We start from the raw sequence: 72,089 nt of genomic DNA on the forward strand, positions 1-72,089 counted from the left end.
CGAGGTCACCTATTGAGATCAGGAGTTTCTTAGGGTTGGCAGACTATTATCGAAGATTTATTAGGGATTTCTCCAAGATCATCGTGCCACTCACCAAGTGGACCTAGAAGGGTGTTGCATTTTCTTGGGGTCCAGAGCAGCATACCTCGTTCAAGACACTTCGCCTGAGATTATGTGAAGCCCCGGTGTTGGCCCTTCCGAAAGGGATGGAGGATTTCGTGGTATATTGTGATGCATCGATATCAGGGTTGGGGGCGGTCCTTATGCAGAGGGGGCATGTGATAGCATATGCATCGAGACAGCTAAAGCCTCATGAGTCGAGGTATCCCACTCATGATCTGGAATTGGGGGTTGTAGTGTTCGCCCTCAAGATCTGGCATCAATATTTGTATGGGGTTTGGTGTATGATATACACGGACCATAAGAGCTTGAAGTATTTGATGGATCAGCCCAATCTGAACATGCGCCAGAGGAGATAGTTGGACGTAGTGAAGGATTACGATTGTGAGATCCTGTACCAACTGGGTAAGGCTAAGGTTATAGCCGATGCCATGAGCCGTAGGGCGGAGGGCGACCCGATAAGAGATATTTTCATGAGATTGACAGTGATAACTCCGGTATGGGACACCATTCGAGGGGCCCAGGCAGAGGCCATGAGATCAGAGAACCGCAAGAGAGAGCTAGTGACCGGGAAGGTGTCAGAGTTTTTTACCGATAGTCGAGGACTTATGACCTTCCAGGGTCAGGTTTGGGTACCGTTTGTGGGCAGAACATGTACCGTCTTGATGGAGGAGGTGCATAGGTCGAATTTCTTGATCCACCCCGGTGCCACAAAGATGTATTTGTACCTGAAGAAGGAGTATTGGTGGCCCTGTATGAAGAGGGATGTTGCATGGTTCGTAGAGAGGTGCTTGACATGTTGAAAGGTTAAGGCCGAGCACCAGCGTCCGCATGGTAAGTTGCAGCCGTTAGAGATTCCCAAGTGGAAGTGGGAACAGATTACCATGGATTTTATCACCAAATTGGCAAGGACTGCAAAAAGTGTCGATGTGATTTGGGTGATTGTGGATAGGTTGACGAAGAGCGCTCACTTTCTTACCATCAGTGAGAGCTCTTCCGCTGAGAGACTGGCAGAGTTATACGTGAGGGAGGTGGTATCACGGCATGGAGTTCCGATCTCAATTGTTTCAGACCGAGATGTGAGTTTTACTTCTAGATTTTAGAAGAAGTTTCACGAGGATTTGGGTACGAGGCTGCATTTCAGTACCGCATACCACCCACAGACGGACAGTCAGAGTGACAGGATGATTCAGACGCTCAAGGACATGCTTCGGGTATGTGTATTGGATTTCAGAGGAAGTTGGGACACGTATTTTCCCTTGGCTGAGTTTTCCTATAACAACAGCCATCACTCGAGCATTGGTATGCCACCCTTTGAGCTGTTGTATAGGAGGAGGTGTCGGACCCCCATTTGTTGGGGTGAGGTAAGGCAACGTGTAATGGGTAGTATGGAGATAGTGCTTCGGACGACAAAGCAGATACAGCAAGTCAGACAGAGGTTGTTGACCGCTCAGAGTCACTAAAAAAGTTATGCGGATAGGCGACGATCCTAGCTTGAGTTTCAGATTGGGGATTTTGTACTCCTAAAGGTGTCTCCTTGGAAAGGAGTGATTCGATTCAGGAGGAGGGGCAAGTTGGGGCCCCGGTATATTTGGCCGTTTAGAGTGACTGTGAGGGTAGGCAGAGTAGCGTATTGATTGGAGCTACCTGCGGAGTTGATCAAGATTCATGATACCTTCCACGTATCTCAGTTGAGGAATTGTATAGTCGACGAGTCGGCGGTAGTGCCACTGCAGGATATTCAGGTGGATGCGGTCCTGAATTATGCCGAGAGGCAAATTACGATTCGGGATCGGAAGATCAAGGTTTTGAGGAACAAGGAGGTACCGTTGGTGCAGGTTCAGTGGCAGCATCAGAAGGGGTCCGAGCTGACATAGGATTCAGAGTCAGAGATGCGGGAGCAGCATCCGGATTTGTTCCCGGTATAAGACTTCGAGGGCGAAGTCTACTTCTAGTGGAGGAGAACTGTAACATCTCGGAATTCAGGTTCAACCATTTAACCCTTCTTCTTTTCCAAGTTGTCATGTTAGGTCCCTTGTGAGAATGCTAAGCTTGTGAGTACACTGGGCATACTAAGGAGTACGTTGCACGTACTCGCACGCTTAATTTGTACACGGATTCATCCGGGTACGTTGGGTGTACCCATGGTTACGTCGGGCGTAACCGGCCCAGATGAAAAACCCTAATATGACTTGAGGGCTATAAAAGGAATGAGATGGTCTTGTCTCTCAGCCACCATCTCACAGAAAGAAACCCTAAGAGAGTTTTCCCTTCGTCCTTAGCTTGTGTGTGGGTGTTCTAAGCTTCAAAGTGTCATTTCAAGGTGGTGAAAGAGAAGATGAGGCCATTGTAGGAGCTAGAAGTTGGTGGGCAAGAGTAGATCTGAGGTTTACAGAGGTTGGAGCTTCTTCCTGAGGTATAAAATTCATAACTTACCTTGTTATTTGTGTTGTGTGCTTCTTGGACCAAATTCTAGGGTTTAAGGTCCCAAGATGGAGACTTTATGAGCAAATAGTCCCCATTGTCCTAGATCTATCATATTCCAGGACTATATGCATTGTATGTTCATAAAAATGCAATCTTGGACGTAAATGTTGGACCATGCATGAGATCTAGACTTTTGGTGGAGAAAGGAAATGTGTTAGAAGGTGTGGAAACCTTTATAGCCATGCAAATGCTTAAAGTTTTCGACTTTATGGATTAAGAGGTAATAGAATGGCCTGATCTGGAATGTGAGATTATGTCTTAATTGTTTAAGACACTAAAATGAAGAAAGTAAGAAACTGGGATTTACGTCGGGCGTAATCCCAGTACGCGCCGCATAGGGGGTCGCATTCCCCGTTTCTGGAGTGCAAGGGTACACCCCGCGTACAGGAGTTGGTATGCCCCGCGTACTGCTTGTTGTTGACTTTTGTTGACTTTTAGGGTTTTAGTCAACATGTGGACTTTTGAGTCAGCGAGGGGTAAAATGGTCTTTTACCCTTCTGTGGAATTGTAGAAAGGAATGTAGTATAGCCTTGAGAGCCTTTAATGATTTGGAATGATTACTTGATGTGATTAGGCGAGGCTAGGTCGTTGTTTCGAGATTCAGAGATATCGAGCACGTGAGACACTAGACATCATACGAGGTGAGTCTTCTAACTATACTGTACCTAGAAGGGTACCTATGTGTGATCGTAAGGTATGGTATGCTATAAGATATATGCATTGTATGCTATGAGTTGTGTGTTTTGTATGCGATATGTATGTTATGCTTGATATGGGCCCGAAGGCATTATGATATGGGCCGGAAGGCATTATGATGTGGAACGGAAGGTCTTGGAGTCATGGACCGGAAGGTCGACACGGGTAGGACCGGAAGGTTTAGCGGGTTGGGACGGAAGTCCCTTAAGACACATGGACCGAAAGGTCGTGTGGAGTATGGCCTGGAAAGGCGTATGTGTGTAAGTGGTATATTGGGGAACTCGCTAAGAATTTATACTTACAGTTGTTGTGTTATGTGTTTCAGGTACTAGCGAGGATCGTGGGAAGGCGTCGGCATGGCTCGTACACACACACGGTATGTTTTGTATTATGACTATGTTACATTGGATTTTATGATTTGTCATGAATGAAATTATGTATTAAAGAAATGAAAATTTGTTTTGAAAATTTACGTTGTTACATTCGGAAAGCGTGGAAATCTAAATCTAAGATACGTACGGCCTTTCAAGACTATCGCTAGAATCGGCCCTGTAGCTTACAAACTCAAACTACCTCATGAACTTAGTAATGTACACCCTATTTTCCATGTTCCAAAATTTAAAAAGTGTCAGTCCGACGAGTCTCTTGTGATCCCACTCGACGAGATCGAGATCAATGACAGCCTTAACTTCGTGGAAGAACTAGTAGAGATCATGGACCGAGAGGTCAAGCAAACTAAGCAAAGCCGTATCCCGATAGTGAAGGTTCGTTGGAATGCCAAGCGGGGACTTGAATTCACTTGCGAGCGCGATGATCAAATGAAACTAAAATATCCTCATATGTTTACTTAGATATTTGGAATTGCTTAAACTCTAATTTCGGGATAAACTTTTCTCTAACGGGGAGATGATGTGACAACCCGAAATTTCTATCTTGTACAGCCATTCAATTCAATCAAATTCATACTCATTTTTTCTATCTTTTAGCATTGTTTGGTGTCTGATTGAGTGTTCTAATCCTAGTACATTCAAGGAATGGGTGTTGGGAAGTATCTACTAGAGTTCAGTGTGCCGCATACAAGCCGGGAAACTCCAAGTATTGGATTTTACGGCCGTAAACTAGGGTTTACAGCCATAAACCCTTAGCTAGCCATGAACTCCTCCCTCAAATATGATATTCCTTCATTTTTCACCTTTTCTCACACTTCCAAGCCTAGAAACTCGATTTCCTCTCAACTATCATCAAGATTTTTCATCTTGATCTTCAAATAAGTAAGTGTTTCAACCATTTAATAGTTGTTATCCCTCTTGATCTAGTAATACCTTTTGATTTCATCCATGAAATTCATATTTCGGGTTAGATATTCAAGAACATCAACTTTCACTACGAACACCAACTAGTTCTTGGACCATGAACACCCTTCAAGCTTCAAAAAGTAAGTAATCTTCCATATACTAGTCATTTTATAGAAGCTCTTATCATACACCCTTGAAAACAATCATTCCCTAAGAACAATAAGAGTTTACGGCTATGAGCATCTACCTTGGCCGTAAACTCATATGAAGAACACCATTGGCCATAAACTTCATTGACCGTAAACCCTCCCCATGATCTTCTTTGGTCGTAAACTCCCATGGCCACAAACTTCTTTGGCCGTAAACACCATGCATGGTCGTAAACTCCATGGCTATGAACCCCTTTGTCTGGCCGTATACTCCCTTAATGCAATCATATGTGATTGTAACAGTTCAATCTATGTGTTTCCTAGTCCCTAAGGTGGTTTCCTTGCATGATTTGTTGTATATACACTAATTATATCCATATATGTGTCATTATATGCTTAATAGGATCCGTTTATGCTCGAGACTTCACTTAACACTTTGCATCCTATACCGATCTTACATTCAAATCACTCACTACAGGTGAGTTCATACCCCTAGTTTACTTTTTAAATGATTTTAAATGCTTTTATGGGGGGATACAAGTTGAAACATTATAGTTATTATATCAATCACACGTGATTAATAAGTATCAAACAAATGGATTTTTTATACTTCAAAACTGTGCTATCAATCAACGATTTCAAAACATTTTATCAAACTCTTCTACATGCTAAACTCTTTATCAAACTCTTTTAAACTTATATATTGTCAAAATCATGTCTATACAGATATAGTTATATAAACAAGCGCGAAAGGACATATGACTAATAACTCGCTTTATTTCATGTTCCTTGTTTGTTTGTGGACTTAGGGTATCGGTTGTTTGTTCGAATATCATTTGGATCTTAGTTATATATTATGTATATATGTGTGTGTGTGTATATATATATATATATATATATATATATATATATGTATATATATATATATGTATATGTATATATATATATAAGTTCTTACATCATTTTAATACCTTTGGGTAGCAAAGTTGTACCAACATACTCAGTCATTGAAACAACATTACTAGTAAACTGTAATAGGTATAGTTTAGAGGTCTACTACCCACTATTTCTAGTATAATGAAACATACAAGAGTCAGTTCATACATTAGTCAGTTCAAACATACTATAATGAGAAACAAGGAGGAACATACTATACACTATACAAAGAGAACATACCATACATTAGAACACATAGAGCATGCTATAAAAATACAAGAATGCTATAACATTAATGTGAGCCACTACTTCATGGCATGGCAATATTCAGTTGTCTCATGCTTTGTAACTAGGGTCTCCTGGAGGGAGAGCATGAATTTGTGTATAGGTCTATACTAGATTAACCATCCTACACCTTGCTGCTAGCTACAGTAGGACCTGCAGGTCTACGAGTGACAAATGTCATAACATTTCGACATCCTCGAACGTCGTGTTTTTCCCATTGCATTCACTTTGTGATCTTCTCACATAAACAGAAATGTAAACTATATGTTTAGTAATGATAGTCATACTTTGGAAAAACACTCACTTTTACAAAAAAGAAAACAAAAAAAAAACAAACAAACAAACATGGAGAACATTCGGTTCTTGGTAGAAGTCTACATTTCTGGTAGAGAATATAGGATTTTCTAGGAGATACAAATATTTACTACAAACACTTACAAACATTTACAACAAACATTTACAAACACTTTCATCATATATATATATATATACAATATTTGACACTAAATACTTATGAACTCACCTGCTTAATTGCTGATCATCTCTTTCAAAATAACTTGTATTCTCAGGTCACCAGTAGATAGGTACAGATGATAGGTTTTGAGAAGACGGAGCACTTTCAGACTCGTCTTTTATTTTGATATATATATATATATATATATATATATATATATATATATATATATATATATATATATATTTGGTGTCTTACAAATACAGTAAGAACACACGTGTATTAAATTATACTATTAATGCAATGGATGATATTGTTTCTTGTTTTACTATTATGCGGTGTTATGATACTATACATGACGTCCTCCACCCCCGAATGTTTCCGCCAATTTGGTTTGGGGGTGTGACAATATCATAATATAACATAACATATCATAACATGTATGGGTATCTTGGCGAAAACTTACTTGAGCTCTGTTGATTGTACGCATCACACACCTTGTTCTTTTCAAAGTTCTTTTCTCTTTTCAAAAAACTTCTTTTTATAAAAGGGTTTTACTTTTGGAAATTTTCATACCAAGTCCATAGTTTGAGTTCAAACACACCCGGGAGTGTGCTCGAATCCCTCAAACCAAGGCTCTGATACCAACTTGTAACATCCCAAAAATACAGACCAAAATTTTCTTTTTTTAAATAAGTTATTATAAAACCATAAGTAATAAAACATCCATAATAACATCTCATGTCAAAAACCAAAGTAGAAATAATCAAAACATGTTATCATAAAACAATATCAAAGTGTAATCCCCAAGATCTCATGTGCGGAAATATAGTGTGATGCGATGCGATCAAGCCGGCTCCTTTCCTTTGAAAACGAGGTACCTAAAACCAAAACTGAAAACCGTAAGCACAAAGCTTAGTCAGTTCCCCGATCATACCACATACCATACAAATCACATAGAGTCGGGCATATCTGGGTGCCCGGCCTACCCTATCAGGCATATCTGGGTGCCCGACCTACCCTACTGAGCATACCGGGGTGCTCAACCTACCCCGTTGTCAGGCATATTTGGGTGCCCGACCTACCTTATTGAGTACACCGGGGTGCTCAACCTATCCCACTATCAGACATATTTGGGTGCCTGACCTACCCTCCGGTGTATCTCAACCGGTTACGGGAACTATTTCACCCTTTACCACTACCACATAATAACACAACATAACATAAACATACTGTCTAGCATAGTTGGATACTAGACTACCCCTTTGGGCCTATCGACCGGTAACCGGGGACTATTCCCCCTACTACCACCATCACATAAGTCATATCATGCTAGGACATAAAACGTATCAGATAGTAGCAAAGCTAGATAATTATCATAAAGACAATCATCTATCAAACAACTCCTACTAATGGGTCGGCATTATGGCCTTAGACCCCTTTTCTACTGTAAGGTAACTCACCTCAGACTGTCGAAGTCCTGAAGACACAATCCTAGTTGTTGGTTGACAGATTCTCGGACTGTTAATATCAAAAATCACCCAATTAATAATTGGGTCCCAATACAAAAATTGTAAGTCCATGTTTGGGGTAAAAGACTACTTTACCCCCATCTTACTTTGATTCAAGCTCAAGGCCCAATCCAAAGGCCCGAAGGTCAATCTGTGAATCAATGCCCAACATATGGCCCAATTTTCCAAATTAGGCCATAACCTTTATAAGGTCTCACCATAAGGCCCAACTATTTATTCCAGTCCAACATTTAACATTCTAATGGCCCAATATCATATAATCATTAAGGCCCAAACTATGGCCCAAATTTACAAATTATGCCTAACTCCTTATATGTGCCTTACCTCAAAGCCCATTAATTATTCTAGTCCATTTTCTTGATCTTGGATGACACATTAATAATCCAATCATCAAGGCCCAATAGAAAGGCCCAACAATAAACCCAAGTGAAATTAGGGTTTCTCATAAAATGACAATTAGGGTTAAGTGCCCCTTCTTAACCTATTAAGCACTTAATCCGATAAGTCCATTAATCTAGTGGGTAAATAACATAGTATGCTCGGGTATGATTAATAATTCAATTCCAATGGACCAAACGTGGGTCCCGATAAGTCTAAAGCCCATAAATCCACTATTAGGGTTTTCTAAACCCTAATTAGGGTTGCCAACCCCATCTTAGCCCAATAGGCCCAATAGTTACATTGTTTGATCAATTAGGTTTCATTAGGCCCATTAGTCATATGTTTGGGATTTTAGGTCAATTAGGGCTTTATTGGGCCCATTAGGGTTTCATTGGGCCCACTAGAGTTTATTAGGCCCATTAGGGATTTAGTCCCTTGTCCAAAAATCCAAACAAGTCATAATCCAAACAAGGCACACCGCCACCCGACACGGCGGCCGGTGGCGGCAGCGACCACCTCACGTTGGTGGTTTTTAGTTTCTTTTAATATTCCACTTTCTAATTACATTGTACAAATCTTTAATCCTAAAATAAATACACACTTAAGAGAATAAACACACACAACCACCTTGTGGTGGCCGGCGGTGGTAGATGGTGGCAGCCTACACCTCAGGGTGGTAGTGGTGGCTGTTCTCAACTTTCCGGCTAGACAAATCACACATACATATACTTCAGATTGCATAAAACACTCCAGCTAGCCACCTGGTGGCTCAAGGCAGTAACATCAACGGTCTTGGTATGGTAGTGGTGGCGGCTACGATGGTTGGTGGCCATGGTGGTCCCTTTTCCTTGATTTCTGGCTAGCAACTCTCGCACCATACGTCTCGTGTTCGACAACAATACCTCTTCAAACCTAACACACGACCATATCTCCCCGAATAACAACTAGGCGGCTAGGGAAAATTGAAACGGTGACCAAGGGCCATTTCCGGCGGCAACAGCAGCATATAAGATGTCGAACCCATAAGAAGGAACAAGAATGAGGAGTCATTGGCATTCTGATAGTCTTATGGATGCTCTTAGCCTGCGTGACGACATCCCTATCTCCGATCTCCGATCTTCAGTGGCACCTCCGATTGCACATAACGTCATTAGCGGCACGTGTTGTTCGGTGGCTCCCGACAGTGTGGATGCAAATAGCGGAGCGGCAGTCGAACTCCACACCGGCGATGGCGGTTGGGGTAGTTTCTTGTGGTGGCGATTGAGCATCAATTAGGGTTAGGGTTGGACGGTGCATGAGGGTTATGAAGTATAAATATGGAGGCTGGTGTGGGAGATGGGTTCACCCGTATCCCACACAATTTCATATGGTTTTTACACTTCCAGCCCCTCCTCCCATGATTCTTTGCAAAACAAATCCAATATTTACCATTTAAACACTCAGCATTAAAATCCATTACAACTTAGGTACAAAATTTACCAAACAGCTCCCCTATCCTCTAAAATCTCTTCAAATGAAGTCCCATAATTCCCATTTAATCCCTGCCTTCAACAATACTTACAAATTAAGACCAGATTTCACTTTAATCCACGCCTTCTAAAATTATGACAGTTAACTCCTCGAGACCAACACCTTGCTATATAATCGTTAATTTTAGGGCTTTTATCCGTTTATTAATTAATTAATTAATTTAATAAACGGGGTGTTACATATATTCTAAGTTGGATATAATTTTTTTCACCAAATGAAAATTAGGTCCATTAACATTGAAGTCCCTCATCCAATTCACTAAAAACAAACATCAATTGGAAATCAACAACTGAAATCTAAGACATAAGAACGGTAGGCTCTTGATGGAAATTTAAAAGGATATTTATTTACATGTAGACCATATCAAATCAAAGGAGTGAAGTACACCACTGATTTGTAAGAACGATGGCAACACGAGAGGTGTTGCAAATGATGCCTACCAGAGGGACGTAAACGATGGAGGTGTTGGCATATGCATTGACCACAAGTTTTGGAGCCGAAGATGTGAGAAAGAGGATGTGCAGAGTCTGAACTTTGAAGCTCTGTGATTAATTTCTCTAGTTTTTGTTAGTCATTTTGACCAGGCGGTATGGGCAACGCCGGAAGGCGTTATGCCGATGTGGCAGCACCATAACGGCATCATAACGCCAGAACACCGCCCCAGCCTACCGTTATTAGGTGTTACGTGGTCAGACATTATTGTGAACACAGTAGGTAGCACCATTTCTTTTTCCCAAACGGTCGCAATTTCGACTGTTTTTAAACGGTCTAGACAATTAAAATAAAATCAAGTTTTATTTATATACTATAAATACACACATATCATATCAATTTTAACTACAAAAAACATAAATTTCTCTTAATTACATATTTCTTTCAATAATTCAAAATCAAAATATGAATCGTTTTTATCTAGCCCATCCGTACAACTATGATAACGACGAAGACGATATGTTCGTGAGTATGATGTACTTGTATTATACAAATAAGCAACTATAGCCAGATCTAGCTCCACTACTCACGTGACTTGCAGCGTTCAATAGAGATCGTGAGGAAGGGCATAGATGGCTAGTTAGAGATTACTTTGTAGATAATTGTGTCTACCAGCAAGCAATTTCAAAAGATGGTTTCGTTTGTGAAAAAATATGTTTGAAAGGATAGCCAACGCAATGGAAGCAAGGTAACGTTTGTTTCAACTTTTCTAATTTATAAATGTCACTTTTAGATAAAATAAATAAATTTTTGACATGTTTAACATATATTTAGGTATGAATTTTTCCAATTGAGATATAACGCTAGAGGTAGATGAGGCTTCATAGGGTTGCAAAAATGTGTTGCTGCAATTAAACTTATGGCAATGGGGGGGTCGCCCGATTCTATTGATGATTACATAAGAATTTCTGAGAGAATTGCATGAGAATATTTGTATTTATTTGCAAGAGTGTTGTCGAAACCTTCGGTGCTTGTTCAAACCTTTGTTGCATGATATGCAACAACTATATGCAGCGCATGAAGAAAAAAAATGGTTTTCTGGCATGCGTGGGAGTATTGACTGCACACACTGGAAATAGAGAAATTGCATCGTGGCATAGAAAGGTCAGTATTCGAGTGGTCATCACGGATCACCTTCACTGGTATTAGAGATAATTGTTTCACAAGATTTTTGGATTTGGCATGCTTTTTTGGGGGTTGCGGGTTCTAACAACGACGTCAATGTTCTCGATTAATCACCAATATTTGATGATCTTTTGTCAAGAAAAGCCTCGGATTCTCCTTTCACAGTGAATGGAAATGAATATAAGTTTGAGTATTACCTTACAGATTGAATATATCCACCATATTCCACGTTTGTGAAGGCGTTTCAACACCCAATAGACCCAAGAGACAAATATTTCAAGAGACAACAAGAAGGAGCATGTAAGCACGTTAAACGTGCTTTTGGGGTTTGGAAATCAAAATGGCACATAGGTGAACATGTGGCGATACCTTATGAGCTAGATACTCTACGAGATATCATGTATGCTTGTATCATAATGCATAACATGGTTGTCGAACATAAAAGACGCAATATTGCAACGTATTCGCCTACAAAACCTAGACATGTGCAATTTCAACCATGGACATCGAAATATTTACATAGAGTGGTTGATATTCAATATTAACGAAAATACAAGCAACTCTGTGAAGACTTGGCGGATTACATCTATGTTGGTCACGAAGATGAAGACGAATAGTTTTAGGTCAAAAAATGTAGGTTTTATCATCTTTTTTTTCTTTTGTATTTTAGGTTTTTAAATGTTTTCGTGTTTTGTTGTAATTTTTTTAATGTTGTTTTTAATTTAAGATTTATTAAAATTTTATTTTTACTTTTCAAATGTTATTTTTAATTTATGATTTAATTTATATGATAAATATAATTATTATGATATAAACAAAAAAAACAATATCGAAATATAGAAAAGAAAAAGATCAAAAAGAAATTAAAAAATAAAATAGAAAATAATTTGTATTATCACATATTATAAGATGTTGTTCATTTCCATCTTTGGTGTTATAACACCCATATATACGTAGGATGTTAACGTGATACCTTTTGGATATGGTAACATGTAATAAAATCTTATCCACACCTAGTATTCTTAAAGTTTGATTTAAATGGAAAAGAACGTATTTTTCCTATTATACCCTTAAGTATGTATAATTCAATGTATATAGGTGTATATTATTGTTTTGTACCTTCTAAATCTAACCCATTAATATAATAACTATATGATCATAAATTAATTCTATCAAATTTTTTGGTTTTATATTGATATTTCTCTCTCTCTCTCATATATATATATATATATATATATATATATATATATATATATATATATATATATATATATATATATATATATATATATATATATATATATATATATATATATATATATATATGCATGTTCAAATGAGAACATTTTTTATATTGAGAACAAATGAGAACAATTTTTAAACATTCTCTCTACATATCTCTTTCTCCTCTTTCTTTCTCTACATATCTCTCGGGGTAATCTAAAACACCATCACCATTAACAGAAAAAGCAACTCATTGAAAAATCATCTCCTTCTCGTATCCCCTTTCTGATCTTATTTTTTATCGGTCATCGGATTTGTCACCAGATATGGTTTAACCGATTACGAATCTAAAGCAGAAGGTAACCAGATCTACTTCCAGATTTGGTTTCAACAGCCATCGTTGTCACAATATATTGGTTTTCCGATGAGTTTTCACCGGATCTCGTCCAGCGGTGATCAGAGCTCGTCATTTTCAACTAGCCACCGCCTTTGTCTTATCGCCACTGTCCGGCTGTCATCGCCTAGCCATCTTCTTTGGACCATTGTCGGTGATTTGAATAAAGAAATTGATAGTAAATCTCTGTCTCTTGAAGCATTTATGGTTAGGTTTTCATCGCCATAAGATTAATTTTTTGTTGGTTACATACAATTCAGTTTATTAAATTTTCAATTACCGTCTCTCATCACTTTTGATTGAAAAGAAAATTGCATTTAAGAAATACAAAATGATATGCTGCTCATTGTTTACAGTCGGTGGGTTTTATCATAAATGCATTTCATATTACATTTTAAAAACTTAAGTTTTATATTAAATTATTATTTTAACTGTTATGGTCATATTTAATAATGATTCCATATAAATCGTTTAAAGTAAATAGCACACTTAATTATTATTGTTATATTTAATAGCGTTACTACATAAATCATTTAAAGTTAACATTGCATTTCGTTATCAATATTTAATAATGTTTATATGTTTCAGAATACTTTTACTTTTGTGTTAATAGTATACAAATATTTAATCACATATCATTACATATATAATAATATATGATTAACATTTTAGTGATTAAATACACATGATTAACCACATGTGATTAAATATATATAATTACATGTGATATATATCTAATCATATATCATTTACCATGTATTTAATCACATATGATATATGTATGTAATCATATATGAGTTAACGTGTATTTAATCACATGTTTATTATTGCATTGCCAATTTAATAGTTGATCGTGGTGGTGGTGGTGGTCTCTGGTGATGGGTGGATGGATGGTTGCAAGTGGTGGTGATTGTGACGGGTGGTGGTTTTTGGTGGGCGGTGGGTGGGTGTGGGTGGTGGGGGTAATTCATTTTTGCTTTGTGATTATACGAATCTAATCACATATGATTAAATACATATAATCACATGTGATTATATAAATCTAATCACATATGATTTATGCGCACATAATTCATTTTTGCTTTGTCGACTCAGTAGTTGTTCTCATGTATTTTGTCACATGTGATTATATATATAATCGTATGTGATTAAGTACATGAGCACAACTATTGAATCGAGCAGGAAAAAATGCATCTTGTCCACCTCAAATCATATGTGATTATATACATATAATCACATGTGATTAATTATACAAAAGCAATTATTCAATCGAAACCGCAAAAATAAATATGGTATACATAAATCATATCTTATTAAATACATATAATCACATGTAATTATATGTATCCAATCATATATGATTTATGTGGATGAGATTCATTGTCACATTCTCGATTCAATAATTGTTCTTTGTCCATTGTAATCATATGTGATTAAATACATATAATCATATGTGATTATATATATTTAATTACATATGATTTATACGGATAAAAAATAATGATGTCTATATAAATCATATGTGATTAGATACATATAATCACATATGATTATATACACAAGAACAACTATTGAATCAAGAACTCAAAGATAAATATTGTCTACATATATATCATATGTGACTAAATGCATATTATCACATGTGATTATATGTATCTATTCACATAGATTTTATGTGGAAAATATTTATTTTGGTGTTCTCGATTCAGTTGTTATTTTTGTGTGTTTACTTACATGAGATTATATGTATCTAATTAGATATGATTTATATGGACAATATTCATTTTCACATTCTTGTTCAATAGTTGTTCTTGTAGATTTAGTCACATATGATTTGTGTACACAAGATTTATTTTCGCGTTTTTGGTTAAATAGTTTTTCTTTTTCCACATTAATCATATGAGATTAATACATACAATCACATATGATTAAATACATAAGAAAAAAATATTAACTCATGTATATTATCACTATAAACCATATGTGATCTGATATATATAATCACATGTGATTAAGCAGATGAGTACACTATTGAATTGAGAAAGAAATAATAAATCTTGTCCACATAAATCATATGTGATTAAATACATATAATCACATGTGGTTAAATATATTAGAATAATTATTGAATCGTAGCAAGAATAAATATTTTCCATACGAATCATATGTGATTTAATATATATATATATATATATATATATATATATATATATATATATATATATATATATATTATCACATGTGATTAAAAACATAAAATCACATGTGATTTAATACATGATGCCAATTACTTAATCGAAAACATGAAAATAAATACGGCCCACATAAATAATATTTTATTAAATACATATTACACGTTTAGTTATATGTATCTAATCACATATGATTTATGTGGACAATATTCATTTTTGCATTATCGATTCACTAGTTTTTCACGTGTATTTAATCACATGTGATTATATGTATTTAATAACATATAAATCATATATGATTCGATACATATAATCACATGTGACTCGATACATATAATCACATGTGATTATATAGAAGAGAAAACCTAATGAATTAAAAACACAATAACAAATCTTTATAGGTGGGGTGGGGTGGTAGATAAAAGACCCCAACTTTCGTATTTTTGAAAGACCCAAACTTTCATACTTCACAATATCATTACTCCAAAACATGCTACTTGCGTATTTATAAAAGAAATATTTTACATTGATAAAGAAATTACAAACTACTGGATACAAACTAATTATTACAAAGTGTTATATATTACATAACTACCCAGGATATTGTAATTTATACAAACATAAACTGAAGTACAAAAGTACTATTACAAACTATTCTAAATCTTTCAACAGTATGTGAACATACTAGTTACTTATCACCTGTAATTGTTAAACATTGATAGGGTAAGCGGTGACGCTTAGTGAATTCAATAATAGATACAATATAACGTTATGCCATATATATACTTCAATGTGGCAAAAACAAAGAGGAACAACAATACATATGTGAAATCATGTGACAAGCGTTCTTATCAATCAAAGACTTTATTCAAAGATATACTTTTCAATGCTTGATATACATCAATAAAACTTTGGCCCAAATGGCATAGAAGACATGCAATTTCTGATTAAAATCTTGTTAGATTTCAGGCTTATAGTCCTGTCTAACCATTTGCCAATGCCATAGAATAGAAGTTATTCTCTTACAGAGACATGCTCTACATGGCCAGAGGCTACGTACCAGTACCAATGTGAATCTAAGTCCTTTCACTGATCACATGGTCAAAGGTATTACATTTGCTATAAACATAGCAAATAAAATAACACGGGAAAATAACCCGGAATAATAACACTGAAAAGCACATAGCACATATAACACAGAACATACAACTGTTCCTATATATTGAACTCACCTTAAGTTAACCGGGTGTTAAAATAGTAATTTGGAGAGCACTTCGGCTTTAAATATGACTTTCTATGCTGAAAACCGGGAGCTTAATTGAAAATCGGGCTCTGCGAAGGTAGGGCTTCAAAACCGAAAAGATAAATTTTCCGAGCTTCTCGGGAGCTTCGGGATGTGTTTCGGGTGCTAAAATTGATACCGCGGCTTCAGGGAAAGTCAAAATAATGAAAATATATATTTAGGGGTGAAAATGGCAAAATTCCAAAACTACCCGGAATATCTCGCATGCCTTCTATTTATAGGGGCGAAGATGCGAGGGTCGGTCCGAGAAGAGGAGTCAGCGAGACAGATGACAGCGAGGGAGAGACACACGCGAGGGGGGTAAGGGCAAGTCAGCAACGAAGGGCACGCAACAACAGTAGGGCGAAGCAGGTGGCACTGCGAGGCGAGGCCACGAGGCCGCTGCGAGGCTTGGACGTGGCATCAACAGCGAGGCTGGTAGGCGGGACGTGGCTCGCATCGGACTGGCCACCGATGCGAAACATGTCTCGTTCTTACTGGACCTCAGCCTCCGGCGAATCAGAAGAGAACACGTGTTGGTATTGGACTTGGGCCACGTCTCGGATACGCTGCTGCTTCGTGCGAGGTGACGTGGCCTGGCACTATTCATGCGAGATTTCTCGGATTTTGGGCCCCAAACTTCTAAAATCCATAACTTTCGCATACAAGCTCCGTTTTTGACGTTCTTTATATGCACACGTAGCTAAAATTACGCTCTACAACTTTTGTTTAGACTTCGTCGGCTAATTTTTACTTTATTTTTAATATTATTATTTTTAACAGACCGAGATAGGAAAATCCGTTAAAAATTCATAACTTCTGCATCTGACATCCGTTTCATCAAGCTTTTTACCGTTGTACTACAAATGATGATACCTTCGATTCTCATTTAGGATGTATCGGTCAAATATCGCTCGATCTAAAATTTGAGTTTTTAGCTGTCTACTGCTAAGTTGAAACTTCGAAAAATCATAACTTCCTCATACGAAGTCATATTTTGGCGTTCTTTTTATCAAATTTCTTGGTTTAACGAATACTAAGACTTTCATTTAGATTACTAAGGCTAAAGATAGTTTATCAAAAACTCACTTTTTACATCATTCGGCGTCGTGTCGGTTTTATCGTAGATCTTCGATTGACCATAACTTCTTCGTTATAACTCGGATTTCGACGAGGTTTTCGCCTAAACACTTCTAACGAGATTCTCTACAACTTTCAATAATAAAATTTTACTTATTTAAAATTTTATATATTCGTTAAATTTCACTATTTGGCTTTTAATTGGAATCTCATAAGACTTCCAATATTTTCTGATTGATTCTAAACATAGTTTTACTTCATTTCTAGTAAAAACCATTTGTTAGAACTCAACACTCAATTTCACATAGTATTTCACAATTTTATTCATTAAAAAACACGAATTTAAAATGTGTATGTTACAAATACCTCCTCCTTTTGAGGATTTCGTCCCTGAAATTACATCGATTAAAATAAATGGGGATATGTTGCTTTTATCTCATTCTTATTCTCCCAAGTATAGTTTGGGACTCGATGGTGTTTCCACTTGACAAGCACCAATTCTACTTCTTTATTGCGTAGCTTAGTTGTTCTTTCATTCACAATTTCTTCAGGCTCTTCAATATATCTTAACTTATTATCCAATTTCACCTTGTATAATGGAACTGTCTCGTCATAGATGCTCAAGCATTTGCGCAGATAACTTACATGAAACACATCATGAATACCTGCCAAATCTTCAGGAAATTATAAGCGGTATGCTTGCTTTCCAATTCTTTGGCTGACTTTGAAAGGACCAACAAATCTATGACTCAACTTTCCTTTCTTCCCAAATCGCATAAGGCCTTTCCATGGGGATACCTTCAGCATTACGAAATCACCCACTTGGAATTATATAGGTTGTCTTCTCTTTTCTATATAGGACTTCTGTCGATCCTGGGCCGCTTTCATTCTTTCTCGTACGATTTGAATCTTGTCGGTGGTGTCTTGAATCATTTCAGGGCCTCCAAGGATCTTCCGTCCTACATCATGCCAACATAACGGCGTACGAAATTTGCGACCATATAATGCTTCATATGGTAGCATTTTGATTGAAGTGTGACAACTGTTATTATACGAAAATTCGACAAGAGGCAAGTATTTATATCAGTTACCACCGAACTCCAAGACACATGCACGAAGCATATCTTCTACTGTTTGGATTGTTCTCTCCGTCTGACCAACTGTCTGGGGATGATAAGCGGTGCTGAGAGCAACTCGAGATCCTAATTCACGTTGCATACTCGCCCAAAAGTGAGAAGTGAAGCGAGTATCATGATCGGAAATGATCTTTAGTGGCACACCATGTCTTGCAACAATTTCATCCAAGTATACTTGTGTGTATTTCTCCATTGGAGCCGTTTCACGCATGGTGAGAAAATGTGCACTCTTAGTCAGGCGGACGACGATTACCCAAATGTTGTCATGCTGTCTAGAAGTCTTTGGAAAAAATGTGCACTCTTAGTCAGGCGGTCGACGATTACCCAAATGTTATCATACTGTCTAGCAGTCTTTGGAAATTTGGTAATAAAACCCATGGACATCTCTTCCCACTTCCATACAGGAACACTAGGCTTTCTGGAGTTCCGTAAGGCTTTTGGAGCTCTGTTTTGACTTGTAAGCATACTAAGCATTCCTGTACATATCTTCCAATGTCTCTCTTTAATCCAGGACACCAATAATCAGCTCTTACATCATAGTACATTTTACTTGTACCAGGATGTATTGATAGTTTAGAATTATGAGCTTCATCTAAAATCTTCTGTCTTAATCCACCAATCTTTGGAATCCATAGCCGATTCTTAAATACTTTTAATCCTCATGGATCATCAAGTAAAACATCAGCATAATGTACCATTCCTTCATTCTTCACATTTTTTGGCTTTAAGGCCTCAACTTGCCACTTCTCTAGTTCATCAAGAATAGTGAACTTCACCGTTGTGTGAGTAATAGTATAACACATACTATTACGATAAACCTTCCTGCTAAGTGCATCTGCAACCACATTAGCCTTTCCAGGATGGTACAGGATTTCGTAGTCATAGTCTTTGATCAGCTCCATGGCTTGTTGTTGCCTCATATTCAGAGTTTGCTGACTAAATATATACTTGAGACTCTTGTGGTTGGTGAACAATTGGCATTTAGTACCAAAAAGGTCATGTCTCCAAAGTTTTAGGGCAAATACCACTGCAGAGAGTTCAAGATCATGGGTCGGATAATTCTTTTCATAATCTTTTAGTTGTCTTGAGGCATAGGCTATCACTTTACCACGCTGCATCAACACACAACCGAGTCCTAATCTTGAAGCATCGCTATACACGGAGAAATCATCATCACCTTCTGGGAGTGATAAGATTGGAGTATGAGTCAAAAGATCTTTTAGAGTTGAGAAAGCTTTTTCTTGAGCTTCACCCCATTCGAACTTCACTTCCTTCCGTGTAAGACTCGTGAGAGGTACGACTATACGAGAAAAGTCTTTAATGAATCTCCAGTAATATCCCATGAAACCTAAGAAACTTCGAATTTCAGAAGCATTACGAGGCACTTCCCAATTTTGAATGGCTTTGATTTTGATAGGATCTACGGATACACCGTCACTAGAAATAACATGGCCGAGAAATTGAACTTGACGAAGCCAAAATTCACATTTTGAGAATTTAGCATAAAGTTTCTCCTTTCGAAGAAGTTCTAAGATTTCACGAATATGAACGGCATGATCAGCTTCAGACTTGGAATAGATTAGAATATCATCAATGAATACGATGACAGACTTATCGAGCATTGGGCGACATACTCGATTTATCATATCCATGAATACAGCAGGAGTATTTGTCAAACCGAATGGCATGACAAGGAATTCGAAATGCCCATAACGAGTACAGAAAGCAATCTTTGGTACATCTTGCTCTTGTACTTTCAACTGATGATAGTCAGATCTCAAATCAATCTTTGAGAAATAGCTAACACCCTGAAGTTGATCGAACAAATCGTCGATGCGAGGTAGCGGGTACTTGTTCTTGATAGTCACCTTATTCAGCTCACGATAATCAATGCACATTCGCATCGATCCGTCCTTCTTCTTGACAAACAATACTAGAGCACCCCAGGGAGAGGTACTCGGTCAAATAAAGCCTTTGTCAAGTAATTCCTGCAGTTGGATCATCATTTCTTTCATCTTGGCTGGCGCAAGACGATAAGGAGTCTTTGCAATCGGAGCAGCACCAGACACAAGGTCAATTCGGAATTCTACTTGCCTGTCCGGGGGAAGTCCAGACAGATCATCGGGGAAACATCAGGATATTTGTTAACAATAGGAACGTGAGGATCAGATACATCCTAGTATCCATTGACACCACCTTGATGGGAAGCGCAACTGATCCATGGTTGATATCAAGAAATCCCAACTCAGTGAATCAAACGCTTTATTAAACTCAACTTTTAAAATTAATGCCTCTCTATTCATCTTTTTGAGCCATGTAACCAGTTCATTAATCATCAATGGTCCATCAAGAATATTCCGGTCCGCTATAAAAGTTGATTGAACCTCCCCCACCACCGACCCAATTACTTTCTTCAACCGATTTGCCAACACTTTTGAGATAACCTTATATACACATCCAATAAGATTGATTGGGCGATAGTCAACCAAACACAAAGGGTCATCACCTTGGGCACGAGCGTAATAAAGGAAGAATTGCAACCCGAGTTTATGATTCCTGAAGAATGGAACTGTTAGAAAACCCTAAGAAAATCAATTTTCAAGATCTCCTAAAAGCTTTTGATGAATTTGAATGAGAATCCATCACACCCTGGTGCTTTTTCGCTCCCACAGCTCCATACAACATCTTTTATTTCCTCCATTTTAAAATTCTCCAGGAGAAAAGACGCACCCACAACCGATAACATCTTTATAAAATTACCAGCTAATCTAGGCCTGGTAGTTGCATGATCAGTGAATTTCTCTTTGAAAAAAGAAAAAACCTCCTTCTTTATTGCTACCGGGTCAGTGGACCATACACCATTTATTGACAGCCCCGTTTATTCTATTATTGGGGATGTTACTCTTAATGATTCCATGAAAATAACGTGAGTTCTCTTCGCCATCAATAGCCAACCTGATTCTCACCATCAATACGGGAAGAGTCCAAAAATTGCGATTCTTGAAAAGCCAAAAAGTGTAGTTTATTAGATCTTTTTAGACGTTGTACCCATTCCATCTTTATGGAATTACCAGCTCCCGAATATTAAGAGATAGAAAATTCATTAAAAATCATTTTGCACATGTGACTCGTTCACCAACGATTTAACCTGATCGCGGAAACCATCCATTTGAAAGCCAGACACTTACCCACATTAAGCGTATCATTAACTTCCTTATCTATGTTGTTGAGGAGCACCTATTCACAATGCACATGAGGAGTAAGATCATCCATACGGGCACGAGATGCAACATTGCAACCGAGTGCAATGGGGTTGCGAGGCTCTGGGCATCCACATAGTATCTTTGAGTTTCAACGAGTGATGTGGACGTTTGAATGGAGTTTTATTTGAATCTCTCTTACGATTCGACAACATTTTTGTGAAGTCGGAGCTAATTGGTGAGGAAGAAGCTAAGCAATTAAGGTCGGGTAATGTAGACAGACCTTGGACCTCCATTATTGAGACCACACTAATATTACCTGCATTTGGATCTTGCATAGAGTTACACGTCCTAGACCTATCACTTATGTCTTGACTCACGGTACAAATGCATGAGACCAGTGTTATTTATTGTTATTTATTGGTGGTCGAGGCGAGGTGCAGAGTTAGATAATGCATGTTAGAGTTAGATAATGCATGTTGTACGTGTTCCGGTAAGGATAAGTATCTCCACGACAGGCGGCCGTTGGGCGGAGACCTTGTGGTGGTTAGGGGTGGTGTGTGGTAATACAAATTGTCCATCACGCCAATGGTCCACAGTTGCTCTATCTTGGCCCATATCTAGAGGCTCATCACTCCTGTGATCCGAAGATGTTTCATTCGGCTCAAGATTTGCATGTTCACCACCTATCTCCTGCCGCCTTGGAAATCTGCCCTTCAATAATGACGCGCTCCACATGAACCGATTAGGCTGCCACTGATGCTTCATCCACCAAGTTGTTCACCGGAGACGAAGTTTTCCGACCAGATGATACCAGGGGGGCGATCACTCGATCATCTTCTACCTCTTGTCTCGACGAACCCACCTCTGATCCATCTACATCGTCATCATCCTCAGAGAGATCATCCCCTGCTCTAAATTCTCCTTTCTTCTAAGTTTTTCTCGTCATCGGATATTCCTAAATCTTCCTTGAGGGAATCAATATACCCTCACCCGCCTCCTCCTCGCTGCATACATTTTTCTCGTCCACGAAACTGGGAACCCAAGGCTAAGTATCTTCAGCCACAAACACCGTGTACCTTGTGACATTACAAGTAACAAATCGTTGGAACTTAACCATGACACCAACGTACTAAAGGCTTGAACTTTGTCCTCGGGACCTCAAAATCCTGATAACAATGGTGGGAACGGCTAGTTTTGTTAAAAAATTGGGGAATTCAATTATGAAAGTCTCAGAAAGCAAATCTTCAAGTTGGTGGTACAATCATCACATGCGTGCTGCATCTCGTGCCATTTTTGAGCGAATTCCACTTGTCGATCTTGTCCTTGAAGTCAGAGACGCTAGGGTAAGTTCCATCCGCTTTCTTAACGGATACCAACTGTTCGATGAAATGTCTCAGAGAACTACGTTGGGTCCTTGGCCTTTTCCCTTATTGAATTACCGACCTTTCATTATTTGTTTGAGCGATTACTTTACGAACTTGCTTTTCTGTAATTTACATAGCCCTATAAATAAACAGACACTCGCTTCATGTATTCCTTTCAGATTCCGTTGTCCTCAGAGTATGCTCAATTGAGAAACTTTCCATCTTCCTCAAAGAACATTATCGTACTGAACAAAATGGATCTTGCAAGTCGCTCAAAAACTAAGGTGATAGATTCTTTTGAAATTATCACTTGTTTTGCTTTAACTTGCTTCTATACATGATTCACTTATGAATGTTAGCATGTTACACATCTTATGATCACATACATTCTACATTTTCTTCCACAAATGAAAGTTTACAATCTTTAATGTTAGGGCTAAATTCAAGAATCAGCAACACTTTATATACAATTCTTTTTTTCTTATTAATACATTTTACTTTAAAAACTATACCCATTATAGCATTCTAGTTTCAATTTCCTTAGTATATTTTAAAAAACCTAAATGATTATATTAGTGAAAATTGTTTTTTGATTTCGATAACATTGTTATAAATGGATGGATTTTTCAAATGAAAATAGGATGCTATAATAAACTAATCAATGTAAATCCATTACAATCTTTTTTAGTCATAATAATCGAGTGATTGGCATCATGCTAAAATTTTATCATCTTTTAATAAAACCAACAATCTCAAACTTAAATTTAAGAAGAATCAAACCACTTACTTAAATTCAATTTACAACCTTTTGTAACAACTTAATAAAAAGAATGAAACCACTTTCTTCCTACAAGAGTAGCTTATATTTACACTTTACATGTAGTTATTTGTTCTTCAACTAATTCATAATGCTAATTATACTTCTTTTATTTTCCTAACCTTTTAGGAATGGATGACATACTTTAAGGAGCTAAATTACACACCTTATGCTATAAATTCTCATAACAAAGACAATATCAAGGAGGTAGCTTTAAACACATTCTTGATTTACTTTTTAGTTAGACTAAACTGCACTAATGGTCCTTGTGGTTTGCTCAAAATTGCCAGTTTGGTCCAAAAATGTTTAGACTAGCACTACAGGTCCAAAGTTTTCATTTTGTTGCAAATTTGGTCCGATTTGTTTTGAATTTTTTTTAAATGACGAGTTTGCCCTTCATTTTTCAATTTTTTTTATTTTTTTTAATGACTTTAATGTTTTCTAATTAAAAGAGTAATAAAAATAAAATTAAACCCTCAACGCCTCACCATTCTATTCTATTCCCTGCTACTAGACCCCTTCTTCCCCATTCTTCATCGTCATCCGGTAAAACCACCACCACCGGTCAGCAACGCCGCCACCGGTCAACCCCTAGAAGCATCACCGGTTACCATTGCAACCACCCTTGATTTTTCGGTCAACGACACCACCACCAGTCAACACCTCTCTCTCTCTCTCTCTCTCTCTCAATCACTTGCCGGTAAAATGTGAACAACCACCACTTCCACATGCCGGAGCCGCCACCATACCCCCCTCTCTCTCTTTCTCTCATGATGAAACCGCTCTCTTCTCCAGATGAATACATAGACAGAATTCAGAAATTTAACATACAAAATCCAGAGATTTTCTAACACCAAATACATACATTTGTTCAAGATTTGATACATGAACCAGCTAGGGTTTCAAAAAAATTGATGGGTGGCTCCGCCGCCGGTACCTCAACCAGCTCTGAAGCTCTAGATCGGCAACATCTCTACAACGCCGCCAGCAACTCTGTCGAAGACAACACCATCTTCTGGTGTTACCTTCTTGCAGATCTGAAAACACAATGGAGATTTGTTCAAACTCATTGCTCCAATCGGTCGTTTAGGGTCTCCCTACCTCGCTGTATCGTTCGTCGTGGTTTAGATTTGACAGCGGCTAGGGTTAGGGTTCCCAAATGGTGGTGGAGGCTTTCACATACGAGGGTTTTCCTGTCTGAGGTTGGTGGAGGCTTTCAGATCTGAGGAACGGCGAACCGCAGGAAAAGTATAGAAATGAAGGCAGCGAAAATCTGTGGTTTGCTGAGGAAGATGGTGTCGGACCTCCCTTCTTCGAGTTGCAGATTAGAGTGGCGGTGGTTTTGAGTTGTTAGGTGGTGGCTAAATGGATAGCACCAATGTTGGTGCTCCGGCTAAATGGGTGGCACCGATGGTGGTGCGCTGGTAGCAAATGAAAAGAGAGAGGGAGAGTGTTAGTATGTTAAAAGTGAGAGGGTGGGTTGAAGGTTTAATTTTATTTTTTTATTTTTCTTTTAATTAGAAAACATTAAAGTACTTAAAAAAATAAAGGTCAAACTCGTCATTTATAAAAATTCATAAAAAATCGGACCAAACTTGCAACAAAGTGAAAACTTTGGACCTGTGATGCTAGTCCAAACTTTTTTGGACCAAAGTGGCAATTTTGAGTAAACCACAGGGACCATTTGTGCAGTTTAGTATTTTAGTTATCATTTTGATTTTCAATTCCAATGTGGATTGAGCTTCTAGTGGGCCCCTGTGTATCTTACTTCAGGGGCAGTATCAGTGTGTATCAGCTCAGGGGTTGCTAAAAGAATACACCATTTTGAAGAAATTATATGGTTTCACTTGGAAGTTATTATTTTTTATTTTTTATTTTCTTAAATGTATTTATTTGTAGTTTCTAAACTTTTTACAAGCAAGAATTAGAGACATAAGAAGGGCTACACATTCTAGTAACACTCAAACAACTACAATAATGGTTGTTGGAATTCCAAATGTTGGGAAATCGGCTTTTGCAAATTCCTTACACCAGATTGGAAGAATTAGTGCTGCAGGTAATTTTAATTTTTTGTTACACACACAGAAGTGTGTTTTAAGGGGGGTAATGAGAAAAATGAACACAATATGATGTGATATTTGAGAAGTTGATCAACTTTTTGATCAGTAGCATAAAATGAGCATCAGTTGTGAATTGTAAAATTGCTTTATGAATGGTCCCCACATTTAAAATTTATAAAAGGTTGAAAATAAAAGTTTTTGTTTTTGAAAATAATTATATTTCGAAATTACATTGTGAAAGATTTTGTGAAACAATGGGTTCTTTACTAATAAATGTTTAATGAATCAATGGGTTCTTTACTAATAAAAATTAAAGATGGGGGTATTTTGGGAATTTTTTTTCAAAATTCCAAGTTAGAAGCACTGTGAATCAGGTGTATGTGCATTGCATGTTTGATGAATCAATGGATTCTTTACTAATAAAGTTTAAGGACAGGGGTATTCTGGGAATTTTTTTCAAGTTAGAAGAACTTTGTATTACATGTATGTGCATTGTATGTTTAACGAATCAATGGGTTTTTCACAAATAAAGTTTAAGGACAAGGGTATTTTGGGAATTTTTGAATTCAAGTTAGAAGAATTCTATAGTAGGTGTATGTGTCCATTGCATGTTTAATGAATCAATGGATTCTTTACTAAATTGAAGGCCAGGGGTATTTTTTTTTCATGCTTCTAACATTTTAATTATTTATTTTCCAAGAAAAAGGAAAGTTAAAACATGCCACTGTGAGCCCGCATCCAGGAGAGACAAAAAACATCACAAGTTATAAGGTATAAATTACACAATAATATTTCTTGCTTCAAGTTTAATATTTATTTACTTTTATTATTTTTATAATAATATTTTAATTTCAGATTGCTAGCAATCCCAATATTTATATCTTGGACACCCCTGGGATTTTGCCTCCTGAGATTCTTGATGCTCAACTGTCTTCTAAATTAGCTTTAACTGGTAAAAAGTTAAGGAATTTCTATAATTAGAAAGAAATGAATTTAGGATTTTATTTATGGATTGATTTTATAAATGTAGGAGGTTTTGTTGACTCTTTGGTTGACCAGTCAATGCTTGGTCAATACTTCCTCTCAATATTGAACTTTAGTGATGAATATAAGAAGTGGGACAATGTTTCCACCATGGATGAAAAAGAGAATCAAATTATGAATGATCATACACAGGTATATTTATTTATTTATTTTACTGTTTTTCTTTTTTTTAATAGTAATTATCATTATATGTGAATCCAAGTGTTATGTTATCAATAAGAATTAATTTTAGACAAAGTTGCAAGAATGGTCCCTGTGTTATGTCACAACTTGCAAGTTTAGTCCAAAAAGGTTTGGAAAACTTTTTATTATAGAAATCAAAAAAGACATATTTGCCCTTGGTATTTTTCCTTTTTTTATTTTGTTTTATTATAGAAATCAAAAAAGAAAAAGAAAAAAGATAGGGTAAATGCCATAAATACCCTTAAATTTGTAAGTTTTTTTCGGTTTTACCCAAAGTAGCTTCAAATTTGCAACTTTTTTTTTTCAAATTTACCCTTTTTGCTAATTTATGTGGTAAAACTGAACATTTCTGTCAAACTTAAGGGTTTTAATGAACCAGAAAACAAAACTTAAGGGCTTTTATGAACAAAAAAAAGGGTAAAACTGAATATTTATGGACTTTAATAAACTAGAGGGTAAAATTGAAAAAAAAAAGTTTCAAATTTGAGAAATTAATAGACATAAAATATGACTTCGGGTAAAAACGACAAAAACTTACAAACTTAAGGGTTTTTCTGTCATTATCCCAAAAAGAAATTCGATAAAATTTTGATTATAGAAATCCAAAATCGTCATTTTAAAAAAATTCAAAACAAATTGGACTAAATTCGCAACAAAAGCAAAGTATTGGACCATTGGCGCGAGTGCAAACCTTTGTGGACTAAACTTACGAGTCGTGACATAACACAGGGACCATTCTTGCAATTTTGTCTTATTTTTAATATATACTTAATATCATAAAAAAATCTTATATTTTGTGTTTTTTTCGGTTTAAATCTTTAATTTAATTTTTTCCTTAAAAAGACCTTATATTTTTTCATTTTTTCCGATCCGAACCTTTTAGTCATTTTTGATTTTTTTCCAAAAATAAAATTGTAAAATGTGAGGTTTTTTCGTGAAAAACTAAAAAAAGTTGAGGGTTTATTTGGAAGCAGTTAGAAGGTTGGGGGATTTTTTGGGAAAAAATGAAAAAGTGCAACGTCTTTTTTGGGAAAAAAAAATAAACTTAGAGGTTTAATCCTGAAAAAACACAAAATATAAGGTCTTTTACGAGATTAACCCTTTAATATATTTTATTCATCATAATATCTTACTTTCATTTCTTTGTGAAACTTCTTAAAGTAAACTACAAAAATGGTCCCAAGTAAAATGACTAATTTGCCTCTTATATAATTCTCTTTTTATAGTTTTCCTTCATTTACTTTAATATGAAAGAAAAAAAGTTATATAATGGAAAAATTAGTGATTTTTCCTATGAAGAAAGAGGGACCAAAATTACAATAAACAAGTAGGATGCTATAATAAAGAAAAAAAAAATAATGAAAAATATAATAAATTTGAAAAGTTTAATATTTTGGTTTAGGATTGTGTGGTGCAATCTGTTCGTGGAGCTCTATTTCAAGAGATTGCATCTTTCAAAGGTAACATGGAAGATGAGAAGGATATGGTACAACTCATTGAAGCACAATTTACAACACTTAGAAAAGCTTTCAATGTGAGTTTAGATTCGTTTGAAGATGCTAATAGCGTAGTTGCTACTAAGCTTATTAATTTGTATAGAACTGGGAGACTTGGCCATTATACTTTAGATACACTTCCAAGGAGTTGTGAATACTAATTTATATAGAAGATTTGATCAGTCTTTTATAATTTATTTATTGAGTGATAATGTTTGATTTGGAATGTTATTTATTTTTTGTTTGTGTAATCATTTTTGTCATGACACATGTTACATTTAGTTTTTGTTATGTAATGATCGATTGTAGGACCGCCCTTGGAGAAGGTCTCTATAATGTATCCACCAAAGCAATGGTCAACCACTAAAACATATTAGTCTTTACTTGTATAAAATTGTTCTTAAGCCTTAAGACATATACTAGATAAGACTTAAAGAGAAGCAACTTATAAACACTTAGCTCATGCACCAAATTGAAAGAAATATGAGAGCAAAGAGGACTCCAAAACCACGAACTTTGTAGCCCTTAAATGAGAGAAAAGAGTGAAAATCTTTGTAGTTTATGCTTCATGCCTTCCCTATATATTTCTACTAATGAACCAAGTCAAAACTAGTCATCAAATGAGAGTATGGCACCTTATGACAAGCATGGTGTGAATGAATAAGAAAGATAACACACAAACTCAACATCTAAGTATGGTGTGAATGAATAAGAAAGATAACACACAAACTCAACATCTAAGTAGAGGTTGGAGGTTTTGACAAGAAAGTCAAGACCAAGAGTGTTTCTAGCAAGTTACAAGTTCAACTATATGATTACTCAAAGTATTCATTTAAAATTCTACATGACTTACATATTCATGACATATGAATATAACTATTTTTATTTTGTTTTCTTTTATTATTATTTATTAGAAACAATAATTTTCAATTAATTGTTAAACTATTATTTTCATACAATAATAAATATCCAATTAAAACACAACCATTGATAATAGGGGTAATCACTAATCTAGCCAAATTAAGGAAGTAATTAACCATTTTTAAACAAAAATTATGAAATGTTCCAAAACAGTCCACGAAACCGTAGGTAATTAAATTCGGCTACTGTTTTGCTAAATCATCTACTATTTCGTGTTTAGTGTGTGTGTGTGTGTGTGTGTGTGTGTATATATATATATATATATATATATATATATATATATATATATATATATATATCGTGTTTAGTGAGACTCATGGGTGAGGCTCATCTGGTTAGGTTATCATGGGTAAACAGATCATTCAAACAATCGAGGATATGATTAAGATATGAGGTGTTGGTCGTAAATCTAAGGACCGATGCTGGAGTGATGGTGAGATCATTGTGATATCCAATATTAATTGCTATAGCTGGTTAGATGATGCCATGGTGTATCATGGATCAGTAAGTGCGTGACTCATGAGGGTGGGACCCGGTTGTGACTAACATAGTTGAGGTGTTAAATCACGTTGGAGTAGGGAAACTCCATGATCAATGAATTGGATCTGTGTGACAGATATACTAGGGTAGCCTTTATCTGTTATATTCATTATGTGAATCTTTAGGTATGAAGATGTGAGTTATGTATCAATTCGGCACCTATGGGTGAGACTCACGTTGGGAGTCGCCTTTGTTTTCGGATGCAAGGTTTCAGCAGTGATGAATGGCAAATGATTCAGTTTTTTTCAGTTACTAGCAAAGATAATTCAGTGTTAGAAGGGTGTTGTTCGGTTCTGGTTGAGGATTGGAGTCTTTATGGATATGGCATGGGATGGTTCTGTCTATCGGGATGTCAGACATGAGTTAGGGTGTTTAGTTTTCGGGCAGAGCAGTTGGGTTTTCTTTCATTGGTTGAGGATATATGTTGTGACATCCCCATTTTCACGGTTATAAAAAACCAATTTAACTATGCTTATTTATGTCAGAGTATCCTTTTTTAAAAGAATTATAATGCGGAATTTGTTCTTAATAACATGATAAACTATTACAGAGCATTTCCGAAGAAATGTTATTTCATTAAAATTTTTGGCATGTCATCATCAATACAATAACATCAACATACTGAAGATATTACAGGCCTTACAGTATCTAATGGTATATATTTCCTTCAATCTATCTTCAGATCCAAATATCAAGTACCTTCGTATCTCTACATGTGATATGAAGAAACTGATTGGGTCAGGTCGAGGAACCTGGTTAGAAAATAGGGATTTCAATCCTGCAATGTTATAATATATATATCTTAATGCATATAGAGTCGTACTTGGTTTGCATATCATATATTATCAAATATGTTCTCAACACATATTCTAGGAAATAAGCATATAGTTCACATGTAAACTCTTTATCGTATATTTAATACTTTAATCACTACTTGTATTAAAATCATGTTTATGAAAGGGACTATGCACTCAGTTGATAAAAGCATATGCCTCGTAATTCGGGCATAACTTCGCCTTGGTATATTTCCTTTTCTTTTGACGTGACCTAGGTAGGAATATCACTAACTCTTAGTCCTACTTTCCTGCTGACTAATTGATAGTATAGTTTCCTCACTCATCCCAATGTCTACAAAAAGATCTATCAAGTAAGGAACAACCAAGTATGATCATATCGGAGGATAGGGTTCGTTTGGTATAGATAATATACTATTTGGATATCCCACTTTAAACACCTCACTAAATCCAACCTAGACATCATCCCCGCAAGTAGATCAATCAATATAATGACTTGGAATCACTAATTAATCTTATTTATAGGTTCATAATAACAACTTATGACTATAAATATAAGTTATGTCGAAAGATATATGAGTGTAGCTTAACTTACATAGACTTTCCTGACAAAAGTCCATAAATTATACTAGTAAAAGTCCGACCTACTAGCTACTAGATTCGGCCTCACATGGACCTTAGGGCTTCGCCATATACTAAAATCTAAGTTAAAATGGCCTTAAAATTGAGAGAAACTCGAGAGAGAAACTTTTGAAGGGTATGGTATTTGATTGAGGCAATGTAGGGTATTTATAGCCGAAATCAAAGTGCACGCCACACACATGTCCCCTATATGTCATGAATTTGGTTGGAATTGATGACATGTTGTTTTCTGCATGGTGCCACGTGTCACATTCTAGGTGGAGCAACAATGCATGTCGTTCAAGTTGTCTGTGCGTACGGGCATACGCTAAGAATGTTTCTTAGAAAATTTATATCTTCTTCATACGAGATCTATTTTTGACGGGTTTTATATCTATGCATAGCTATCGATGAGATATACAGCTTCCATTTAGAACCCATTGGCTAATTTTGAGTTTATTTTAAAAGTTCTATTGTTAACAAGCCTACACTGTTAAAGTCCATTAAAAATTTATAACTCTTTCATCCAACTTCCGTTCTCGACTTTCTTTATATCGACGACTTCCTATTAACGAGATCTTAGATTCTTGTTTAGATTGTTTCAGATAATAACTAATTGGTGTATAATTCAATACCAATGGTGCACACTACTGCGTTGAAACTTTAAAAAATCGTAACTTCGTCTTACGAAGTTAGATTTGGGCATTCTCTACGTGAATGCTCTCGGTTTTATGATTACTATGGCTTTTGTTTAGATTACTTAGGTTAATCAGTAATCTATCTCCGATTAACTATTTATGAAACTCGATGTCGTATCGGTTTAATCGTGAGACTTTGAAGAAGCATAATTTCTTCCTACAAAGTCGGATTTCAAAGTTCTTTATATGTCCGCAATCCTTTTCACATATACCTTAACTTGGCTAAGATTATTTATCCTAAATAAGATTCTATAAATAATGTGATTTTTATATCTTATTATATTTAATTAACTAGCTCGAATCTATGGATGTTACCATTATCTCCCCCTTAGGATGATTACATCCTGGAGTCATCACGAAAACTGGTCTTGAATAAAGACTCTACACGTTACCTTTGCATCCTAGGTGATAACTGTAACTCTTATGTTATTGAGTTTCTGACCATGAAACTTTTGAACTGTTGACAATGCTAAATTATGCATTTGCCCTTCCTCCTAAATTCAGTCTCTATTAGAGATTGACACTCTTCTTAGAATAGACTTAACCTAAATTAAGGTCCTTACTTTGACTACCATAACAAATCAATGGGTCATGTTCTATTGACTTATCATTGTATGATGCACCGGTTAGAATCAAGTCTCTTTGAATCGGAATCTAGCATGAACGATACATTCCTTCATGTTCTAATGTGATATAATGAAATTATAGCATGTATCACTTCTAGCTACAAGCTTCATAGTCCTAATGATGATTACGATACTTTTATTGATCGCTTTGATTATCTATTCCTTCAATCTAAAATCGGAAACTACGTTGAGCGTATTTTGTAGATTAGTCGGACTTGATTTCCTATGCCTAATAAGGTTGGAATATTTGTGTCTGTAGTCATTACCGAAACAAAGGTAATGGTTGAAACGAATAAAATAGCTCAACTACCAGCATCTTAGAAACCTTATGACTTTTCCTGATCCAAGTGGGAGTCATCTGCTTCCAATAGTATAAGCCTCTACTACCCTTCACACCTACTCGTACTTGTCCCAAGTATTGTCCCATAGTTCACTACGTTATCATAAAAAGGAAATCATATAGAAAGCACATAACATTAAAACAGTTAGAAGATTTATTTATACTTCATGCCTATTAAATTAGGTTTACTCACTTTCTCCTCATATTACAAACTCCATATAAGTCGCTCTTTATTATCAACCTATTTTTGTTTCATGAAGGATCATATGATACTCCCTTGCTTTCGGCTTCGACATAATATTTGACTTTTCTGCTCCTCTCTCTTTGGCCATTCAATGTTGAAATGCCCCACTTCTCCACACTCGAAGCAAACCTCCTGCTTGGCCTTGCATTCTATGGAATAGTGATCAGTCTTCCCACACATGATGCAAGTCACATGTTCGGTGCATCTACCAAAGTGATTTCATTAGCACTTGTCACACTATTGTGCCTTGTCGCTACTCTCAAGCTCCTCCTAATTAGATTTCAAAAATCTACTTTTTTTTTTGGATTTAGAGGATCCTTCAATCATCCTTTTTTGTCCCTTCTTATCTTTCTCCAGACTCTTTTCCATTATCTGGATCTCCACATTAATGGTTAACCAAATAGCCTCCTTCAAGGTCTTCGCTAACTTTACCATTTGACAAAAGTCTGCTGGTAGCCCGTTAGCGAGCTTATCCACCTCGGAAAGGTCTGTGGGTATTAGATGAGGTACCAACTTCATCTTTTTAATGAAGGGTTCAATATACTTGGTGATGCCTAGCTTGCCTCTCTTCAGATTCTAGAACTTATTGTTGATAATAAGAAGCTCTTGCTCGGTGTAGTATTCTCTTTTCAACTACATCAGGAAGTTTCCCCATGATATTCTCCTTGCATCTCCTCTTGGCATAAAGTCACCCAAAAAATTCCACCAGACCAAAACTCCATCCTTTAGCAGTCGGGCAACAAAGATTATCTTGCCTCTCGCTGTAGTCACAACTATCAAACACCATCTCCATCTCGGAGATCTATTTCATGACTTCCACTGAGGTTGGATTTCTAGAAAGTCTTGGTGGTTCGCAGTCATGAAATCTTTGTACTTTCATCCCCCTATATCAACCCTATCATCAGGATTGTTCCTCCTTATTACATGGGGCTTAGCCTGGCTAATAGTCTGACTGTAATTTCCTTCAATTGAATGTTCCTCTTCTAATCCATGTTGCATAACAGGTGTGATAGGTTCTCTTCCATTCTCTTGGAGTAGACACCTTGTCTCTTCCATTTGATGGTCTAACATCATCTACATCATTACATATACTCCTACCATCATGATTGGCTCGGGTGTAGCTGCTATCTATGGTGCACGCTCATTCACTCATGGCTTAGGATGGTTTCCATTAGCTTTTCTAATCTGGTGCGTGTTCTCACCATGCCATTCTATACACCAACACAAACGTTTTGTTTACCAAGATGAGAATATAAATAGGGAAGGTTTTATTTATGATAGACACATAAGTTCTCCTTTTTACTTTGAAAAGTTATATGTCAGTTCTAGTATCATAATTAAACGTTTAGAAACCTGAACGCATAAAATTTCTGATTTCTAGGTCGGCAACAGACCTTAAATATAATCAATTAATAGCAATTTAGGCAACCTAAATTGTGCTACAAATCATTCGGCACATAAAAGCAAATTAGGCATCTTATCCTAAAGTATGCTAGTGCTTTGTGTTAGTTCAAGTGTACTACCTAAAATAATATAGACATACACCTCATGATCATTTCTTAGCACTCTAAGTTTAAGTCTAGAAATTTTGTAAATTCCTAGTTCACTTAAACTAATGCTTTCATACCAACTGTGACATCCCCATTTTCACAGCCAGAAAAGACCAATTAATTATGCTTATTTTATTTTAGAGTGTCCTTTTTTTAAAAGAGTTATAATGCAAAATTTGTTCCTAATAATGTGATAATATTATTACTGAGCATTTCCAAAGAAATGTTGTTTCATTAAAAATTTCGTGATGTCATCGTCAATATAAAAACATCAGCATAACGAAAAATTTACATGACTTACAATATCTATTGACCTATATTTCCTTAAATCTCTCGCTAGGTCCAAATATTAAGTACCGTTATATCGCTACCTGCGATACAAAGAAGCTGAATGAGTTAGGTTGGGGAACCTAGTGTGTACATAGGGATTTCAATCCTACAATGTTATAATATATATATATATATATATATATATATATATATATATATATATATATATATATACAAATATCTCTCTTATAAGCTATCTACCCTATCATGTTAATCCTCATGTAATCTATACTATCAAATTTAGAAATGAATGGCCTTACCTAATCCATACTTTCAGATCATGAAGGATGAATATACCTAATCAATACTCTCGGATCAGTGGCAAATAATTATACCTAATCCATACTTTCGGATCAGTGACAAATAATTATGCCTAATCCATACTCTCAGATCAGTGACAGATGATTATGCCTAATCCATACTCTCGGAGCAGTGAGATCTGATTATGCCTTATCCATACTCTCAGATTAGTGGCAAATGACTATACATAATGCATACTCTCAGATCAGGGACATATGATTATGCCTAATGCATACTATCTGATCAGTGGTAGATGACTATACTAAATCCATACTCTCAGACCAGGGACGAATATCCGAGTTCTACCCTCCGTGTATATCTCATATGTATTCTTAAGGAAATACTACCCTATTTTATCTCTGGTAAGATTATGACGCTCTACTACTAATACTTATATTATTATTACCATGAAATTATATATATATATATATATATATATATATATATATATATATATATATATATATAATGTATATAGAACCGCACTTGGTTCGCTTATCATATATTATCAAATATGTTCTCAACACATATTCCAAGCAATAAGTATATATGTCACATATAAACTCTTTAACATATATTTAATACTTTAATTAAGACTTGTATTAAAATTATGTTCATGAAATGGAGTATACACTCACTTGATAAGAGTGGATGCATTGGAATTTGGGTATAACTTCGCCTTGGTACTTTGCGTTTTCCTTTGACATGACTTAGTTATGAATATCACTAAGTCTTAGTATTACTTTCTTAGTAACTAATTGATAATACAGATTCCTCACTAATCCCAATGTCTACATCCAGATCTATCAAGTAAGGAACAACCAAATAAGATCATATTGAAGGTAAGGTCCGTTTGGTATACATTGTATACTATTTGGACATCCCACTTTTAACACCTCACCGAATCTTGCGTAGACATCATCTCTGTAAGTAGATCAATTCAATATTATGAGTTGGAATTACTGATTGATCTTATTATTGATTCATATAATGATTTATCACTATAAATATGACTTACACCGAAAGAAATACGAGTGTAGCTTAACTTATGGAGATATTCCTGACAAAAGTCTGAAAATTATATTGGCATAACTCCAGCCTACTAGCTACTTGATGTCGGGCTTTTAAGGACCTCAGGGCTTCACCGTAGACTAAAATCTATGGAAATTGCGCTCAAAATTGAGAGAAACTCAAGAGAGAAACGTTTGAATGATGTGGAATTCAAATGAGGCACTGCAGGGTATTTATAGTCGAAATCAAAGTTCATGATGTTCAAATGTCGCCTGTACACAATAGATTTGGTCAGAATGATGACATGTCGTTTTTATGTGGTGCCACATGTCACATTCTGGGTGGAGTGACAGTGCGCGCCGCGTAAGTAGTCAGTGCGTGCGGACGTACGTGGGGAATTTCTATTTATTAGAATAATCATATCTTTCTCATACGAGCTCCATATTTGATGGGTTTATATCCACACATAGTTATCGATGGGATCTACAACTTTTATTTAGACTCTGTTATCTAGTTTTGAGTTAATTTTTAAAGTTCTTTTTTAACATCCTTAAACTGTTAAAGTTAGTTAAAAACTTATAACTCTCTCACCCGGCGTCCATTCTCGACGGTCTTTATATCAACAAATTCCTGTTAACGAGAAATTAGACTCTTGTTTAGATTGTTTTGGATACTAACCAATTGGTCTAAAAGTCGACACCAGTGTTGCACACTATTATGCTGAAACTTAGAAAAATCGTAACTTCTTCTTATGAAGTCAGATTTAGGTGTTCTCTACATGCACACTATCAGTTTTATGATTACTATGACTTTTATTTAGACTACTTAGGCCAATAAGCGATCTATCTCTAATTTACTATTTACGACACTTAATGCTGAATTGGTTTAATCGCGCAAGTTCGAAGAGCATAATTTCTTCATACGAAGTCAGATTTCAAAATTCCTTATATGTACGAAATCCTTGTCACATATAATTTAACTTGGTTAAGATTATTTTTCCTAAATAATCTTCTATAAAAATGTCATTTTTATAGCTTTTTCTATTTAACTGACTAGCTCGAATATGCTGGTGTTACAAATGTTAGAGTTCATTTCTTTGTCAGGATAAGTAATTTCTACTAAGATTGGGCTTTGATAACAGTACTCGGAGACATTCTTCTATATGAGGAAGTAAAATTTAGACCTTATTTAAGGTTGACAATGTTGATTGTGAGATCTAAGCCCTTGATTTATATGTTGGAACCAAAGCGTAGAATGGGAAAAGTTATATGTTGAGCTTCTTGCGTGGATTAGGGTTTTAGTTGGACATATGTTAAGGAAAAAGTAAATAGATATAATACCTTTTTGTACATATAAAGAACACCGAAAACGGAGTTGAAATAAAGAACTAATGGATGTTTGCATCTGAGCTAAAAGATGGGAGTTTTGCCATATGTATGGAGTAGTGTAGTTATGCATGGCATAGTGGGTGATGGACGCGTTTTTAATGAGCAAGTATGGCGTAACTGATGCTACACAGGGCGAACTACGGCTGACAAAAAACTTAATTCTAAGATTTGAGCACTATTTAAGTACTCTAACTTCATGGGATCTCTCCCATAATCGGCCTCCATCACCTCATATCATTCTATTGAAACTCGAGCCACTATTTGTGAGAATTCGAGCTTTAGTGTGGTTTTGGCTGAATTTTTAAAGAAATGAGTCCATTGAAGAAGCTTTGGTGAGCTTCAAGCATTATAGATCCAAACCTTGCACTTCATCAACATTGTCCAGGAGGTATGAAGCTTGTATCTTGATGTTCCTTTTGTTAGATCTCATTAGTCCACGGGTTTTTATGCTTTTTGTCCTATAATCTTAGTTGTTCTGGGTATGGGTTACTACAAACAATGTGAGTGCTTCCTTATGATGTTTACGAGGTTATTGTGTCATAAAAATGAGATCTTAGGAACTCTCATTCATCAATGAATGAGTTCTTGAGCAATAAATATCTTTTTGGGCCTAAAATTTTGTATTGTGCTCTTTGTGACCATGCAAATGGATAAAATTAGAGACTTTATCCATTAAGACATTCATTTAGATCACATATGAGAGTTTGGGAGTTTGACTTACTTTATTCAGAGCTTAATAGAAGTTTTCGGAAACAGGGGCACTACGCATGGGGTAATCTAAGTACACATCGTGTATCTCTACGCAGGATGTAGATTGGTTACGCAAGACTTAAGTCAACTAAGCATTGATCGTTGACTTTTTGATCAATTAACTTTTAGACTTAGTATTAGAAGGGAAAAATGGTCTGTTATCCAAAGGAGGTTTAATTGTGAGCCTAGACCTTTTCTTGAATTATGATGGGTTTTGAGCATTCTAACACTCCTATGGTGTGCATGCAACCTTATGTGCCTTGGATCTGTGTTTTCACTATTATACATGCAAATATACAAAATTCCAAAGCATCATCCTAACTAGCATATTATGGAGCAACTATACTACAAAAGACTAGTTAGATGACATACCTTTTTATGGAGCTTGAAGTCTTGAACCTTTAAGAGCTTAGCCCCAATAGTGTGGAAGCCTCAAATGGAACCATACAACACCACTAACAAATGGAATAACTTGATAAGAAGTTTACTTTGGTTCTCCCTATGAAAATCGGCCCTTTCCCTCACTTTGTGTATCCCTTAGTGCCATTTCATGAACCATATCCTTTATATACTGTGGCTCATTAGGGTTACACCATGTAAACCCTAACGTTCATGAATTTCCATTTCCTTCATGATCCATGGGTTTTAACCTCCATGGAGTATCCATGGGTTACCACATAGGTTAAACCCAACTTGAAGGACAATGGATCACAAGCCCACATATATAAGAATGAATGGTTTACATAATCAATCCCTATATATTTAATTAGTCTCTTTTGATCACAAAATTAATTCCAAATTAATTCTTGATCAATAATAATTAAATAATATGATTTCATATTAATATATTAGAACTTATAATATATTAATATAAATCATAAATAACATTTTCTCACTTGTCTATCCAATTTATCCGATGCCATGCAACCCAAATGGACCATGCTACTCTTGGGTCGAGTACATACCAATAATACTTATGGGCTTAGACATCTAATCCAATAGTCTCCCACTTGGATAAGTCTAAAACTATTATTCAAGTATGACTCCAAGATCCCGACTAACAATCGTAGCTCTTAAATCCGCTGTCAAACTCCAACCTAGTCAAATGATGTGTCCATTAGATAAGGGATCATATATTCCTCAATTCTAGATATCATATGGACTGAGACATGGATTCTAATCATTTTCTCTATCCATTTGTTGTTTCCCGATTTCCAATTTATGACGACTGACTAATTGGACAAATTAAATTAGTCGAGGCTTCGCCAAGCACTTAGGGGTGTCATCACTAAATTATCAAGGGGACCACATATATCGCTTTTATATCTCCAAGGTTAAAAGGAATGGATAAACTTCGAACCAAATGTTTGCTTGTACTTACTCATCAAATCACACATAACGATATGTTTTATAACAACTAAGTTACTGGTTGCATTTACATATGTCAATGTGCAACCAACTCGCAACTACAAATCACACGTCTCTGTTTGAAGAATATAAGATATTACCGTCTCATGATCACTCATGATAAAATCCATGAAGTAATTTAAATGAGCGTGGGTTGAATCCAATACTCAAATCTTATTCCAGGAGCACTAATGAACACCACAACCACTTTCTCCTAGACCATCTACAGACCCATTCATGACAGTCTTGCCTCAATACCTACTTCCAAAGTATGATCGACTGTGGATGGTTTGAATAACTTAGTTATTCGTGAAGTCAAAAATGCAAAATGAAACACAAGAATAATTGAATCCAATATGGTTTCAGAACTTATGAATATAAATAAAAACACCTTTTATTTAATCACCATATTGAGTACACATTATTCATTGCATAATGTTTCAAATAACCAACTTAATACTTGAATTAAAACAATAGTTGTCCTATGCTCTAAGCATGCACACTATGTGTTCTCTATGTTCCTTAACTTTTGAAATAGATCAATTGAACATGATTCCAATGATACTCATTTCACAATCCCAAATCCTTACCGTAAATGTAAGAATATCAAATTCTTGTCATTTAATGTAATCTGTTAGATTTTAAAACTCACATGCATTCATCCTCTTGTAATGAATATGCACAAAATTCACAAAGACTTGGCAACATACATTACAAAGTATTCCAATGGAGATTAGTTCCATGGAAACGAAGTCTCACATTCAAAGTACATTCCTTTGAACATCATTCTTGCATTAAGTTTTTTTTTTTAATCTTACACAGATTTTGAAGAATAACTTCCTTCTATGGAACCATTTCTATATTCCCATTTTGATTCTTACTTCTGAACAAGAGTTTCCTCTTTTTAGAATATGTCAATATGGTCCCTCTCCAACATTTTACACCATACTTCCAACTGTCCATGAGAAACCAATCTTAGGTGAACCTCATATTGTCCTCGACAATTGCTTAATCATTTCAGTCATATCCGATTCTCTTCCTTTTACCCTCTTAATGCCCTAGGTATTTGGAAAATTTAGAACGGATAAGTATTATAGCACATGTAATCGATCCTATATCCGAAGCTACAATATTTCTTATAATTTGCCATGTTCTCATAATTCAAATTATGAAAATGGATGCCATAATCATAATTGAATTTTAGAGCGCAAATAATGTAATCATGACTAAATTTGATTAAAATCTCACAATATAAGTTTTTATATTTGAAATGAAATGCAATTTCCTCTCCCTTAATTATAGGAAAACAAAATTTTCAACCCCTACAACTTCACGAATTGAAACTTTTTGTTTTCTATAATTAACATTGCTAACTTGCAATATTTACCATAATTAATTTTGTTCCCGCTATCATAATAATTATTATCTAATCAACATAACACTTATGCTCCCAATAGATCTGACACGTACTCAGAAATCAGTTGGACTTCTAGAAATCGATGCTTCATTGACTTTCATTACCAAAGTTTAGATTTCTGTTACGAGATGCTTAGATAAAACTTTATCTAAGTTTCTCAAAATCATACACCTTTCCTTAGATAGCTCACATGTATGTCTAAACAATTATGAAGAGGGATGCTGTAATCATAATGTTTAGACCTTTTTCCATTCTCTCAATTCAACTATGAAGAGGGATGCCGTAATCATGATCAAATTTGAAAATGCAAACATTCCAATTGCTATCTCCTTAAAATGTACTTAGTGAAAGCGTTTCCTCACAATCATTTTCATGAAGCGGAGAGAAATATTATGGCACTTAGATTTTATGGTGTATGTGTTCCTATCCATGTGAATTTGTCAGAACCATAATCACAAGACAAGGTTAGTGACAAATTCAAACTCATATAGACTGAACTTGTTCAATCTTAGTTTCTTGCCACCTAGCAGCACAAGGGCATGCCATTGCTTCCAAGTTGTTATGCATGCAATTGAGAACTCATAGAACTCACTTACATAGTCAATTTTAACGGAATAGGCACAAAAACAAGAATTATGTCAGGACGATAGGTTACAAACCTCAAGTCGTGTGCTAGTGATAAACTACATGTTCTATTCTTGAGTAGTTCTTGAAACTCTTTCAGGATCTTTAAGACTCCCACTGACCACTTGACATATAAGTTTCTCTTTGTCAAATACCATTACTTGACAACAAATATTCAAGTGTTAGTGCGGATTCTTATCATGACAAACACTTCACACAAGTTGCCATAGTCGGTCTTTGTTTTATCCAAAACATCAAAACTTACCAATTTCAAATGTACAAGAGTAGAAAACATTTTACTCTACATTTGACAAGTGTTATAAACCTTCTTTAAGATATATCACTAAAGTTAAAATCTTGGAGTATGACTCTAAGAATTGTTTTGGAACGAAGTATGACTCATCTTATTGATTTAACCACTTCAACAATTCATGACTCCTCTTCTTAGCCATAAGAATGCACTAAGATGTCCTTAGAGGATCAATTGTGATATGGTTTCATGATCAATAAGATGATCATAAAACATTACACTAAGGTACTCTCCCATCTCTTCAGATTTTAGAAACTTTTTTCTTTCTGCCTAATTTGATTATTCTCATTCGTTCTGCCATAGATTGAAAGTTTTCCAATGTTTCAGAATTATACTTAAACATGTATGTATAACTATCTTTACTAAACCTTAGTAAATCATGATGAATAGTCTAATCGATCTTTGTGATGGACTTGACCAGTGCACAAGAATGTGTACTCGATCCCTTAGTCCTTCACTTGACTTACATATACATGTGAACAAGGAATTAGTATTAATTTTCCAAAGATGAAGATTCTCATTCATCACACTATACAACTTGCATGATTCCAAGTTTCTGTCCAATTGAAACTTGGGTGATGAGAATCTTTCATTATTTGGTAAATTTAGACACTACCACAAATGAAAGAATCAAATTCATATTTCCAATATTGCTTGAAACATACAAACATCAATTTTTCTTAAATGCGATTGCAAGGGGATATAAAATAAATCAAAAACAATATTTTATTTATTTATAAAATGCAAAAAAAAAAAAAACTTTTCCTTACAATGAAATTACAAGTGAAAATATGCTATTACATATTTCCTAGAAATCTATCATAACTCCTAAGTAGTAGCTTAAAAATCCGATCTTCGAACCATGCGATTGAAATCCATCTTCGCGATCAGATTCGGTGTACTCTTCTTTTAAGCTTCCTTCCCTTTGTTTGATCCTACAAAACATAAAAATGCAACCTAGTCACATCATGTATTAAGAATCAACAATTAGGAACTTAACATAGTTAGATAATGGACTTAACTGAAGCAGAACCACACATTTTGATTAAAGCTCTCAGGTAGTCAGGGAAGTTTCGATTCCAATGTCCCTTTCTTTGGCAATAGAAACACAGGCTCCTTTGGTGCAATCTCAGTACTGGCCTTTCTCTTATGATCAACACCTTTGATCATGGCCAATTCCCTTCCTTTAGGAGAAGGAATCATTTATGGGATGTCCATGTTACCTTGAGAGGCCGACCTTCCAATCAAATTTGCTTGATCATTGCACCAAATCAGTGCTGATTCAACAACAATTAGCAAATATGTAAGATCTATTAGGGTTATGTTGTGATCTGTCACATAGTAGTCTTTAATGAACTTACTATATGACTCGAGAAGTGACTGAAGAACCTAGTCAATAGCCAGCTTCCATGGTAAAACGACACGCAACATTCTCAACCTATAAATGTGTGCCTTCATCTCTAAGACATGTGCACACATTGGCCTTCAATCTTTGTGTTTGCTATCCAAAAGGACTTGAGTGATCCTGAACTTTTCAAGTCTTCGAGCTTGTGGGTCAAGGATAATAATTGGAGGAGGTGGAGGAAGAGAAGTATGATTTCCATGATCCAATCACGGAACATCATCTTCATTATGAAATCTTGTTCCAAGAGATTTGGGAAGATCATAGTCGTCTGATCTAGACATCTACAATGGGAGAAATTTCAAGTTAGTTGATTTAAGTCCTTAATATAACACCCAATATGAATTATCAAGGCTAGGACCCAACACAATATTTTATAACTTTGAAGAGGGATGCCGTAATCCAAGCAATAAAATATTTGAAGGTAGGTAAATGACGATTTACCAATTTCCACCACGAAAAACAAAAAAGAATTTTAGGTCTTAAGTGAATCGAAAATCCTAGATCCTTTTAGATGAATTGAAATTTTCAATGGCATGTTTAAATATCGATTGTGCCCTCTCAAGTTTGCGACTGGGATGTCGAGGATTACAAACAAGGTGTGAATAACCAAGCAAATTAACTTGGTACCCTTAATTTTTATCACTTAATCGATGTGCCGGTTAACCACACACGCTCCACCAATCTATAATAAACATTAAGTTACCCTTTGCCACTCTTAATATATCATCTTAGTGTGCCGATTAACCACACACACTCTACCAACGACTTAGTAAGGTACAAAGTGTAATTTCATGGGTTAGCACCAAATTCATATTTTCATAAAGTAACTAAGATTAGGTATTTATAAGTGTTTAGTTACTTTATATTTATCATTATACTTTTAATAAAGGGATAATCACAAGCCTATTCTACCCGTTCAGTTAACGACCCTCCACCAGTCAAGAAGCCCATTATACATAAATATAAGCAGTAACCTTATACCCCCTTATAGACCGGCTTCATGAATAAGGCCTACTAATAGTAAGATTGAATTTTTCTCTTATATATATATATATATATATATATATATATATATATATATATATATATATATATATATTAAACCTATAATATTATATAGTATGAGGGTTGAACTTTAAACTATTTAAAATTCTAGGGTTTGGAACTAAAGTATTCAAAAGTGTAACTTTATAAATTCCAAAACTTGAGGACAAGTTTTGAACAATTCAAAAAACTTTTGGAATCTATAACATATGAGTTTAATATGGCTTTTAATGACAAGAATCTTGAAAATCCATAACTTGAGGACAAGTTATGGATGTCATAAAGCAATTTATGGGAAAGACTCTTCAAAACCATAATTCATGACTTTTAAAGACTCATTAACAACAAAGACTTTTTGTTTTCCATAACTTGAGGACAAGTTATGGAATCCATTAAAGGCCATTTAGGTCATCTAATAATCAAATAAACATGTCAAGAAAAACTATGATCTAGATTAAACTCATATGAACAAGACAATTCAAATCAAACAATCTTTATGTAATTAGCCTAACCATTAAACTAATACAAAACATGAAACTTTAGAAAATTATCTTTTGAATTGGATTAGCATGATCATTACCACATCAAAAACATGTTTATAAGTTCAAAAACAGCTTAAGGTAATGATCCTAGTCCAATTCCATCCAAAACATCGAAAATCTACACTCAGGGGATCCAACTCGTCGAGTGCAAGAACAACCTCGGTGAGTTGGACAGATTTTGCCTTGGACTCGGCAAGTCCACCAGTGGACTTGGAGATTCCACTATTCAAAAAGCTAGATTTTCGATTGTTCCAGCAATTGCATCGAGTATAATTGAAAACCAAGCATTGCCTATGATACCACTGATGGGTTTTGAGCATTCTAACACTCCTATGGTGCGTATGCAACCCTATGTGCCTTGGATCTATATTTTCACTATTATACATGCAAATATACAAAAGTACAAAGCATCATCCTAACTAGCATATTATGGAGCAACTCTACTACAAAAGACTAGTTAGATGACATACCTTTTGATGGAGCTTGAAGTCTTGAACCTTTAAGAGCTTAGCCCCAATCTCAAATGGAATCACACAACACCACTAACAAATGGAATAACTTGATAATAAGGTTACTTTGGTTCTCCCTATGAAAATTGGCCCTTGCCTTCACAATGTGTATCCATTAGTGCCATTTCATGAACCATGGGATCCTTTATATAGTATGGCTCATTAGGGTTACACCATGTAAACCCTAACGTTCATGAATTTCCATTTCCTTCATGATCCATGGGTTTTAACCTCCATGGAGTATCTATGGGTTACCACATGGGTTAAGCCCAACATGAAGGACAATGGATCACAAGCCCACATATATAAGAATGAATGATTTACATAATAAATCTCTATATATTTAATTAGTCTCTTTTGATCAAAAATTTATTCCAAATTAATTCTTGATCAATACTAATTAAATAATATGATTTCATATTAATATATTAGAACTTATAAGATATTAATATAAATCATAAATAACCTTTTATCACTTGTCTATCCAATTGTTCTGATGCCATGCAACCCAAATGGACCATGCTACTCTCGGGTCGAGTACATACCAATAATAGTTATGGGCTTAGACATCTAATCAAACAGATTAGTCGTTTCCTTAATTGTCAATTAAGGTTTATTTATGGACATGTGTTGCAAGCGGAGGCTTGATATCGTTGGCTTGAGTCTGTGGTTTTTCTTGTATTCAGGATTGAGGTGAGTCTATTCACTGTAATCGTAAATCGAAGGTACCAATGCCGACCCACTAGATTGTGTTTATATGGACGGCGCCTGAATGATATGGACTGGGCCTGAATGAGTGGGATGGCCCCGAAGCATATATGTTGGGCTAAGCCCGTTACTTGTACGGTATGTGGTAGTTTGGGGAACTCACTAAGTTTTGTACTTACGATTTGGGTTTAAGATTTTTTAGGTACTTCACATTTCAGAGGGAAGGGTCCATCTTGATTGCACAACATCCCCCGATGACTTTTCCACATTGATTATATTTGTTTTATTTTGATGTTTGAGAAATACAATTCAATCCTTTTTTTTCGAACAAATTCTTGTATTGGATTATTGGTTTAAAAATAAAATTTTTTCTTACTACTTTTGGGACGTTACGTGTGACAACCCGTAATTTATTACGTCACGGTAAAACCATTTCCGTTAGTAAAACCATTTGTCTTTCAATTTTCCGTTAATATTTTGGATTAGGTCATATTGTTTAAGACTTTTATTATGACCTCGTGAGTTTCCAAACCCATTTGAAAAAAGTGAAAATGCCCCAAATTGTTAATTGGAAAATTTTTAGTTTCAACCACGTCGGGTTACGACAATTAAATCGGGTAAGACCAAAAGCCTCGTTTAACATCGGTATCGGGTAGATTTCCACTGGGCCACAAACTCAAGCCTTATATAAAGGATGAGTGAACTTCAATTTAGCTTTTTACCACCACCTCATAACTTTATCTCTCTACTCTCTCTCTCTCTCTCTAAAACTTGAGTTTGATCCAAAAACACCCCTTTCAAGCTTCAAATTGGTAAGTAATCTATCCTAGCTTGTTACTAAGCTTGTTTATCATGCCAATTCGTGTTTAAACCATCCAAATGCATCAACAACATGTGTTTATGGTTTGGGAACCCTCCCAAAACCAAAAACTACTTTAAAGAGGGTTTTGAAGCCCCAAAACCCTTCCAAATCACTTCTAGTGCTTAGATATGACTTAGGGGCTTGGATGGATGGATTTAGAGCACCAAAATCTAACCATTTGAGGAGTAAACATGAGTTTATGGCGCAAGAACATGCTTGGACCGTAAACCCTCATTCATAGACCATAAACACCTTTTAAGGTGTTAAATTGCCTCTTAAACACCTCCAAGAGCTTCCATGAGCTTCCATGAGTGCATAGAACCTTATATTCCTTCATGAGATGCACCAAAACATACACAAATGAGTCACACTTGAGTTTATGGTTTGGGAAGGTCTCCTAAAACTGTAAACACCAATTCTTAGACCATAAACACCTCTAAAGGGTGTTAAAGTGCCCATAACACCTTGTATGGCTTAGAATTGGACCTGGAACTTTGTATGCTTAACCTACAACCACCAAAACACAATAAGAATGAGTACTTGAGAGTTTACAGCTGTAAACTCCTATTTTACTGCCATAAACTCCATAATTGGTCCATATGTTGCTCATGTTCCCTTCCAATTCCTTAAAATCAAGCCTAGCATTACCCCACAAGAGTTTTAACACCATTAAGCACCCAAGAACACCCCCACCATGAGTTTACGGCCGTAAACTCATACATGGTCTTAGGGCCGTAATCCCCATATGGAGTTTACTCTTGAAGAGCAAACTCCATATTCAGGCCATATACACCCTTAGATGCTACCCGGGTCATTCCTAACACTTGAAATGAAGTGTTTTCGCGTCTCGGAGTGTACTATCTTATATAATTAGTAGTTCAAAGTCTAATTAGATACAAAAATATGTATCTCTTCATATTACATAGGAACCTCACACGCGTTCAAGCCCTAAACTGTCATTTAGCATCCTAGACGACACCTTTCTCGACCGGTGAGTTCATACCCCTACACTTTTTTTTTTTCGTGTTTTAATGTTTTCAAGGGGGATACAAGCAAAAGTACAAGATTATCTTGTACTCAAACTTATTATTTCATTTGAAATGTTTTCATATCACTTATGATTTTAACACTGAAACCGTATTGACCAACCGTTTAACTTGCAGAGTTAGCTTTCAGATTAATTGTAGATCTCATTATAAAATGTTATAATTTATGTTATATTTTATAATTTACGAAGGATTCATACTAATCATAAATTAGGATTATTACTAATAAAACACGTCTTGGATAGCACCGGAACTTCGAAATTACAGCTAGTTCACGCCTTTGGATGGCACCAGAACTTCGATAACACAACTAGTGTACATCTTTGAGTGTCACCAGAGTTTCGAAAATAATTCGAAAGTACGCCTTTGAATGTCACTAGAACTTCGAAAATACAGCTAATGTACGTCTTTGAGTGTCATCAGAGTTTCAGAAATACGTCTAAAACAGCTAGTGTCACCAAACTTCGAAAATACAGCTTTGGATGTCACCAAACTTCGAAAATACAGCTAGTGTACGTCTCTGAGTGTCTCCAAAGATTCGAAATTTCGTCTATTAATATATTCCTTTGAGCGAAGTTAGAGTTTCGAAAATAACATTCTTGTTAAGTGTAGTAGATATTCGACATTCGTATATAAGATAACCAGACCTTCAGAATACTTATCTTAATACTACAAGTATGGTAGATACTAATACATTGCTTTCCGAATCGATAACCAACCAAAAATAAGGGTTTTTCTTAGGATAACATAACTGTTCTTAACCAAACTGTGTAACAAACGGATAACCAAAACTTACTTATAAGAAAATATGAGATTTTCTTGGATAACAAACTGTGTTTAACTAGATTGTATAACAAACGGATAACCAAAACTTACTTATAAGAAAATACGGGATTTTCTTGAATAACAACTTTTTCAGAAAACCAAAGGAAACTTGTTCCTTTACGAAAATAAACCGCTTATGAACTCACCAACTTTATGCTGACTTTCAAACTGCTTGTATTCTGAGGTCCACATTAGACAGGTACACCACGATCTTTTGGAGAAGACGGAGCATTTAGCAGACTCGTCTTAGCTTTTGTTCATATGATATATATGTATAACGCTTGTAACAGTTTGTTTTCAGACAATGTAAATATTTCTATGTAATGTAATGGTTGTGCTTACTACGCTTACTATGTACATTGGTTATGATACTTTACAAGACGTTCTCCACCCCGAAACGTTTCTGTATGTCCCCAAAATTGCTTGTGTATCAATCAGATCCAATTGATGGTGTGGAATCCCAATCAATTGGATGATGTTAGATCAATTTAGAAGAGAAGGAGAAGAAGAATTAAGATGAATCTAATGTATTGATGATATGATTGATGCTCCTTACAATAGATTCTCTCTCACACACACTTCTTCTCTCTAACTTTCTCTCTCTACAAGATGCTCTCTTCTCCAACCGTACACTCACATGCAATCCTCACCCTATATATATGAGACATGGGCCACCAGCTGCACATCAGTGTACAGCCGCACACGCGTGTGCGGCCATACACAGGGTGTGCGGCCGCACACACATGTGCAGCCGTACACAGCCACAAAATTACATATTACATTATAGAAAAATATATTTTCCTAGAAAAGCAAAGTATAAACCAATAATTATGACCCAACAATATCCCCCTTGGTTTATAACTTTTTTTTCTAAATGACCCAACAAGCTCCCCCTAAAAAATAGCTGGCTTTTCTTGTTAATCTTCATTGGGAACTTGGCTTCAACATTAATCTTCAAATTCTTCACAGCATCAGGATGAACATATGAATCTTCCATGAATGACTTCATCTTGAGCAGTTGGGCATTTCTTCAAGATTTGACTCTGAACGCATATTGGGTGAGGAGGCTTGATAAAAGGATTCTTGAAAGATAGCACTTTCAGCTTGAGAATCTTCAGAGAGAACTATCAGAGAGAAATAATCTTCTAGATCACTTCAGCAGGTACAAAGATAGCAGCAGACTGATTGAGGAGTATTCAATGCAATCTGTCACATATTCTTCAATTTTAGCTTCACCTTGCTTCTGTGGTTGAAGGATGGAATGTCGAAAGAATTATCTTCATTTCTTGCTCCTCCGAATGCGAATTCTTCGATGCTCACAGATGAAGCCTTGGCTCAGAAATCTTCAACACAAACTCTATGAGTCTTATCTATAACTGAAATCACCTTTCAAGACAAAACAAAACTAAAAGAAAAATTAACACACAAAATAAAAATAAAAATAGAAACAAAAACATTTTTGGATTTTCTGATTTTTCTGAATAAGAAATAACACTATTTTTAGTTTTTAATTTTCTGATTTTTGTTTGATTTTTGAATTATTTTTGATTCTCCCCCTAAAATTTATGCATAGAGGAAAACTATGAACAAATTTAACAAAAATAAAATGATATCTAACTTTAAGGGTGATTTGGGATCAAACTTTTTAGGCACCCTTTATCCGCTTGTCGGTACCTTTTATCTTCACGTCTTTGTCTGGTCGATCGCCGGTATTGTTGTCCACTTAAACATGAAAAATTGTGACAAAATTAGAACATACTATAAGTGACAAGACAATGTGATCCTAAGTTCCTAGATATTATATTTGATGCTAAGTTTCTAGATACTATATCTTAAGGACCATTCAGCTGACAACGACCAGGGATATTGTTGTCCACCTAAATTGAGCAGCGAGATCTATAGACAATCTTTGAGTGTTCAATTTTAATTGTATTGGAACATGTTTCCCTCTTCCTGATATGCCCCAGTAATCAAAGACTTCCAGAGTACTCCTTACATCGGGTGAGCAGACCATCATTAGGAGAGAAGATAGATTCAGATTATTATCACTTATAGTTTTAAAGGGATTGAGAAGTAGAAGGTTGCATATGCTGTGTACCAGGTCGGATTGTTAGTCACGCAAAGGAGACAGCATATGGCTAACAGATAAGAAGAATTTCATAGATATAATATGCAGAGAAATAGATTTGCATATGTTGCAGTCCAGGTCGGATCTCTTCCAATCACGCAGAGGAGGCAACATATGACTAACAATAAGAAAGAAAGAAGATAATTTTCTACAGACCTAATTCATCGGAATTTACCAGTCACCCCATCAATACTGGAATTAATGAAAGAATCCGCACATCGAGGAAAATTTAAACCACGGTTCCAAGTACGGGTTCATTTAATGTGAAGAGTAGATTCCCATATATATCTCCCTGCTCAACCTATCCGAGTGTCGTATTGTCAGGCTAAATGGAACTAACTAGTTCAAGATTTATCAAGTCTCTAGATTCCTTAAGTTCATCTGCACCTAGTCAAGTCCGTTAAATTCTTCGTGCCTACCGACGCATCAAACCAGCGCATAGACCCTTCAACTTTGGGTACGTTATACAGACTCAGATTGACCGTTATCACTCACTTCCCAAAACATCTCCCTCAAGCACATTCCATAACCAACATTTTTTTTTAATTTTCTATTTTTTTTGTTTTTATTTCTCCCCCTAAATTTGTGCATAGGAGGGAAACAAAAGTAAATGCGCAAATTTAAAGTATCCTAAAAAAATTTTGTCTTTAAAGCGAATCAACTTAAGAAAAACTCAGGAGTATAGAGAAGAAAACTCAAACTGTAAGTTACCGATTGAATTTGCATCCAGAAGGTCTGAGAACAGCACGTGTAATCTCAGAACAGATCCGAAAATTCTTCATGTCATTAAGCACAAACCCCGTGAGTGATCACTTCCTTTCTTCCCTACCCGCAAGGACACATACTCTCAAACAATGTTCTAAGTGTTGTACAGTTGAGAGATGTCCCCTATCAAGTGTCAGGAACAGCCACTACCAACAAACCGAAGTCTGATGATATGCTTCCATACTTGCTCCAACACAGAGCGGGATCAGTTGGTATTTGGAACCCAATCCATTTTGAAACTGGTTCGACCTTTGTCATCCTTGCACGGAACTCTCTCCCAAGACATATCCTGTTTATCACAAACAGAAGATGAAGAAACGTTAGAAGCATTAAGAGTTTTGGGAGATTGAAACTTTGGTACCTATCTGTAGTCGGGTTTGACCCATTTCTTTTTCGATCCGATGGGTGCCTCGGAACTTGATTTTGAACTTGAAGTCGACCGCTGAGATGACTTTGATTTTAGCTTCACGGGAGCATCTCTTGGATTTTGCTTCTTGGTCGACATTCCCTTCTTGACCTTCGGATTTGATTTCTTGGCCTTGGGAGTTGAACTCTTGCCCTTCGTGGCATTCCAGTCGTTATTGTCTGAACGCGACCTTGAGGGGTTTCTTTTGGAGTATCTCCCTCTTGGCGTGTTCTGCCACCCTTGTGCATAGTAGGGAACGTATGCTCGATTAGGACAATTTCTGGCAATGTGTCCAGGTGTTCCGTAGTGAAAACATGTCTTTTTCTTGGCTGTGGAGTTGTTTCTTCCTGCCCTTGGTGGCATATCTTTGCCTTGTCTCTTGCTTTTCCCACACGCACAGTTGCAACAACCACTCTGTTTAGCTTGAAATGGTGGCCTGTATTTACCAACAGCAGGTTGATCAGAAGTAGTTGAGTTCGAAGCAACAGATTCGGATTTCAAGGAGTCATTGGTGTGTTCAATAGTTTTCTCCTTGTTCTCATCCTCTACTACTTTACCCGCATAAGAAGTAGAATCATTAGTATCGTTCATCTCAACATCCTCAGTTGGCCCTGATTGTTCAGTGAAGCTGGAGCAGGGTTTTGGCCATACTGAGCAGACATTTCTTCCTTATTGGTCTCAAGGGTTGGGTTATAATTGTGATTAAAAGGAGGTGGCACACTGTGATACCCTAGACCCTTGGTTTGATTATCTTTAAAACTCAATTGATTTTCTACTAAGGACTCGACTGTCTTACTTGATGCAGTAAAATTTTTGAAAGTAACATCTGTTTTTCCACACTTTATTTTCAAAGCATCAAGTTCTTTAGTTACAGCAGTAAGTTTGCGTTTAATGTGATCATAATTTTCACACTTGTTGCTGTAATCTTCTTGTAGTTTTCGAAAATCCTTGATCTTGGCCTCTAATTGTGCTTTTAAAGCTTTCTGACCTTTCCTTAGAGTATAGCCTTCGTATTTAAGGTCCTCATTTTCCCTTTTTAATAAATCGATTTGATTGCGAAGAAATTTAATCATAGCTTTACAAGATGGAGTACATAAAACTTCATTTACCAGAATTGATGTGGAACTCATTTTCCTTTTTTTTAATTATATTTTTTTAATTTTTTTATATATATATTTTAATTGCCCTTTGACTTAAAAACCGAGAAAGTCAACCTTAAATGTCAAATTTAAAAAGTCAAACTCAAAAGTCAAACTTAAAAGTCAAACCGAAAAGCCAAATTTGAAAAATTAAAAGTCAAACGAGAAAGTCAAAATTTAAAGTCAAAGGTCAACTTTTAAAAGTCAAAGTCAAAATTTATAAGGTTAAAGATAAAAATAAAATCAAAAAAATTAAAAACAAAAAATTTGGGTTGAAAAAGGATTTTAAAAATAAAATTTTGAATTTTTGGTGTTGAAAATGGATTTTAAAAATGAAGAAAATTGATTTTTTGGGTTGAAATTGTCAATTTGCGAAATTATAAACCGAGAGGGACAGGTTATGTTTTATATTTCGAAGGGATGACACAAAGAGTGTGCTAGTCGACTTGGTTAAGGCGCTGTGGCAATGACCAAGAGGTCCCGGGTTCGATTCCCTGCACGCCCCAATCTGTTTCAATATTTTTTATAAGGGCGCTGCTGCTTCCGAACTAAGCCAAGACCGAGCCGCACTCCTTCAACCGGGCTGCACATCTTCAACAGATTCGAAAAAAACGACGTTTTCACCCTATTTTACTCTAAAACTCGATCAAAAACTCGTTTTTATGAAAAATGCAAAGAAGTAACCCCCTTATTTTTGCGAGATCTATCCAAGAACCGCTATTCTCTTTTCAAAATAAGATCAAATAAGCTCCATATCTGACAGAATTGATTGATACAACCAAGCTCTGATACCAAATGTAAGTCCCCAAAATTGCTTGTGTATCAATCAGATCCAATTGATGGTGCGGAATCCCAATCAATTGGATGATGTCAGATCAATTTAGAAGAGAAAGAAAAGAAGAATTAAGATGAATCTAATGTATTGATGATATGATTGATGCTCGTTACAATAGATTCTCCCTCACACACACTTCTTCTCTGTAACTTTCTCTCTCTACAAGATGCTCTCTTCTCCAACCGTACACTCACATGCACTCCTCACCCTATATATATATATATATATATATATATATATATATATATATATATATATATATATATATATATATATATATATATATATATATATATATATATATATATATATATATATATATATATATATATAAGACATGGGCTACCAGCTGCACATCAGTGTACAGCCACACACGCGTGTGCGGCCGTACACAGGGTGTGCGGCCGCACACACATGTGCAGCCGTACACAGCCACAAAATTACATATTACATTATAGAAAAATATATTCTCCTAGAAAAGCAAAGTATAAACCAATAATTATGACCCAACAGTTTCCGCCATCGGTTTCAGGGTGTGACATTACACTATGAAGGTTGTTACTCTAAAACACCTTATGGGTGGTTTTATATCATTATATGCTATGAAAAGTATACTTGATGTTTTTGTTTTAAAATGGTCTATAATAAACTTGTCATTTTTAAATGCTACCGTTGTCGGTTTTTTTTATGAAAAACTCTCTATTTTTATGTATCAAAACCCATTAGTAGTATCATAACCATCTTTTATATGTTTGAATGATTTTATATGTTTGACTCTCTTTGACTTTTGGAAAACAAGAATGGATTTCTTTTGGGTAAGAAATGTCCATATTTGTTTTCTTTGGGCATCTTGTAGTCTTAAATTGTTTTTAATATATAAACATTTTCCCGTGCATTTTGTTATATAAAATTTACTTTAGAAAAAACAAAGAGTTGTTTATTAATATGTTTATTTTGTGTATAAACAAGCCATTAGGAAATATGTGGTTGTTAATGATTTATTCATTTGATGATGTAATCAATAAATAGGTATTATTTTATGTGCTTATTTTTACAAAAATCTAACAAGATAGAGCATTAAAGTCATTTCAAGACATGGTAGTTTTGAAGACCTTGAAGTATCCTAATAAGTTCCTTAGAAAGTGACTAGCTTAAATTTTTTTGTGATGGCTCAAATAAATATTACCAGAAAATGGCTTTGTTTATACACTTTATAATGTATACCTGTGATGTTTGTATTTTTTTTTTTCTATAAAATGTTGTATGTATGAAAAATATGTTTACCATGCTAACATTTTTTTGACTAAAAAATAACATCAAGTTTGGAATTTTAAATAAAATGGTTTCAACATAAAATGTTCAAAAATTGAGGGTTTTTTTTTTTTTTTTTTTATTTTTTTATTTTTTTATTTTTTTAAAGAGTTCTATTTAAAAACTTTTAAATAGTAAAACTTTTAAATATTGAAAAAGGTTTAAAATGGTTTTAAACTTAATCTAAACTCTATAAATCTATAATAAAAGAATATTTTATTAAAAAGTTAAAAAGAAGATCCTATCGTTATAATGTCAAATTAAAATTGAGTATTAATTTTAACCTATAAAATTGAATATAAGATATAAATCCAACATTATAATTTTGGAACCTTATATAATGTACCATGGAATCTTTTAAACATGAAATATCCCTAATACAAAATGTTTTTAAATTCTAAAATAATAAAACATTTATAAAAGCCCCTATTCTAGAACTTCAAATCTATGCACACCACTTAGAAATTAATTGTGCAACATCTTATGGAGGTCACGTTATCTATTTGGATTGTCAAATGATGAAAAAGGTGTTTTGTATTTACTTATGAGATAAAAGTCAACTAACCGTTTGTAAAGTATAATTCACAAGATTTTTAAATGGCGATTTAATCAAGAATCTTATGTGATAAAGGCCACCTAAGCATAAGAGTTTTGAGCATAGATAGGCTTAACATTCCATTAACAAATTTTTTTTTTTAGATCCCATTACTTCTAAGAATTACATAAGAGTTGTAATGAGTTATCGCAACCTACTGATCAAAAAAATCACTTGTGTTGTGGGTCATTGCCTTAAGTTATTTTGTGTGATTTGGATCTTAACTTTTCAATATTAGTTTCAAGGGTAATTAATTTTTAAAAGAAGTTATATCAAAGATATTAAGATTAATCTTATTATTTTGTAGATGACTACTCTAATTGTAACCAACTCATCACTCACCATTCGATCAATCCTCGAAAAAAGAACAACTAAGAGGATCCAATTTTCTTGATTGGTTCAGAGAACTTAGGATTGTCCTAAACCTTGAGAAAATGACTATATACTTGATGAACCTATTCCTAAAAAATTCATACCCAATGATACGAAGTCATTGAAAGATGCTCGGGCGAAAAATGTACATGATTTGACCAAAGTGGTTTGCATCATGCTTGCTACAATCAAACTTGAGCTTAGTAAAATTATTGAGTTCAATGAAGCATTTGACATTATTGAACAACAGAGAATCATGGTTTAAGTTCATGATAAGCAAGAGAGGTTTGAGACATGGAATGCTTTCATTGGGTACAAAATAGCCGAGGGTTATTCTATGAGTACACATGTACTCAAAATGAAATATTACACTAAGCATATTTCTCACCTCAGATTACCATTTGGGGATGAGCTAGCGACTGGTGTGCTCCTAGCCTCAATTCTAATGTCACTCAATCAATTTTTGTTGAGCTTTACTATTAACGACTGGTAAAGTAGCATCAATGAGCTTCATTCGATGCACAAAAATGCCAAGGTAAATATCAAGAAATCTAGTAATCAATTTCTAATGATCAACGAGGGTCAAATCTCCAAGAAAAATCCGGTAGTTCTACCGCTAAGGGGAAATAGAAAGCCTCCTTGTAACGACCCGTCTCTGGTACGTTGCTTTTATAGTATTTTTTTTTGAAGTTTGTAGAAGAACTCGGCGAGTCTATGTCTTGACTCGTCGAGTAGGGTCACAATTTTGATCAGCTTATAGATCGGCGACTCGGCGAGTCGGTCTGCCAGGTAGAAACCCTAAATCCCCGGGTTAGCACCCGATTTAAACCACCTTATTAGCCCCAAACTCGCCTCTTTCATCCTCAAAACGTTATCTAAGCAAACCCTAATCATCCCATTGAGTTTTTGAGCATTCTTGGTGTAATTCTTGAAGTTTTGAAGAGAAGAAGAAGGCTAAATCCAAAGAAGAAGAAGAAGATCCAAGTCCTTGCACCCATCTTAGAGTACTTTGAGGTAATGATCGGCTTCTTCCCGTTTTGTTGATAGATTCCCCTTTATAAGCATATTTAGCCCATTCTTTAGCTTGTTTATAGTAGAGAAATCATATTGGATGTATTAGCTTTCGAATCTAGCCGTGTTTCAGTTCCAAAAACGTAGATCTATCAACTTTATGGAGCCATTTTGCATGATAGCCCTTGATCTACTCTTCCAAGTGCCTTTTTAGCCTTTATACCCTTTTGTATGCTTTTGTACACGTAAAGTTGGGAACTTTACGTGGTTAACCAGCCTTAGGAGCTCAGATGTATATATTATATGTAGTGGTTTTGAGCAGAATCGAGTTTTTAGAAGTTGCATGCATGAGACTCGGCGAGTCGAGTCGCGAGTCTCTGATTCTTCCCCTTTGAGTGATTCCGAGTGGGCACCAGTGAGTAGTGTATGGACTCAGTGATTTAGAGGTTAGACTCAGCAATGGAGGGACTCGACGAGTTGTTCATACAACTCGGCGAGTCCAAGGCAATCTTCTTATGATTCAAGAACAACTCGTCGAGTTGTTCATACGACTCGGCGAGTCGGATGCAGATGACCTGAGTGTTGATATAGAATGGGAACTCTTTGAGTGTATGCCATACTCGATGAGTAGCAACGAGCAAGGTTGAGAAATGAGAGTAGGGACTCGGTGAGTTGGCGGCCCAACTCGGCGAGTCAGGTCAACTGTAAAGTTGACTTTGACCAGGAGAGTTGACTTTAGCCAGGGGTAAAAGAGTCATTTTACCCCAATACAGTTATTAGTATTTGATTGAGTGTATTTGTGGAATTGTAGCCGGGGAGATACCAGAGCAGCAGCAGATAGTTCCCGGAGCCACACACTCAGCAGCCAGATCACGAGGTGAGTTTCTTTTCAGTAGGAACGGGTCTAAGGCCACAATGCTGGCCCGTTTAGCTTGTAGTAGTTTCCGGACTTCGGTCCGATGCAGATTTTAGTATGTTTGATGCCTTCGTGGCTCAAACAGGATTTATGTGTTATGTGTTTCGGGTTATAGCCCGATATAATATGCTATATATGTGCCCATGTTAGTTGATATGCTGATGTGATGCTATGTTCAGTAGTTCCGGACTTCTGTCCGATGCAGTCAGTTCCGGACTTCGGTCTGATGCAGTTAGTTCCGGACTTTGGTCCGATGCAGGAGGCAAGGCCTCAGTAGTTTCAGATTTCGATCCGATGTAGAGGGCAAGGCCCTGGTTAGTTCCGGACTTTGGTCCGATGCAGTTTCCGGACTTCGGTCTGATGCAGTGGGCAAGGCCCAGTATGTGTGTTTATATGTATTGTATGGTATGTGGTAGTTTGAGGGAGCTCACTAAGCTTCGTGCTTACAGTTTCAGTTTTGGTTTCAGGTACTTCCACAAGCAAAGGGAAGAGCTCGGGTTGATGGCATCGCACACACCACAGTTTCAGCTATCCTGGGAGTTGTTTTGGTTTTTCATAGATATGATTGATACAGTCTTGATACAGTTTACTCATAACACTTTACTTTTGTTTGTGAGATATTGACGTATGAGTTTTACCTTATGATTTTATCATGGTGTTTTTAGTAATTATTAAACAAAAATTTTTGGGTCGTATTTTGGGATGTTTCAAGTTGGTATCAAAGCCTTGGTTTGAGGGATTCGGATACACTTTCGGGTGTGTCTGAACTCAAACTAAGGAAACGGTAAAGATTTTCAAAGGAAAAATGTTTTTGAAAAAAAAAATGATTTTGAAAAAGAACTTAGTAAAAAAATAAGAGGTTTGATAAAAAGAAAATGGTGTGGCGTATGCGGTCAACCGAGCTCAAGTAAGTACTCCCAAATTACCCATACATGTTATCTTATGTATATCAGTTTTAGTTCAGTAGAACAAAATGCTAGAATAGGACTAAGGATCTAGGAGGATGCCTTAGCTTTACAAGAATTGCATGCTAGTATTGAGTAGATAGTAGTAGGATAGCCAGTTTAGGTTATGCCTGATAGTATGAGCTTAGCATTGTATGCTAGGATAGTATATCGTTATGAGGATAGATTTTCTTGAGTAACTTCCTGTATCCGAATGCTGTTTGCTTCGTGCTTTGTGGGTCTCTGAGTAACAGGAGTTAGTCATTAGGTGAATACATCACATCACATGTGATCAGGATTGAATAATCTCAGAGTGTTGGATTTAGCTCTATTGCGCAGCTCTTGTTTGAGTCTAACCGTTGTAGGGACGAGTCTTTTACTCGAAGGATTATCTGAGCCTCATGACATGTGATGGTATTCAAGTGATGACTAATTATTGTTACAAGGAGACCTTGAACAGCTGAGGATTATTTTGAATAAAGTCAGAGATTTCCCTAGGGCAAGCCTAGGATGAGAGTAGCAGAGATCGGTAGTAGTAGAGGTGACTTGGTGGAGTCAAGGCAGTTCTTGAGGAAAGTACGGATAGATGTGGAAGGTAGTATGGGCCCATACTACTAAAAGTAGATGATCCGTACTCGAATCAAGGAAGGCCAAGACAAGACCAGGAAACTAGCATTAGTATCAGTGATCCCTTGAGATATTTCAGTTTTCTGATTTTGCTATGATTTGTTTCAGAATGGTAGTTTTGCGTTCGAGGCCAGCAGTCGATAATTCAGATGCCGGAGGGGGATCAGGATCAGGATCAGGCCCGGAGGCCGGGCAGTTGGATGAGCAGACCAGAGAGTTTCTTTCTTCTGAGGTTACCCGCATCATACTGGAGCAGACTCCTGTGATCCTCGGTTCGATCAAGGAGGGTATTCTAGAGCTGATGGATGAGAGATTGGGCACCTTCCGTGCCGAGATGGCGGCCATGATGGGGTCGCGCACAGTTACGTTCAGGGAGTTCAGGGCATGTGGAGCTCCAGACTACCATGGGGCGCGGGACCCCATAGCGAGGAGTAGATGGTTGGTGGATGTGGCCAACACTTTCCGCACAAGCAGGTGTCCCGAGGGGGACAAGGTTAGATTGGCATCCTGTCTCCTGAAGGACAGGGCACGGGATTGGTGGGAGGAGGTCGGACATACTATTGGAGATGATGCAACGTTAGATGCCATGATCTGGACTAATTTCTCCACCAGGTTCAGGGTGGAGTTTGCACCGGTTATTGAGGTGCAGCAGTTAGCCAGGGAGTTTCAGGACCTCACCCAGACTACAGAGACAGTGGCAGAGATCACCGCCAAGTTTAGGGAGAGGGCTCTTCTCGTTCCTCAATATGCAGCAGATGAGGAAATGAAGAAGGCCCGTTATCATGAGATGCTGCGAAGTGATATCCGCCATTTTGTGAGCCGGTCCAGCTGTAAAACGTTGGATGACATGATTGCTAGGGCTCGGGAGAGGGAGATTGACCTTGAGATGGAGAAGAAGAGGAAACCGAAGGCGGTTCCGGGTACAGGCAGTTCGGGCAAAAAGCCCAAGGTTTCAGATCACAGATCCAGGAGTCAGCAGAGCCACGGTCGATGTGGCAAGTGTGGGAGATTGCACGATGGGGTGTGCAAGGCAGGGAGTTCTGGCTGCTACAAGTGCGGTCGAACTGGGCATTTGAGTAGGGATTGTACGGCTCCTGCTACCGCTATTGCAGCATCAGATATGATTTGCTTCCAGTGCAATCAGAGGGGACATAAAAGTCCCAGTGTCCGAGTTTAGCTGCAGCAGGGAAGGTGGTTGCACTTGCCCTTGCTACTTTGAGGATTACAGACGGTCGGCAGGGCCGAGCAGAGGCACCAGTGGCAAGGAGTCGAGCCTTTCAGATGACAGCAGAGGAGGCGCGAGCGACTCCTGATGTGTATTTTTTTTTCCCTTCATCTCTTTATTATTATTGAATATTGCTTAAGGTTATATGTTTTGTATAGGCTCGTTCTCTGTGAACGGTATCTCTGCTACAGTATTATTTGATTCGGGGGCTACCCGATCGTTTGTATCGCTAGCGCTTAGGAAGAGATTTAGTAGAGCTCCAGGGGAGCGGGATTATCCACTAGAGGTCGAGATAGCAGATGACAGGACCGTGAGGGTCGCCAGGGTACATAGAGGATGTTCTCTTCAGTTGTTCGACGAGCAGTTTTTGGTGGATTTGGTCCCTATTCCCCTGCGAGGGAATACAGTTATAGTGGGCATGGATTGGTTGAGTCCCAACGGGGCCGTGATTGATTGGGAGTTACAGCTAGTGAGGGTTCGTACTCCCAGTGTGGGAGAGTTAGTGATTCAGGGCGAGAGGCCACAGCGTGGACCAGTTCTTTGTTCAGCCGCGAGGGCGAGGCGCTATTTTCAGCAGGGTTGCGTCGGTTATGTAGCTTATGTTATGGATGCCCGGGAGAAGGGCAAGACGACAGTTGGCGAAGTTCCGGTAGTGCGAGACTTTCCTGATGTATTCCCGGAGGATTTACCGGGAATACCTCCCGAGAGACTGGTCGAGTTTGGGATCGACCTAATTCCTGGTGCGGCTCCGATAGCCAAGGCACCGTATTGGTTAGCTCCCCCTGAGATGCAGGAGTTGTCTACGCAGCTGCAGGAGTTGCTAGACAAGGGTTTTATACGGCCGAGTAGTTCACCATGGGGAGCGCCGATCCTGTTTGTGAAGAAGAAGGATGGGTCGCACCGTATGTGCATTCACTACCGGGAGCTGAATAAGGTAACGGTGAAGAACCGTTACCCCCTCCCGAGGATACATGATTTGTTTGATCAGCTTCAGGGGGCGTCTTGGTTTTCCAAGATCGATTTACGCTCCGGATATCATCAGATGCGAGTTAGAGGCGAAGATGTGCAGAGGACTGCTTTCAGGACCCGATATGGTCATTATGAGTTTGTAGTGATGCCTTTTGGGCTCACTAATGCTCCAGCCGCATTCATGGACCTGATGAATCGCGTATGCAGATCGATGCTGGATCGGTCTGTGATAGTATTCATAGGTGATATCTTGGTGTATTCCAAGACTCAGGAGCAGCATGAAGAGCACCTGAGGGAGGTGCTAGAAGTTTTGAGAAGGGAGAGGCTTTTCGCAAAGTTCTCCAAGTGCGAGTTCTGGTTGCGTGAGGTGCAGTTCCTTGGTCACCTCATCAACCAGAAGGGTATATTGGTAGATCCGGCCAAGATGGAGGCTGTGATGCAGTGGGAAGTCCCGAGGTCTCCATCCGAGATTCGGAGCTTCCTAGGTTTGGCAGGGTACTACAGGAGATTCATTTAGGATTTCTCCAAGATAGCAGTACCTTTCACCCGACTGACTAGGAAGTCGATGGTGTTTCGTTGGGGGCCTGAGTAGTAGGCGGCATTCGAGACCCTCAGGCAGAGGTTATGCGAGGCTCCGATTCTTTCCCTGCCAGAGGGAATAGAGGATTTTGTAGTCTACTGTGATGCCTCAATCACAGGTATGGGAGCAGTGTCTATGCAGCGGGGGCATGTGATAGCTTACGCCTCGAGACAATTGAAGCCTCACGAGGCTAACTATCCTACACACGATTTAGAGTTGGGGGCAGTAGTGTTTGCCCTCAAGATTTGGAGACATTATCTTTATGGGGTCCGTTGCACTATCTACACGGATCATATGAGTCCGAGATACCTTATGGATCAGCCAAGTCTAAACATGAGGCAGCAGAGATGGTTGGATGTTCTGAAGGATTATGATTGTGAAATCCTTTACCACCCAAGGAAGGCCAACGTAGTGGCCGACGCCTTGAGCCGAAGGGTGACAGCAGCTCCTATCAGAGACTTATGTCTGAGGATGACAGTGATCACTCCGTTGTTGGAACGGATCTAGGAGGCTCGGGTTGAGGGCCTCAAGGAAGAGAAGCAGGAATGTGAGAGGATTATGGGTCGAGTAGCTGCGTTTGATTATGATAGTCGGGGGTTGTTGACCCTCCATGGGAGAGTGTGGGTACCTTACGGGGGCGGAGTACGGCAGGTGTTGATGGACGAGGCTCATAAGTCTTGATTTTCTATCCACCCTGGGGCGACGAAGATGTATAGAGATCTTCGACTCGATTATTGTTGGCCCTGCATGATGCGGGATGTTGCTTGGTATGTAGAGAGATGCCTGACCTGCAGGAAGGTCAAGGCAGAACATCAGAGGCCTCACTGCAAGGTGCAGCCGTTAGACATTCCCGTGTGGAAATGGGAGGACATCACCATGGATTTTATCACTAAGCTTCCCAGGACCGCACGTGGGGTAGATTCGATTTGGGTGGTAGTGGATCGGTTGACGAAGAGTGCTCATTTCATACCGATCCAGGAGAGCATATCAGCGAAAAAGTTAGCCGATATCTATGTGCGGGAGATAGTTGCACGTCATGGAGTGCCAGTATCAGTGGTGTCAGACCGAGACGTCCGTTTTACATCTAGATTCTGGAAGCGGTTCCATGACGAGATGGGTACTCGTCTTCATTTAAACACTGCTTTCCACCCTCAGACGGATGGGAAAAGTGAGAGGACGATTCAGACTCTTGAGGACATGCTCCGGGCATGTGTTTTAGATTTCGGGGGCAGTTGGGATACGTATCTTCCGTTAGCGGAATTTTCGTATAACAACAGTTATCATGCGAGCATTGATCGACCTCCCTTTGAGATGCTTTATGGGAGGAAGTGCAGGACCCCGATTTGTTGGGGCAAGGTCGGTTAGCGGGTTATTGGGAGCATGGAGGTGGTGCTCAAGACGACCGAGTTGATTCAGCAGATTCGTGGTAGACTGAAGACTGCGCAGAGTCGGCAGAAGAGCTACGCCGATAGGAGGCGTTCAGATTTAGAGTTCCGGGTAGGTGACATGGTCCTTCTGAAGGTCTCACCTTCAAAAGGTGTCATCAGGTTTCAGAAGAGGGGGAAGCTGGGCCCCAGGTTCATTGGTCCTTTCAGGGTTTTGGCCCGGGTGGGTCGGGTTGCTTACCGGTTGGATCTTCCGGCAGAGCTTAGCCAGATCCACAACACTTTCCATGTGTCTCAGTTGAGGAAGTGTTTGGTGGATGAGTCAGCAGTTGTTCCTTTAGAGGATATTCAGGTTGATAGCAGCTTGAATTATATTGAGAGGCCGGTCGCGATTCTGGATCGGAAGGCAAAGACCTTGAGGAACAAGGTAATTCAGCTAGTGAAGGTGCAGTGGGAGCACCGGAAAGGGTCCGAGTGGATGTGGGAGGCTGAAGATGAGATGAGAGAACATTATCCCGAGTTATTTGCAGATTCACCAGCAGCAGACTTCGAGGACGAAGTCTGAGACAAGTAGGGGAGAGTTGTAACGATCCATCTCTGGTACGTTGCTTTTATAGTATTTATTTTTTTGAAGTTTGTAGATGAACTCGGCGAGTGTATGTCCCGACTCGTCGAGTAGGGTCGCGATTTTGATTAGCTTATAGATCGGCGACTCGGCGAGTCCATATTCGGGACTCGGCGAGTCGGTCTGCCAGGTAGAAACCCTAAATCCCCGGGTTTGCACCCGATTTAAACCACCTTATCAGCCCCAAACTCGCCTCTTTCATCCTCAAAACGTTATCTAAGTAAACCCTAATCATCCCATTGAGTTTTTGAGCATTCTTGGTGTAATTCTTGAAGTTTTGAAGAGAAGAAGAAGGCTAAATCCAAAGAAGAAGAAGAAGATCCAAGTCCTTGCACCCATCTCAGAGTACTTTGAGGTAATGATCAGCTTCTTCCCGTTTTGTTGATAGATTCCCCTTTATAAGCATATTTAGCACATTCTTTAGCTTGTTTATAGTAGAGAAATCATATTGGATGGATTAGCTTTCAAATCTAGCCGTGTTTTAGTTCCAAAAACGTAGATCTATCAACTTTATGGAGCCATTTTGCATGATAGCCCTTGATCTACTCTTCCAAGTGCCTTTTTAGCCTTTATACCCTTTTGTATGCTTTTGTACACGTAAAGTTGGGAACTTTACGTGGTTAACCAGCCTTAGGAGCTCAGATGTATATATTGTATGTAGTGGTTTTGAGCAGAATCGAGTTTTTAGAAGTTGCATGCATGAGACTCGGCGAGTCGTTCTTCGGACTCGGCGAGTCGAGTTGCGAGTCTCTGATTCTTCCCCTTTGAGTGATTCCGAGTGGGCACCAGTGAGTAGTGTATGGACTCAGTGATTTAGAGGTTAGACTCAGCAATGGAGGGACTCGACGAGTTGTTCATACAACTCGGCGAGTCCAAGGCAATCTTCTTATGATTCAAGAACAACTCGTCGAGTTGTTCATACGACTCGGCGAGTCGGATGCAGATGACCTGAGTGTTGATATAGAATGGGAACTCTTTGAGTGTATGCCATACTCGATGAGTAGCAACGAGCAAGGTTGAGAAATGAGAGTAGGGACTCGGCGAGTTGGCGGCCCAACTCGGCGAGTCAGGTCAACTGTAAAGTTGACTTTGACCAGGAGAGTTGACTTTAGCCAGGGGTAAAAGAGTCATTTTACCCCAATACAGTTATTAGTATTTGATTGAGTGTATTTGTGGAATTGTAGCCGGGGAGATACCAGAGCAGCAGCAGATAGTTCCCGGAGCCACACACTCAGCAGCCAGATCACGAGGTGAGTTTCTTTTTAGTAGGAACGGGTCTAAGGCCACAATGCCGGCCTGTTTAGCTTGTAGTAGTTTCCGGACTTCGGTCCGATGCAGATTTTAGTATGTTTGATGCCTTCGTGGCTCAAACAGGATTTATGTGTTATGTGTTTCGGGTTACAGCCCGATATAGTATGCTATATATGTGCCCATGTTAGTTGATATGCTGATGTGATGCTATGTTCAGTAGTTCCGGACTTCTGTCCGATGCAGTCAGTTCCGGACTTCGGTCTGATGCAGTTAGTTCCGGACTTTGGTTCGATGCAGGAGGCAAGGCCTCAGTAGTTTCGGATTTCGATCCGATGCAGAGGGCAAGGCCCTGGTTAGTTCCGGACTTTGGTCCGATGCAGTTTCCGGACATCGGTCTGATGCAGTGGGCAAGGCCCAGTATGTGTTTGTATGTATTGTATGGTATGTGGTAGTTTGGGGGAGATCACTAAGCTTCGTGCTTACAGTTTCAGTTTTGGTTTCAGGTACTTTCGCAAGCAAAGGGAAGAGTTCGGGTTGATGGCATCGCACACACCACAGTTTCAGCTGTACTGGGAGTTGTTTTGGTTTTTCATAGATATGATTGATACAGTCTTGATACAATTTACTCATAACACTTTACTTTTGTTTGTGAGATATTGACGTACGAGTTTTACCTTATGATTTTATCATGGTGTTTTTAGTAATTATTAAACAAAATTTTTTGGGTCGTATTTTGGGATTGTTCACTCCTGCTACCAACCCAAATCCTAAGTCCAAACCTATCGTTGAGTCTGATTTATTTCACTGCGATGAGAAGGGATACTGGAATACAATTTTCCCAAGTACCTAAGGGAAGTTAAGAAAAACATGGCCAACAAGGTTTAAATCTCTGGTATATATGTAATTGAATTATATGCATTCTGTAATAATTATTGGGTATTCGATACTGGAAGTGGTACTAATATCTACAATGATTATTAAGAACTAAAGAATGTTAGAGAACTCATAAATGGAAATTTGGAACTTCATGTGGGAAATGGAACTCAAGCAGTTGTCAAAGCCATAAGGCGATATCATCTTTTTCTTCCAAATGGTCTTTATCTTATTTTGAACAATTGTTGTTATGTACCTAGTATAACTAGGAAGATTATTTCTACTTTCTATTTGGATGAAAAATGTTTTCATTATAAGTTTGACTTTTAGTTTGGAAACATATGTGCTTAAAGATAATGTGTTCTATTTTGAGACTTGACCCATTAATGGAATATATGAAATTGATTTGAATGATTCATACAGCAAGGACAGTTAAATGTACAACTTAACAAATAAGAAAACAAAGTTGGACTTAAATAAAACTTATTTATGGCATTTTTGCCTTCGTACATAAATGAAACTTGCGTTGCTAAGCTTCAAAAGGATGAAATCTTATAATCAACTAGCTCAAAGTCTTTTGATGTATGCAAATCATGTCTTTATGGTAAAACGACTAAAGCTCCTTTTACCAGTGTTGGTGGAAGAGCTTCGTATGTATTAGGACTCATACCATCATTCAGTTGGCTGATGACTCGACAGTACACCCAAAAGGTGTATTGGAGCATGTTCTAGTAGAAGTGAATGAGCTTATTTTTCCCGCTGATTTCTACATTTTGGATATTAGCAATTTGGATGTATTGGAAAAAAACTCAATTATTTTAGGAACGCCTTTTATGAAAATTACAAAAACCAAAATTGATGCTTTTGTTGGTACACTCTCTATGGAATTTGATGGTGATGTGGTGAACTTCCTAATAAATGATACAAAATTCCATCTGACAGTCCTCCTGTGAATTTTCTGGATACCAGCAGTCCATGCTTTTAGGATTGCTGTAAGTTTTCTAATCATTTTGTGTAAGAAATATTTTCAAACAAAAACTTCTGTTTTGGGCATCGAAGAAGCTGATAGAAAAAGTTAAGCTTGTGGAGGAGTAGATGATTTCTGTTGAGAAAGCATCATCAATGGAGCTGAAAAGAAGGAAGCCTGGGGAGGAAAAGGAGATTTCTGGAAAGAAGAACATAAAAAGAAAAATATTTAAAAATATGAAGAAAGACTCATCTGATAAAAATATGAAGATTTTCCGTTCTACTGTGCAAGTTCCAGATCCCACATTTTCACAAATCTAAAGGCGTCTGGAGTGAGAAAGAAGGAAGTTGAGCCGAAGTGGAGCCCCATTCATAACGGTTAATAATCTGGTTTGACACGGTCGAGCCAACGACTTTAAATAGGATTCGATCGCATCTCCAAGCAAGGTTGGGGGAATAAGAGGATCTTCTAAGTTGCTGAAACTTAGATTTTTCACCAACACCTTCGTCAAAATCAAAAATTTCTACAAGATATTAGGTATATTCTTTCCTAGCTATAACCTTTTGTTGTTTTTATGTTTATTGAGCTATCTATTTCCTTTTCCAAGTGTTTTTGACAATGCTTCATTTTAAGCTTGTGGAGGTGGATAGTTAAAATTTTGCATTGTTGTTAAAATAAATTAAAATTTTTAGTTTTTCAATTAAAATTTTTTATTTTCTTTTCTGCAATTTATTTTCACCATTGCATTTAGAAAAAAAATTGAAAAAGTCCAAAAACATTTTCATTTTATTTTCTGTTTTCTTTGTATTATAAAAAAACCTAATAATATTTTAGTTTTAATTTAATTTTCAGCATAAAAAAAGTTACATAAGATGATGACATTTGTTTGCATTCGATAGCTCCGTGAAGGGGGAAAATGAAAGTCTGAACCAACAAGATTGATGTTGATAAGTGTTGTAACAACTTTCAAAATAGGGGATACAAAACACCGTGTGTGAAGATGCTAGGTGTAAAAATTAAAACAAATTGTATATCAAAACATTCCATAAGCTAAAATAAAACAGTTTTAGAACTAATTTCTCGATAATTCTAAGAAACAACCCAACACGATAAGTCTGGATCCCCTAAAAAACGAACCTATTTTTTGACACACGTTACCTTTCGCAATAATAAGGAGCTCTATATCCTATTCACAGCCAACAAAAATGAAAAAGCGAGAAAAACTGTCATATTGGAGCTTATTTTGGAAGCAATTAGTCAAATCTGGTGCCCAAGTTATTCAAAAAAAAAAAGAATGCAAAGATGATTGAAGATTAAAACTCAAAGGAAAAAGATACATAATACTGTTGGAATAGTGTCTAAGGCTGCAACTATATTTGGCAAGTATTTGACCCGGTTGTGCATGGTCCTTGTGGGTTGCCTTCACCATAGCAACTTGACAGGATGATTTATAATGAGAGAAGAAATATTATTAATATATTATGAGAATAATATAAGGAATAATAATATTGTTATATAAGTTATAAATTAATTAGGAATTAATTTGGTGACTTAAAGAGATTAATTGAATAAAGGGGCATAAACTATCAATTGTATGATAGTTGTATTTTGAGCAGTGATTCCTTAGGGATAAGGGGTGGACGGATTTAGGGTTTGGAACAGCCTAGAATTCGTGCAAGGCTTATCAATAAGGATATTGGATTGCTTAGGGCCTAAGTTATCCAATTAGGGTTTAAGGGTGAAACCCTAGAAGGCTCACTAGTATAAATACACCCATAGGGTTGAGGAAATTGGCACCCTTGGTATTGGAGAAACCCTGGCCGACTTTTCTCACCCTCCTGTCTCTCTCAAATCATCCTCTTGCTAAGTTGGTGTTTGTAAGCCATTAGAGGAGTGACATTTGTGACTCTAAGCTCCAAGGACAAGAAGATTCAAGCAAGTAATTCAAGGTAATCTTTCAGATCTGATTTCTTATGTTATTATACTAGATCTATCAATCAAAGTCTTGGATACATTGCATGTTCAATTAGAGAAACCTAGATCCAAGCATTAGGGTTTGTATGTGCACATAGGAATGTTCTTATGGCTCAAACCCATCAGTGGTATCAGAGCCTTGATTGGTTTCTATTAAATTAATGCATTGGTTGCTTGATTGTTGATTGCAAAATTCGATTTTTGTCCATCTGCCTGATGAACTCGGCTAGTTCCATAGTGGAGTCGGCGAGTAGGCCTCAACTCGGTGAGTCCATTGTGGTACTCGGCGAGTTTGAGCGTCAGGAGGAGCTAGTTTCGGGATTTCTTGTTGTTTATCTTATGGAAACTTGCCTTTATATTAATGGGTCAATATAAATCCGATTTTAACATATATTTGAGTATATCCTTGACCTAATTCAAGATAATTATCAATTAATTGAATAATAATTTCCTTATGTGATAATTGATTAATTATTTTAATTAAATTGGTAAATTGTTTTGCAAGAAACATTTAAATAAATCAAATATGGATAATTATGAGATTAAATGGTTAATTTAAATTATTTGTTATTTGATCCCTTGTGTTTTGAAAAAGTTAAAACTAATCCTCAAGTTTTGAAATTTAGTTTTGTGATTAAAAGTTTAATTTGGACAATTTAAATTTCAAACCCTAGAATATTACAAGTTTAAAATTCAACCCTATACTCTATATGATTACAAGCTTAATATATATATATATATATATATATATATATATATATATATATATATATATATATATATATATATATATATATATATATATATATATAATCAAAATGCTATTCTTACCATTAGTAGGCCTCATTCACGAAGCCGGTCTATAAGGTGGGTATAAGGTTGCTGCCTATAAAATGACGCTTAATGGGTGTATACTCACACCCACCGCTTGCTTGATCGGTGGAGGGTCGTTAGCCAAACGGGTAGGATAGGGCAACTCCATATCCTCATTAAAAGTATAATATTAAATACAAATTAACTACATGTTTTTCAAAAAAATTCCCAATCCTAGTTACTTTAGGAAAAGTGAATTGATGCAATCCCATGAAATTACACTTTGCACCCTTGCTAAGAAGTTAGTGGAGCGTGTGTGGTTTACTGGCACACTAATTGGTTCTAAGCATAGGTGGCAAAGGGTGATTCATTATTTATCATAGTTCGGTGGAGCGTGTGTGGTTTACTGGCACATCGAATAGGTGAATGTTACAATGAAGGCACCATGTAGATTTGCATGGTTATTCACACCCACTTTGTGATCCTCGACATCCCAGTCACAAACGAGAGGGGCATATCGAGATTTAAACATGCCATTGAAAAGTTCAATGAATCTCATTGAAAAACTAGGAATTCTCAATACATTTAGAACTTAAGATTAGGTTTTCA

The 72,089-nt window shown here is 36.8% G+C and overlaps 1 protein-coding gene across 1 annotated transcript; it reads left to right on the forward strand.

The window, feature by feature from the left end:
• The first annotated feature begins 18,130 nt into the window (after positions 1 to 18,130).
• On the forward strand, positions 18,131 to 29,154 carry LOC145040533 (P-loop containing nucleoside triphosphate hydrolases superfamily protein). Its single transcript, XM_078988450.1, has 8 exons — positions 18,131 to 23,336; positions 23,537 to 23,641; positions 24,304 to 24,381; positions 26,074 to 26,230; positions 26,935 to 27,005; positions 27,090 to 27,186; positions 27,265 to 27,410; positions 28,864 to 29,154. The coding sequence occupies exons 1-8, from the start codon at positions 23,169 to 23,171 to the stop codon at positions 29,116 to 29,118; spliced, it is 1,077 nt and encodes a 358-aa protein (XP_078844576.1). The 5' UTR covers positions 18,131 to 23,168; the 3' UTR covers positions 29,119 to 29,154.
• Positions 29,155 to 72,089: the final 42,935 nt, after the last annotated feature.

This window comes from Lactuca saligna, chromosome 1 (assembly GCF_052625555.1).
Source record: "Lactuca saligna cultivar CGN05327 chromosome 1, ASM5262555v1, whole genome shotgun sequence".
Taxonomy (NCBI): domain Eukaryota; kingdom Viridiplantae; phylum Streptophyta; class Magnoliopsida; order Asterales; family Asteraceae; genus Lactuca; species Lactuca saligna.

Excerpts from the sequence above, each read along its gene's own strand:
- LOC145040533 (XM_078988450.1), top strand. The coding sequence starts at position 23,169 with ATGGTGGGAACGGCTAGTTTTGTTAAAAAATTGGGGAATTCAATTATG. Across the intron at positions 23,642-24,303 it reads CAAGTCGCTCAAAAACTAAG|GAATGGATGACATACTTTAA; the intron begins GTGATAGATTCT and ends CTAACCTTTTAG. Across the intron at positions 27,187-27,264 it reads TTCTAAATTAGCTTTAACTG|GAGGTTTTGTTGACTCTTTG; the intron begins GTAAAAAGTTAA and ends TTATAAATGTAG.